Consider the following 72,089-nt stretch of genomic DNA (forward strand, 5'->3'; position numbering starts at 1 on the left):
CCACATACCCAAATTTATGGGATACTATGAAAGCAGTGCTAAGAGGGAAATTTATAGCACTAAATAAGAAGCTGGAGAAATCTCACAATAGTGACTTGACAGCACACCTGAAAGCCCTTGAACAGGAAGAAGCAAAGTCTCCCAGGAGGAACAGATGCCAGGAAATTATCAAACTGAGAGCTGAAATCAATAAAATAGAAATAAAGAGAACACTACAAAGGATTAATGAAACAAAGAGTTGGTTCTTTGAGAAGATCAACAAGATAGACAAGCCCTTATCCAAACTAACCAAAAGACAGAGAACATCCTAATTAACAAAATCAGAAATGAAAATGGGGACATAACAACAGACAATGAGGAAATCCAGAGAATCATCAGGTCATACTTCAAAAATCTCTACTCAGCAAAACTGGAAAATCTAAAAGAAATGAATAATTTTCTGGATAGGTACCACATACCTAAGTTAAATCAAGACCAGATAAACCATTTAAATAGTTCAATACCCCTAAGGAAATAGAATCAGACATTAAAAGTCTCCCAACCAAAAAAAAAAAAAAAAAAAGCCCAGACCAGATGGTTTCACTGCAGAATTCTACCAGATCTTCAAAGAAGACTTAATACCAGTACTCTTTAAATTGTTCTACACAATAGAAGCAGAAGGAATATAACCAAACTCCTTCTATGAAGCTACAATTACCCTGATTCCTAAACCAAACAAAGATACAACAAAGAAAGAGAACTACAGGCCTGATCTCCCGCATGAACATTGATGCAAAAAAAAAATAATCAATGAAATACTGGCAAACAGACACCAAGAACACATCAAAACAATTATCCACCATGATCAAGTAGGCTTCATCCCAGGGATGCAAGGGTGGTTCAACATACAAGAGTCTGTCAATGTAATACACTATATAAAAAACTCAAAGAAAAAAAACATATGATCATCTCACTAGATGCAAAAAAGGCATTTGACAAAATCTAACAGCCCTTCATGATAAAGGTCTTGGAGTGAATACAGGGAAAATACCTAAACATAATAAAGGCAATCTACAGCAAGCCAAAAGCCAACATCAAATTAAATGGAGAGAACCACAAAGCAATATCACTAAAATAAGGAACAAGGCAAGGCTGTCCTCTCCCCCCATACTTATTCAATATAGTACTTGAAGTTCTAGCAAGAGCTATAAGACAACATAAGGAGATTAAGGGGATACAAATTGGGAAGGAAGAAGTCAAGCTTTCTCTATTTGCAGATGACATGATAGTATACATGAGTGACCCCAAAAATTCAACCAAGGAACTGATACAGCTAATAAAAACCTTCAGCAACATAGCAGGATACAAGATCAACTCAAAAAATCAGTAGCCCTCCTATATACAATAGACAAACAGGCTGAGAAAGAAATCAAGACATATATCACTCTTTACAATAGCCACAAATTATATAAAATACCTTGGGGTTACTCTAAGCATGTGAAGGACCTATATAACAAGAACTTCAAGCCCCTGAAGAAAGAAATGGAAGATGTCAGAAGATGGAAAGATCTCCCATGCTCATGGATAGGCAGGATTAACATAGTAAAAATGGCGATTTTACCAAAAGCAATCTACAGATTCAACACAATCCCCATCAAATTACCAACACAATTCTTCACAGACCTAGAAAGAACAAGAATCAACTTCATATGGAAAAACAAAAAACCCAGGATCGCCAAAAGAATCGTGTACAATAAAACAACCTCTGCAGGCATCACAATCCCCGACCTCAAGCTCTACTATAGAACTACAGTAATAAAACCAGCTTGGTACTGGCATAAAAACCGACATGTGGACCAATGGAATCAAACTGAAGACCCTGACTTTAACCCACACACCTATGAGCATAGAATTTTTGACAAAGAAACCAAAAATGTACAATGGAAAAAAGAAAGCATCTTCAACAAATGGTGCTGGCATAACTGGATGTCAATGTGTAGAAGGCTGCAAATAGATCCATATCTGTCACCGTGCACAAAATTTATGTCCAAGTGGATCAAAGACCTCAACATAAATCCAGTTACTCTGAACCTGATAGAAGAGAAAGTAGGAAGTACTCTTGAACGCATTGGCACCAGAGATCACTTTCTAAACATAACACCAGTAGCACAGACACTAGAGAAACAATCAATCAATGGGACCTGTTGAAACTGAGAAGCTTTTGTAGAGCAAAGGACATGGTCAACAAGACAAAGAGACAGCCTACAGAATGGGAAAAGGTCTTCACCAACCCCACATCTGACAGAGGACTGATATCCAGAATATATAAAGAACTCCAGAAATTAGACATCAAAATGCCCAACAGTCCAATTAAGAAATGGGCTATAGAACTAAACAGAGAATTCTCAACAGAGGAAGTTCAAATGGCTGAAAGACATTTCAGGAATTGCTCAACACCCCTATTCATCAAGGAAATGCAAATCAAAACGACTCTGAAATGTCACCTTACACCTGTCAGAATGGCTAAGATCAAACCACGGAAGACAGCTTATGCTGGAGAGGATGTGGAGCAAGGAGAACTCTCCTCCACTGCTGGTGGGAATGCAAGCTTGTACAGTCACTTTGGAAATCAGTATGGCACTTCCTTAGAAAATTGGAAATCCATCTCCCCCAAGACCCAGTTTTACCACTCTTGGGCATATACCCAAGGAATGCTCAATCATACCATAAGGGCATTTGCTCAGCTATGTTCATATCAGCATTGTTTGTAATAGCCAGAAGGTGGAAACAACCTAGATGCCCTTCAACTGAAGAATGGATGAAGAAAATATGGTACATATACACTATGGAGTACTACTCAGCAGAGAAAAACAATGACATCATGAGGTTTGCAGGCAAATGGATGGATCTAGAAAAAATCATCCTGAGTGAGGTAACCCAGACTCAGAAGGGCAAACATGGTATGCACTCACTCATAGGAGGATACTAGATGTAAAACAAGGATGACTAGACTGTTACACAACTCCCGGGAGGCTACCTAGAAAACGGGACCCTAGGAAAGACACAGGGATCACCCAATGACAGAGAAATCGATAAAATCTGCATGAACAACCTGGATGACAGTGGGAGTAATGAAGGGCAAGATCTGAGGGAAAGAAAGCTTAGGAAAACAGGAGATCCCAGCTGGATCAAGAACAGAAAGGGAGAACGAAGAATAACAGACCATGATAAATGAAGACCACATGAGAACAGGAATAAGCAGAGTGCTGGAGTGGCCCCCAGAAATCCACAATGATATATCCACTGTAGACTACTGGCAATGGTCGAGAGAAAGCCATATTAATTTCCAAAGTGGCTGTACAAGCTTGCATTCCCACCAGCTGTGGAGGAGAGTTGCCCTTGCTCCACATCCTCTCCAGCATAAGCTGTCTTCTGTGTTTTTGATCTTAGTCATTCTGACAGGTGTAAGGTGGCATCTCAGAGTCATTTTGATTTGCATTTCCCAGATAATTAGGGATGTTGAGCAATTCCTGAAATGTCTTTCAGCCATTTGAACTTCCTCTGTTGAGAATTCTCTGTTTAGTTCTATAGCCCATTTCTTAATTGGACTGTTGGGCATTTTGATGTCTAATTTTTGGAGTTCTTTATATATTCTGGATATCAGTCCTCTGTCAGATGTGGGGTTGGTGAAGACCTTTTCCCATTTTGCAGGCTGTCTCTGTGTCTTGTTGACCATGTTCTTTGCTCTACAAAAGCTTCTCAGTTTCAACAGGTCCCATTGATTGATTGTTTCTCTCAGTGTCTGTGCTACTGGTGTTATGTTTAGAAAGTGATCTCCTATGCCAATGCGTTGAAGAGTACTTCCTACTTTCTCTTCTATCAGGTTCAGAGTAACTGGATTTATGTTGAGGTCTTTGATCCACTTGGACATAAATTTTGTGCATAGTGACAGGTATGGATCTATTTGCAGCCTTCTACACATTGACATCCAGTTATGCCAGCACCATTTGTTGAAGATGCTTTCTTTTTTCCATTGTACATTTTTTGTCTTCTTTGTCAAAAATTATATGTTCATAGGTGTGCGGGTTAATGTCAGGGTCTTCAGTTTGATTCCATTGGTCCACATGTCAGTTTTTATGCCAGTACCAAGCTGTTTTTATTATTGTAGCTCTATAGTAGAGCTTGAGGTCAGGGATCATGATGCCTCCAGAGGACGTTTTGAGTATTTTATTGATTAGAGTTTTGTTTTAATTTTTGTTGTTAATATTCTAAGAAAAATCAGTAAGATCAATCTATAACAAAATACCTCACCTAAGACTCAGGGTTCACTATAGACAAGGGGACAAAATTGTAAAATCGAAAGGAATAGAAATTTTGTCTTCTAGAAATTTAGAAAGCCTACTCCTGTGAAAATTTACCAATATGGCCACCTAATCAACATCTGAACAGTGATGATTCATTGGACACATTAAAATGGAAAGAGAAGCTCAAAGGGCTACAATCATAGTCAAAGAACTACAAGAATCTGGGTAATGCTGAGAACAGGGGAGCTCGTTTTTTTTTTTTACCAAAAGAATACGCCAGTTGGTTATTTAGTATATAATAGTCAGCCCTGATAGCATATACATTCAGGTAGGATTATATTAACTGAGCAGATTATCTTTATATATTTAGGAATATGTCTGTGTGTGTGTGTGTGTGTGTGTGTGTGTGTGTGTGTGTGTGTGTGTGTCTGTTTAATGATTGTTTGAATGTATGTGTCAACAATTAAAGAAAAAGGAGTCCAAGAACATGGAAGAAAGCAGAAGAGTAAATGGGGTGCTTGGATGGAGGAAATAGAAAAGGATAAATGATACAATTATATAAAAATTTCATAAACTCCAAAATATTACTCATTTAAAATACTGCCTTTATATAGATTAGTTCGTATATAAAGTGAGTAGATATAAATTAAGATTGAAACATGAAAACTCAGAAATCATTAAATAGAAAAATTTTATCTTTTTTTTATCATTTCTCCCTTTTATTAAAAATAGATATTTCTTTCTTACATAGTATATCCTGATTACAGCTTCTGCCCTCTTTACTTCCAATGTTTCCAAACTTGCCCTCCATCTGGATCCACTTCTTTTCTGTCTCTCATTTGAAAATAAAGAGGCTTCTAAGGAATAATAATACACTATAGTTAATATAATATAGCATAGTATAATATAATAATATACTATATTATAATATAAAAAGATAAAACAATACCCAACACTTTAGAATCCTAAGCTAAGGCACAATAAACTAAGACCCACTCATTCACAAACTCAGGAATCCCTTAAAATATTAAACTGGAAGCTATAATATATACACAGAGGAACCATGCAGACCCTGTGCATGCTGTTTCAGTCTCTGTGAGTTCTTATGTGCTTTGTTTTTATTTTATTTCTAATATTTCATTAGAGAGCTTTTTTTTCCTGGTGCCCTCTATCTCCACTGGCTCTTAAAGTTTTTCCACCACCTCTTCCACATGGATATCAGAGCATTAGGGGCGGGATTTTATGTTGGCATTCTGTTTAGGGCTGATTGTTCCATGGTCTCTCTGTACAATGTCTGGCTGAGGGCCTCTGTATTTGTTCTAATCTTCTGAAGCTTGAAGTTCTGTGACAACGGCTGAGCAAGGAATTGGACTACAAGTACAGCAGAATGTCAATAATAGTAATTTTATTGCTATGTAATTTTTACATATCATTTGACTTATCCTAGGTCTGTGGACTATCTATTCACAAGTTCTTGATCATCTAAGCAGTGTTAAGCAGGAGTTTCATCCTGAGGAGTATGCCTTAAGACAATTCAGATATTGATTGGTTGCTCCAACAAGTTTTGTGCCATATTGCACTAGCATATCTTGTTATCAGAACACCATTGTTGATCTAAGGGTTTTTTGGGTGGGTTGATGTTTATGTTTCTCTTTGGTAGCATGCAGTGCTTTATCTTCTACAAAAGACACTAGAACTTAGTTTTCATATTTCTTTTTAAGCAACAGCTTGGCTTCTTTATTTTCAGTGAGTTCTGTCAATCTTGTCTTCAGCAATGGGGCCTTGCAACAAGTTTCTGGAGAACAACAGCCTGGATTATTTGGTAATTCCAAGGATACCCTTTAGCCTACATTAGACTAGATGTGACCCAATCCTGAACTGGAAGTTTCATTTGGTGACAAGAGATGGCCAGTTGGGGGCTCTGTCTCTCCTATTATTTAGCAAATTCATTTAGACCAGTCTTAGATCCAAAGGAAAACCCACTTCCCCAAACTCCAAAAGACAGTTTGAACACTCAGAAATGAGCTCTGTCTGGACAATAGGAGGATTTCTGGTCCTTAGATAAAATCCAGCATTCCTCGGGAACTTGTTAAACTTGTTCCCATCTGCCAAAAGGAGCCACAGCCTTTACCTCTAGCAGAAGGGACAGATGGCTATCTGCAGCATTTATCACCTTCAGTATCAGTACCCAGAGAAGGCAGCTCACAACTATGTATAACTCCAGTGTCAAGGCATATGACACAACTATTTATGCAGGCAAAATACCAATGCACATAAAATAAATATAAATATAAATATAAAAAAAAAGCATGCTATGTGACTTCACTACCATCTTGAATAAAATGTCCATGTGGTATAAACAAACTCATCACCTGGAAAACTTCTTAGCCTTCCTATGCCCTCTGCTTATAACTGTATCTCCTTTTCAGACTAAGGAGGCAACGTAAGTCTGAAAGATATTTTGGATCAAGATGGAATTTTGTATGATGATTCTTTTTTTTTTTTTTTTGCTAAGAATAATACTAACAGATGAAGACAAAGCCATTAAAAAGGTTTATGAAAAATAGGACTTAAAAACAACATATGTTTGATGAATAAGGTATATTTGATTAAGGTTTATCAATTTCTAAGGCTATAAAAGTCTACTCAGGTTAACAGAAGCTGACTACCAGTATGTCTACCACGTAAATGTTTATTTATTGTGTTTAACACCAGGCCTCTACAAAATTTTAGGTAATCAACACATACATTTGATGAATAAAATATGTTTGATAAATATAGTTTATAAATTCCTAAAGTCCATACAGCCTAGTAGAAACTGACCTGGGGATATATATGTCTGACCTCTTTATCTTTGCTAAATTTTAAGTTTTAGCAATTTGGAAAAATTGGGTCATGCCTAAACTGTGACACTTTGAAGAGATCAGAAAAATAAGTTTCCCAGTCTCTCTGTGGACTATATTTAAGATTTAGAGTTTTATTTTAATGTTAAAAATTTTTTTAATTCAAATTTTTAGAGTTTAAAAGTAACAGGAATAAAACTCTAAAATCCTAATCTTATAAAAGCTACTAACACTGGGCGTTGGTGGCACACGCCTGTAATCACAGCACTCAGGAGGCAGTGGCAGGCGGATCTCTGTGAGTTTGAGGCCAGCCTGGTCTACAAAGTGAGTTCCAGGAAAGGCTCAAAACTACACAGAGAAACCCTGTCTCAAAAAACAAAACAAAGCAAAACAAAACAACAAAAAACTACTAACTTGTAAACTGATACAAGTAATAAAGACATGCACGGTTAAGGCCAGATTGTGGTGGCACAGTCCTTTAAACCTAGCATTCTGGATGCAGAGGCAGGTAGATCTTTTGAGTTTGAAGTCTACAGTATGAATTCCAGAACAGCCAAGGCTACATAGTGAAATCCTGTCTCAAACCAAATAAGATAGAGAAAGAAAGACATGCAATTTAAATAATCAGTCACCTTATAAATGATCAAATTATTTAATGTGTTCAAGCTCAAATATAATCCATTTACTGAAACAAATTTTAGATTATCAAGTTTAAGCATGAAGCAAGTAACTAAAAATAAGCAAAGTTAGTTTAAAATCAGGTATACTCAGTAGAATAGGTGATGGCCCTCAAATCCCCCAGAAGGATTTGCTGAATATGGCACTTAAGGTGGTAAGTGTAAAATGCTTCCCTTGATAGACCAACAACAGCTTCTGGGAGCAGCAGCTGAGAGTATCTCTAAGGATGGGCAGCAATGTACTCCACCTGGAGCTTACTTTAATTTTAGTAACATTAACCACCCCATGCTTTGCTCATCCCCAGGGCCCTGCCCAAACTTTGGATACTGTTGGGTTTACTGCCCTAATCTGCCTCAACAAGGTAAACCAGTTTTCTCAAGTTTATGTTCCAAAGAAAATTCTCTCAGACCTTCTGGATATGGCAGCAGAAGGCTGTGGTACCCAAAGATTAGTGCTGTTCTCGGTCACAGCTGAAGACTTACAACATCTGCCACCAACCAAACCATCAGGATCACCATGGAGGATCCCAGGCTAGCTGTCCAAAGTAGTGAATAAGTCTCTGTCAGCTTTATTTATACAGAGGCCGTTTAGATTATACTTGCAGCTCAAATTTATCCTTCTCAGGTCTATGTAATCACTTTTATAGGATCTGTAGCTTTATCAGTTTAGGACAGAAAGCAAACCTTAAATTAATCAGCTCTTCTTGTCAAGGCTGCATCTGTCTGATCAGTCCATTTCATATGTAAAAGTAAGGAGAACTACTCAGTCTCCTGCTGAGAAAGGCAGACTTACAAACCATAGTGGGTTACTGGACGATAGTTATGCCATCTCCTGAAAGCATTCTTAAAAATATATTAACTGCTAAAACTGTCCTGTGTATACTGGTCCCTGGTGATGTGGACAACCTGTAAATTTCTATACAAAATGTCTCTGACTCAGGTTATAAGAACTGTCTGGCCACTTAATTGCTAAGCAGTCAATTCTATAAACAACACTAGCTTGCTGAAGATGTCCACAGTTGCCTTTACAGTCATAAGTGTCATTTTTGCCATTAAAAACTAAAAAAAAAAAAATGGAGATTACAACTGCTTTTGGCTATTCTGCCTAGGTGTTGAATAAAAACTCCATATACTATGACTTATCCAGGGTCTCTCAGGTGTTTTTTTTTTCTTTATGTACCCCATAATATTTAGATGTTCCACTGAGATCCTTTGAGAAGACCCCTGACCTCTGAGGTGAGTCTTCTCTTAGGCAAGGGTAAGGACTGTTGTTCCCAGGGGAGAGAACCAGAATGGTCATTCCTCAGCCCCAAATTGACTACCTCTGAAACTTTCTCTATAAATTTTTTTAAGGAGTCCACCTGCATATCATTACTTGGGATCTCTGGAGTAAAATGTACCCTGTTACAGAGACACATTGAGGCAATCATGCAAATCCTTCAGCCAAAGACCATGAAAAGTCTGAAAATTCCTTGGGATAGTGGGTTATTGTAAATTATGGGTATCTATTTTGGTGAAATCACAAAACCATTATACTCAATTTCAGGGTGTAGGAAGTTGTGTTACTAGTTCCTTCCCCACTGGGTGAAAAGGAACAAAAGGCCTTTGAAACCTTGATCCCAGAACTGCCTCTTTCTAAGCCATTTCACCTGTTTATAAGCAAAGCTTGGGGAGCAGCAAATGCTGTTGCAGCTGTAGTAAACATGGGAGGTCAGCTCCCATCTTTTAAAGGGTTTCTATGAGGAGGAGAGAGGGGTAAGAAACTTTTAGGTAGAAAGATAGCAAAGAGGAGAAAGACAGAAACACAGGATAGCTTCTGGAGGACCTGTATCAAAACCCAGTGGCCCATTCTGTCTCTTCAAAAGGGCTTTTTTATAACAACGCCAAGGGGTAGGGCCAAATCCCTCCCTCTTTCTAGATCAAAGCACACAGTACAGACAAGTGTAGACCCTTTCAAACACCTAGTAACCATGCCTGTGGTCAAATGATCCCCTTATGCAGCTTTGCTGGGTAAAGCAAGCTCAGATTCTCAGACCCTGAGTAAGTTCTCCCTAGAAAACCTCTGTGGGTCTCTACAGGTAAACAAACATAAGGTTATTTTTTTGGTATAGGCACCAAGTCATGGGAAATCTTCCCAGAGGGTTGAATTAATAGCTTTGGCACAAGCCCTCTGCCATGGACAAGGGAAATCTCTAAACACATATACAGACAGCCCCTGTGTTTTTGCAATAGCCCATGTTCACAGAAATATCTATAAGGAGAGAGGACTCCTCATATCAGAGGGAAAAATTTAAAAAAAATTCCTCAAATCCTAAGACTACTAGAGGCTATCTGGCTACCAAAGAAGTTGGCCATAATACACTGTAAAGAATAGCAAAAGAACAATGCTCTTGAGGCCTTCAGAAACAGGTTTGCTGATAAGGAGGCCAAGAAAGCTGTGCCTCCTTTGGGACCTCTGCAAATTCTTGTGACCGTAAATGAGCTTTTTTTACTGCCTCTGTTTATGTACATGGAGAAGAAACTACAGTTAGCTACCCAACTCAGGTCATCAAAGACAAGACCAGAAGGAAGCATTTACCTGAGAGATGCCTTTTCTCACAAATGCTCTGGGAATTAACCTGAGTCACCAACTACATCAATGAGCCCACTTGAGCACTAAAAAAGTAACTGAACTATTAAAAGAACCAAGTTTTTTAAATACAACATCTAGAAAAAAATATTATGGGACATTGTCAGGCAATGTACAAGTTATGTCCATGCAATCACTGGGTCACCACCATCCAAGATACCTATGGAAGTCAGGACCTTATGTGAGGTTCCTGGAGAACACTGACAGTTTGACTTTACTAAAGGAAAACTGGGCCACAGTGAGTATAAGTACCTCCTTGTAGGTGTAGATACTTTCTTGGTTTGGATAGAGGCTTATCTCACCATATCAGAAACAGTGTATGTTGCAGAGGTTACTGTAAATAAGCTGTTACATGAATTAGTTCCCTGATTTGGCATCATATTGGTAATAGCATCTGAAAATGGCATATTTTTCATAACCCAAATCTCTCTATTACTTGTTTTAGGAATAATATGAAAAATATACTCTACTTATAGACCTAAGGGAGTAGGAAAGATAGAAAGATTATCAAAATCCTGAAGGAAACTCTAACCAAATTAACAATAGAGATGTATGGAGTTTGGATGAGCCTCCTTTCCTTTGACTTCCTATAGGCATGATGTATTTCTTATTCTTAAAGATTTTTACCTTTGACTTTCTTTTTCCACAGAATTCCTCCCCTCCTACCTAGACTACAAGATGTATGTTCAGCTGAAACTTACCATTTCCTTTCTCCAGTCCCTCCAGACCATGCAGCACATTCTACAACATGTCCACAAAACTGTGGGAGAAACCAAGCCAAGAGACTCAGATCTGACTCCTTACCGCTACAAGGGCAGGGATGCTGCCTGGGTTAAGAAACATCATCCAGAGATACTTGGGCCTTGCTGGAAGGGGCCATATCATGTGGTCCTCACCACACCCACCACAGTTAAGTCTGATAGGATCACTCCCTGGATTCATCACACCCACTTCAAGCAGGCAACAAATATTCCTGACAGGTAAATCATCACTTGTTCAGAGGTTCTTTTAAAGGTTAATTTACCTGGTACCCAGAGGTGAATCCTGACCCACAATTTCTTTACAAAACATAAAAATGCCTGAATACCAGCAAGCATGTTCTCTGCCTTAAGTATCCAGTTCTAGGACAAAAAATTAGAAATAAAACCTACTAAACTAGGGCAGCATTTACATTATAATATCTGGATAAAATTAACTCATATTGTAAATACTACTGATTTCTATCTAAAAGAACTTTAAATGCTAAAAAAATAAGCCCTTTTCTTGTTCCTCATTTATGTCTGTCCAGGACATTGCTAACATAACCCTTTTTAACCCCTCAACAGACATCCCTAGCCCTATCAATTGTAAAGATTCTTACAATTGAGGAAAGACTTCTGACAAAGCAGTAGATGCTATAGTACTCCATATTCCTTATGTTATAGTACATACAAATCATACATGTGCTAAAGTATATTTGCACCCAGAAATGCTTACACATCTCCATGGTACAAATAAATTGAATCCATTTGCTACAGAACAGCCCATATTCTTTTATGTGAAGGATGATAGTGAATAATGCACTTAAAATCACTTGTCTCATAATACTCTTTCTTGTTTAAGTAGACTTCTTATTTTCTCAAAAATCCAGGAAATCAAAGGCCCTATAAGACACATTTATTGAGGGCAAACCTAGCTCAAATCCTGACTAAAGTCTCTGATAACATAGCCCTTCTCTTTAAAGGCCAGGATGAGGCCATCACACTGTGTGTACTAGGTCTTCCCCAGTCTGTCTAGATACCCTGAAGAGCAACATAGCCCAATGGCCTGTAAAATACCTAATGGCTTCAATTATACTCCCATGTCTATTTCCATATTAAAGATTATAAAAATATTGACAAGTTACTACAAAACAAAGACACTATTAATTACCCTCTGCTACTTGATGATTACCAAATTTTACCTGGGTAAAGCAGGTTTTTTCATTTTTCTTTATTCTGTCTTGCTGTTTTATTCGTCATAATGTTCCTTTGTGTATGTCAACGTCTACTTATTTTTTTTCTCCTCCCCTTTCCAATCAGAAGAAAAACACATTACCGATATCAAGGGTCCAAAAATTAAATTCGCAAGACTATTCTATGACAATTAGACATTTTCTTCTAGAGCTAGTAGGGAATGAGTGGGCTATTGAAGTATAATATGCTGTCTTGTGAAAGAATAATTAGGAATACTTTAAAATGCCAAAACTGATACCCAGAGAGGCCAGCCTCCAGGTCCCATCCCTGAACACCAGCCATTCCAGGAAGACCTGCCCAACTTGGCTCCATGTTCGGGCCATCGGGCAGGACCCCCGCCCTGAAGGTTCCCCTTCCCTGAGACCCCCCTAGCAGACCCTGCAATCTCCATGCCCTGCCACCACACCCATCTGCTCTAGACCCTAGCCACTGCCTGAGACTCAGAGACCAGCCCCCAACCCCCATCTGGACCAGAGCTTCCATCTGGACCAGAGAGAGGCTTCCTGAATCTGTGAGATCTGTCTGGACTAAGAGCACTGATAAGAACAAGAATGAATCCATGAGGAGATTAGCAGACATCAAGGCAGAAGTATATACAACAAAATAAAGAGCAATACAGCATCACCAGAACCTAGACCTCCTCCAACAGCTAGACCTGAACATCACAAAATGGAAGAAGCAGAAGAAAACATAACATATAAGTAACATCATGAAGAGGCTAGAGCCTTATATAGAAGAAATCAAAAATAAAGTAGAGGAACAGACAAACAAAAAATGGGAAGAATGTTATAAAAAAAAAAAACTAAAGGAAAGGACAAATAAAGCAAGTGAAGGACCTATATGATAAGAACTTTAAGTCCCTGAAAAAAGAAATTGAAGAAGATGTCAGAAAATAGAAAGATCTCCCATGCTCATGGATAGGCAGGATTAACATAGTAAAAATGGCGATTTTACCAAAAGCAATCTACAGATTCAACACAATCCCCATCAAATTACCAACACAATTTTTCACAGACCTGGAAAGAATAATACTCAACTTCATATGGAAAAACAAAAAATCCAGGATAGCCAAAAGAATCCTGTACAATAAAACAAATTCTGGAGGGATCACGATCCCTGACCTAAAGCTCTACTATAGAGCTACAGTAATAAAACCAGCTTGGTACTGGCATTAAAACTGACATGTGGACCAATGGAATCGAATTGAAGACTCTGACATTAATCTATACACCTATGAACATATAATTTTTGACAAAGAAGCCAAAAAATGTACAATGGAAAAAAGAAAGCATCTTCAACAAATGGTGCTGGCATAACAGGATGTCAATGTGTAGAAGGCTCCAAATAGATCCATATCTGTCACCAGTGCACAAAACTTAAGTCCAAGTGGATCAAAGACCTCAACATAAATCCAGTTACTCTGAACCTGATAGAAGAGAAAGTAGGAAGTAGTCTTGAACACATTGGCATAGGAGATCACTTTCTAAGTATAACACCAGTAGCACAGATACTGAGAGAAACAATCAATCAATGGGACCTGTTGAAACTGAGAAGCTTTTGTAGAGCAAAGAACATGGTCAACAAGACAAAGAGACAGCCTACAGAATGGGAAAAAGTCTTCCCCAAACCCACATCTGAAAGAGAGCTGATATCCAGAATATATAAAGAACTCAAGAAATTAGACATCAAAATGCCCAAAAGTCCAATTAAGAAATGGGCTATAGAACTAAACTGAGAAACTCAGCTTTCTCAACTGAGGAAGCTCAAATGGCTGAAAGACATTTCAGGAATTGCTCAACATCCCTATTCATCAAGAAAATGCAGATCAAAATGACTCTGAGATACCACCTTACACCTATCAGAATGGCTAAGATCAAAAACTACTGAAGACAGCTTATGTTGGAGAGGATTTGGAGCAAGGAGAACTCTCCTCCACTGCTGGTGGGAATGCAAGCTTGTATAGCCATTTTGGAACTCAATATGGTGCTTTCTTAGAAAATTGGGAATCCATCTCCCCCAAGACCCAGCTTTACCACTCTTGGGCATATACCGAAGGAATGCTCAATCATACCACAAGGGCATTTGCTCAGCTATGTTTATATGAGCATTATTTGTAATAGCCAGAACATGGAAACCACCTAGATGCCCTTCAACTGAAGAATGGATAAAGAAAATATGGTACATATACACAATGGAGTACTACTCATCAGAGAAAAACAATGACATCATGTGGTTTGCAGGCAAATGGGTGGATCTAGAAGAAATCATCCTGAGTGAGGTGTAGTGGATAGCAATCCCAGCATTGGCCTGGAAGTTCCAACCCCCATTGAGGCTTTGGTAGTGGTCACAGCCACAAGGCAGGGCGGAGGAGGAAGCAGAAGACCAAGGATTGGGAGGAGGTCTCGCTCTTGGTTCTGGGACCCTGGACACTGGAGGTAGACCAAGCAGAGTTCTCCAGAGAACACTGCCGGACTGAGCTATACCTTTGCCAGACCCTGCAACCTACCCCTTCATTTGTAAGTTACCCCACAAAATAAACCTCCCTTTTAACTACGTGGAGTGGCCTTAATAATTTCACCAATATCTGGCACTCACGTGGGGCAAATTTCAAAGGCCCAGGCGGCTCCCTCCCTCAGCCTCCTAACAGGCTGGTGGGTACCTAAACCCGCCTGCAAAGTTCCATTTAACCAGGGGACGCCTACAGGGTTCCATTCCCAAAAAAGGGAGCAGCTAGTCTGGTCTCAGTTCCCTAGCTTAGCCCCTAGACTCCTCCCTGAGTGCCGGCTCCCCGCCATCTTGGCTCCTGCTTCAGCTGCTGCCAGCCAAGGTCACCAGCAGGCCTTGCTTTGGAGCTATACCAACGCCTCCTGCTGGCTGAAAAGTGCTACTGCACCCCCCAAAACCACAGAAAGGTAAGCTTCTTTCAAGTAAAAGTACTTGATAATTTTACACCTTAAAACTGACTAACAAATTTTGAGTAATTCTTGTAATATGGCTGACAACATTACCTCACAAAAATTTAAAAACCTTTTTGCCTGTATGATGAATGACATTTTCCTGGAAATATACGACCTCCCTAAGACATATCTGGCCTGTACCATTTTGACATTCATTGTAATAATTCACACAGTGTTCAAACACTGGTTTAATAGTAAGAACAAAGATGAGTCATTACTGGGACTGATACAGGCTTTAAAAGGTAGCAATGAAGGCTTACAGAAAAAGATTCTGACTATGGAATCTGCTGACCAGAATTTACACAAAAAGATTCTCTTAATCTACAAACAGGGTAAGATTACACTGTCCTAACATGCTATACTCTATCAATCTAGAATAGTTGTGGTTGTCCACAATTTAATATAACCAAGCTGGATTTGGAGAGGAACTGGCTCACTCCTTCTCTAACCCAAGCATATTGAATAAAAGAAAAGGTTGAGAGATTCCTTCAGTCCCATATCAGAAGAAGCCAGCTCTGGTGTGAGCAGAAGGAAACCAATTATAAGGCCCTTACCTTCAAAGATTTACTAATTCTCTCCAGTGCTTACTCTTGATTTCTTGGAATCCTTCTTTCTTACCATGTGCATTGACAATGCTTTAAACTCCATAAACCTTCATTCTGAGTAAAAAATAAGTTTTTTCCAATAGCAATCTCCTGAAGTCTCAGAAGGAAGATGGGGCCCAACAACAAACAACTCTACCCAATCCAGAATGATGCCATGGTAATCATCATCATACTTACACTTCTTGGCCAGAATTTCAGACAATCTTACCCATTACCTGAGAGTTGCTGCAGAATCTACAGTTAGTCTAACTGAGATTTAACTATCTGAGCTTTTAACTACGTTGAGTGGCCTTAATAATTTAACCAATACTGTGCTACAACTAATGGGACCTCTGCAAATTCTTGTGACCGTAATGAGCTTTTTTTACTGCCTCTTTTATGTACATGGAGAAAAAGAAACTACAGTTAGCTACCGCAACTCAGGTCATCAAGACAAGACCAGAAGGAAGCATTTACCTGAGAGATGCCTTTTCTCACAAATGCTCTGGGAATTACCTGAGTCACCAACTACATAATGAGCCACTTGAGCACTAAACAAAAGTAACTGAATTATTAAAAGAACCAAGTTTTAAATACAACATCTAGAAAAAAAATGTAATGGGACATTGTCAGGCAATGTACAAGTTTGTCCATGCAATCACTGGGTCACCCACCATCAAGATACCTATGGAAGTCAGGACCTTATGTGAGGTTCCTGGAGACACTGACAGTTTGACTTTACCTAAAGGAAAACTGGGCCACAGTGAGTTAAGTACCTCCTTGTAGGTGTAGATACTTTCTTGGTTTGGATAGAGGCTTATCTCACCATATCAGAAACAGTGTATGTTTGCAGAGTTACTGTAAATAAGCTGTTAATGAATTAGTTCCCTGATTTTGGCATCATATTGGTAATAGCATCTGAAATGGCATATTTTTCATAACCCAAATCTCTCTATTACTGTTTTGGAATAATATGAAAAATATACTCTCTTATAGACCTAAGGAGAGTAGGAAAGATAGAAAGATTATCAAAATCCTGAAGGAAACTCTAACCAAATTAACAATAGAGATGTTATGGAGTTTGGATGAGCCTCCTTCCTTTGACTTCCTATAGGCATGATTATTTCTATTCTTAAAGATTTTTACCTTTGACTTTCTTTTTTCGCACAGAATTTCCTCCCCTCCTACCTAGACTACAAGATGTATGTTCAGCTGAAACTTACCATTTCTTCTCCAGTCCCTCAGACCATGCAGCACATTCTACATGTCCACAAAACTGGGAGAAACCAAGCAAGAGACTCAGATCTGACTCCTTACCCTACAAGGGAAGGGATGCTGCCTGGGTTAAGAAACATCATCCAGAGATACTTGGGCCTTGCTGGAAGGGGCCATATCATGTGGTCCTCACCACACCCCACCACAGTTAAGTCTGATAGGATCACTCCCTGGATTCATCAACACCACTTCAAGCAGGGCAACAAATATTCCTGACAGGTAAGATCATCATTTGTTCAGAGGATTTTTTAAAGGTTAATTTACCTGTACCTGCTGACCACAATTTCTTTACAAAACATAAAAATGCCTGAATACCAGCAATCTGCCTTAAGTATCCAGTTCTAGGACAAAAAATTAGAAATAAAACCTACTAAATAGGGCAGCATTTACATTATAATATCTGGATAAAATTAACTCATATTGTAAATACTACTGATTTTCTATCTAAAAGAATTTAAATGCTAAAAACATAAGCCCTTTTCTTGTTCCTCATTTATGTCTGTCCAGGACATTGCTAACATAACCCTTTTTAACCCCTCAACAGACATCCCTAGCCCTATCAATTTAAAGATTCTACAATTGAGGAAAGACTTCTGACAAAGCAGTAGATGCTATAGTACTCCATATTCCTTATGTTATAGTACATACAAAATCATACATGTGCTAAATGTATATTTGCACCCAGAAATGCTTACCCATCTCCATGGTACAAATAAATTGAATCCATTTGCTACAGAACAGCCCATATTCTTTAATGTGAAGGATGATAGTGAATAATGCACTTAAAATCACTTGTCTCATAATACTCTTTCTTGTTTAAAGTAACTTCTTATTTTCTCAAAAATCCAGGAAATCAAAGGCCTTATAAGACACACTTATTGAGGGCAGACCTACTCAAATCCTGAACAAATCTCTGATAACATAGCCCTTCTCTTAAAGGCCAGGATGAGGCCATCACACTGTGTGTACTAAGGTCTTCCCCAGTCTGTCTAGATACCCTGAAGAGCAACATAGCCCAATGGCCTGTAAAATACTAATGGCTTCAATTATACTCCCATGTCTATTTCCTAATTAAAGATTAAAAACAATATTAACAAGTTACTACAAAACAAAGACACTATTAATTACCCTCTGTACTTGATGATTACAAATTTTACCTGGGTAAAGCAGGTTTTTTTCATTTTTCTTTATTCTGTCTTGCTGTTTTATTCCGTCATAATGTTCCTTTGTGTATGTCAACGTCTACTTATTTTTTTTTCTCCTCCCCTTTCCAATCAGAAGAAAAAACATATCGATATCAAGGGTCCAAAAATTAAATTCGCAAGACTATTCTATGACAATTAGACATTTTCTTCTAGAGCTAGTAGGGAATGAGTGGGCTATTGAAGTATAATATGCTGTCTTGTGAAAGAATAATTAGGAATACTTTAAAATGCCAAAACTGATACCCAGAGAGGCCAGCCTCCAGGTCCCATCCCTGACCACCAGCCATTCCTGGAAGACCTGCCCAACTTGCCCCATGTTCGGGCCATCGGGCAGGACCCCGCCCTGAAGTTCCCCTTCCCTGAGACCCCCCAGCAGACCCTGCAATCTCCATGCCCTGCCACCAACACCCATCTGCCTAGACCCTAGCCACTGCCTGAGACTCAGAGAGCAGCCCACACCCCCATCTGGACCAGAGCTTCCATCTGGACCAGAGAGAGGCTTCCTGAATCTGTGAGATCTGTCTGGACTAAGAGCACTGATAAGAACAAGAATGAATCCATGAGGAGATTGGCAGACATCAAGGCAGAAGTATATACAACAAAATAAAGAGCAATACAGCATCACCAGAACCAGACCTCCTCCAACAGCTAGACCTGAACATCACAAAATGGAAGAAGCAGAAGAAAACATACCTATAAGTAACATCATGAAGAGGCTAGAGCCTTATATAGAGGAAATCAAAAATAAAGTGGAGGAACAGACAAACAAAAAATGGGAAAATGTTATAAAAAAAACACACAGATCTGAGAGCTATAATAAAGTAAATTCTGCCAATGGACTCCCTACAGACTGGGATGCCCTTGCCCTCTCTGCTACCCAAAGAATGACCTATAATAGTTATTGACTTAAAAGACTGTTTCTTTACCATACCCTTACAAGAAAATGATAGAGAAAAATTTGCCTTCACAGTTCCTAATTATAACAATTCTCAGCCAGTCAAGAGATATCAATGGAAGGTCCTCCCACAGGGAATGTTAAACGGCCCTATCTTATGCCAATAGTTTGTGCAAAAACCATTGGAGATAATTCGTGTAAAGTTTCCACAATCCATAATTAATCACTATATGCATGATATCCTATTAGCTGATCCAAAGTTAGACACATTAGAAAGCATGTTTGAAGAAGTAAAAAAAGTTTTGCCTCACTGGGGACTGCAAATTGCTCCTGAAAAAATACAAAGAGGAGATTCTATTAATTACTTAGGATATAAGATAGAGTTACAAAAAATTAGACCCCAAAAGGTACAACTGAGGAGAGATCGATTAAAGACTCTTAATGATTTTCAAAAGTTGTTAGGAAGCATTTCCAACTTATTGGGTATCATGGCAATATCCAAAGATGGACTACAAAATTTGGCTACTACTCTAGAAGGGGACAAAGAATTAAATAGTCCAAGAGAATTATCAGCCAAACCTGAGAAAGAATTGGCTCTAGTAGAAAAGACAATTCGAGAAGCACATGTGGATCGTGTGGATCGAGAACTTAAATGCATTCTTGTCTTATTCCCCTCCAGACATTTCCCCACAGGTATTTTGATGCAGAGGGAAGATATTATGTTGGAATGGATATTCCTACCATGTAAACTAAATAAGAAATTAAAGACTTATATAGAAAAGATCTCTGATTTGATTCAAAAAGGTGAATTAAGACTTCGCCAGTTGACAGGAATGAACCCAGCAGAAATTGTAGTACCTTTAACTAATGAGGAAATTTCATCACTATGGAAAGATAATGAATACTGGCAGAGAGCCTGCAGTAAATTTTTGGGAGAGATTAACAACCATTATCCCAAAAGCAAGAGAATAGAATTCATAAAGAAGACTGAATGGGTCCTTCCTCACATTGTACGACACAAGCCAATTTCTGGAGTCCTCACATTCTATACTGATGCAAATAAATCAGGGAAAGCAGGATACAAATCAGGAGACTTAAGTAAAGTGGTACAAAGTCCATACAGCTCTGTACAAAAGGCAGAACTGTATGGTATTCTTATGGTACTGATGGACTTCACAGAACCCCTCAATATAGTCACTGACTCTCAATATGCAGAGAGAGTTGTTTTACACATTGAAATTGCTGAATCTATTCCTGATAATACAGAATTAACTTCATTATTTATACAATTGCAGGAAATCATCAGAAAAGGGGAACATCCTATATATATATATAACACATATCAGATCCCATACAGGTCTGCCAGGACCTCTAGCACAAGGTAATGATGAGATTGATCAGTTACTAATAGGTAATGTGCTAGAAGCCTCAGAATTTCACAAGAAACACCATGAAAATAGCAAAGGTTTGAAGAAGGATTTCTCCATTACTTGGCAACAAGCTAAGGATATTGTGAAAAATGTCCTACTTGTTCCTTCTATAACCAAACTCCATTACCTGCAGGAAGCAATCCAAAAGGTATATAAAGAAATGAAATTTGGCAGATGGATGTGTTTCATTTTGCAGAATTTGGAAGATTAAAGTATGTACACCATACCATTGACACCTATTCAGGATTTCAGTGGGCAACTCCTATGAGTTCTGAAAAGGCTGATCCTGTGATTATACACCTATTAGAAGTAATGGCCATCATGGGAATACCTGTACAAATTAAGACAGATAATGCCCCAGCATATGTCTCCAATAAAATGAGACAGTTATTTGCTTATTACAATATAAAGCATGTTACAGGTATACACACAATCCCACAGGACAAGCAGTCATAGAAAGATCCAATCAAACTTTAAAGGATATGCTAAATAAACAGCAACAGGTAACAATGACTCCTAGAAATATATTGCATAGTGCTTTATTAACCTTAAATTTTCTCAATGCTGATGAGAAATGAACAACAGCTGCAGAGAGACACTGGACGACAGACAAAACTCCTGAGCTAAACCAACCGGTTCATTTCAAAGATGTGTTGACCTCAGAATGGAAACCTGGGTATGTCCTACGTTGGGGAAGGGGTTTTGCTTTTGTTTCCTCAAGAGAAGAAAAGCTATGGATACCAACAAAATTAATAAAAATTCGATTCAAACAGGAGAAACCCCTTGATGAGGAGAAGTAAAAGATCATCCACCAATGTGACATCTCTTCAGGTTTAAGAAAAATTTAACAATCAAAGGTTGGGGTCGGGTTCTGTTTTTGTCTTTCCAGGATAATGGAAATACCCATCTTCCAGAAATCATAAGGTCTTGGATATCTGGATGTTTACAGCAGAACGAAAGAATCTATTGGTACCAATCTACACAGGTTTTTTCCAATAGCAAACTCTGAAGTCTCCAGAAGGAAGATGGGTCCCCAACAACAACAACTCTATCCAATCCAGAATGATGCCATGGTAATCATCATCATACTACACTTCTTGCCAGAATTTCAGACAATCTTACTCATTACTCTGAGAGTTGCTGCAGAATCTACAGTTAGTCTAACTGAGATTTAACTACCTGAGCTTTCTCACAATACCCAAAAGAGATACCATCGCCCCCTACACAGCAGGAACCAATTCTAATAAAACGACACCTCTTATCCCTAAGGTTTCATATTTCTCAGGGTTATGGATAATGGTTCTAGGGTTGGGGGTGGAAGAAACTGTTAAACTCAGTACTCTCCTTAAGTAAAGAAACTATGTCTCAAAAAAAAAAGGGAAAAGAAGAAATGCAATGGATAGGTATAAGATATTATGGTAGACTATCATGTACATTAGTAAACAAATTTAGTAATATAGCAGCCTTTGCACTGTTATGAATTCTTATATGTTGATAGAAATATAAACTTTTTATATTCCTATTTAATATAATTTGTATATGGATACAAATACAGAACTATGTTATATTGTACACATATTTTTACTATTATTTGAAATATTTGTATATTGATACAAATGTGAATTTATATCTGTCATACTGTATGTATGTTCTACTTCTGTTTAAGATATTCTGTATACTGATATATATTTAGGATTATTATATTGCATATTGCACTATACATTCCTACCTCTGTTAAAGATATTGTATTGTCACAATTTAAAGTCATTGTCCTTTTACTGTACATTTGCTTACAGACTATTTGCCTTATTTATAGGAAGCCTTAGTCCTTAGGTTGTTTAGGTAGATAAGACTTATAGAGCTATTGTCACCTATGCTTGTCATCTCTATAATTATGTTAGTTAGGTTATCCAGATTTATAAATACATAGGTCAGATGGACAGGTAATCTCCAAACACTTCATGGACCTAGAGAATATGGCATTTAAATAACTTAGAATTATGTTGACATGAGACACAATTCACCTGGCAGCACCAATTTGATCCCTAGAGAATGTTGGGCTTCTAAGACATTTCCATTTGGAAGTTTGTCTTCTTGGCACAAAATGGCCTACTGGGCAAAGAACTGCCCTTGCCTCAACTGCTGACAGTACAAATGCTGACCTTTCTGGACAAGCGGGACACAAGGAAAGCGACCACTATACTTTGCCAAGACAGGGTAAGATGGTCTTTCAGAATTCCTGCTTCTGAAAATGGTCTATCGGATACTCTAGGCCTGTAGCCAATTTGAATGCACCAACGATGCTGAGAAACATTAGGTGACTGACCAGGCTGCTAGCTGTCTCTGTCTACTCTTGCAAGACTCCCGAAAGTTGCTTGCGTCCTTCTCCCATTTCTCAGGTATTGTTATATTCCTTCTCAGGTCTTTGATGAGGTTGGGGATTAGCGGTTATAGTTACAACTTAGTATATATACATATATAATATCTTAGATAGAATATATTAAGTATTAGACTCAGGTTCTTTAGGATAGGATACCTTTTGGAATGATCTTTGTAACATGCCACCTACCCATGCCCTAGACTTCCCTGGATTTTACTATGTGTTTTTTGCTTGATATTGTTTGCATTTATTGTAATTCCAACTTATCTAGGTCATTATCCCTCATTACTCCTGGACAATATTTGATAACCATCTCTTTGTATATAGTCTTGTATTAGGTTAGAACTTTCTTATTTAGACAAAAGGGGGAGATGTAGTGGATAGCCCTCCCAGCATTGGCCTGGAAGTTCCAACCCCCATTGAGGCTTTGAAATGGTCACGGCCACAAGGCAGGGTGGAGGAGGAAGCAGAAGACCAAGGATCAGGAGGAGGTCTCTCTCTTGGTTCTGGGACCCTGGACGCTGGAGGTAGACCAAGCAGAGTTCTCCAGAGAACACTGCCGGACTGCGCTATACCTTTGCCAGACCCTGCAACCTACCCCTTCATTTGTAAGTTACCCCACAAAATAAACCTCCCTTTTAACTATGTGGAGTGGCCTTAATAATTTCACCAATAGTGAGGTAACCCAGACTCAGAAGGACAAACATGGTATGTGCTCACTCATAGGAGGATACTAGATGTAAAACAAAGATGACTAGACTGCTACTCACTACTCCAGGGAGGCAACCTAAAAAACAGGACCCTAAGAAAGACACAGGGATTGCCCAATGACAGAGAAATGGATGAGATCTACATGAACAACCTGGTTGTGATTGAGGGTAATGAAATGCAATTTGAGGGAAAGAGAACTTACGGGAGCAGCAGATCCCAGCTGGATCAAGAATAAAGTGGGAGATCAAGGAATAAGAGACCATGATAAATGAAGACCACATGAGAATAGGAAGAAGCAAAGTGTTAGAGAAGTCCCCAGAAATCCACAAAGATTCCTCCACTGTAGACTACTGGCAATGGTTGAGAGAAAGCCTGAACTGACCTTGTCTGGTGATTGGATGGCCAAACACCCGGTCATGCTAGAAATCTCATCCAATGACTGAAGGAAGCAGATGCAAACCTCCACAACCAGGCCCCAGGTGGAGCTCCAGAAGTCCAATTGTTAAGAAAGAGGTGGGATTGTATGAGCCAGAATTGTTGAGACCAAGATTGGAAAAAGTAATGGGACAAATAGCTAAACTAATGGAAACACGTAAACTATGAACCAATAGCTGAGGAGCCCCCAACTGAATCAGGCCCTCTGAATAAGTGAGACAGTTGATTAGCTTGAACTTTATGGGAGGCATCCAGGCAGCAGGACTGGGACCTGTGCTTAGTGCATGAGCTGGCTGTTTGGAACCTGGGCTTATTTAGGAACACTTGGCTAAGCCTGGAAGGAGAGGACTGGACCTGCCTGGACTGAATCTACCAGGTTGAGCTGAATCCCCAGGGGAGTCTTTGCCCTGGAGGTGATGGAAATGGAAAATGGGCTTGGGCGAAATGGTAGTGGGGATGGAGGAAGACAGGGGAATCCATTGCTGATATGTAAAATTAAGTTAAATTATAAAATAAAATAAAATAAAATAAAATAAAATAAAATGCCAAAACTATCTTGGGTAAACGGGCCTCTGGTCATGTAGACCAGCCATAAATTCTTGTACTATCTGTCTATGACTTCACGATTATGAGAACTGCCTGACCACTAAATGCTACATCTGAACTTCTCTAAACAGTGCTTTCTTGCTGAAGATTTTAACAGCTGCCTTTATTATATCATAATTGTGTTTCTTGTCTTTAAAACTCAAACAATTTGGAAGCCACAGCTGTTTCCCACTAGTCTGCTTGAGACAGACCTGTGAGTGATAAATATAGGCTCCATGTGATTTGACTTAGTCAGATTTAGGTGTTTTTTTTGTTTTGTTTTGTTTTTTTGATTGTTTGAGACAGTGTTTTGCTGTGTAGTTTTGGTGCCTGTCCTGGATCTCACTCTGTAGACTGGGCTGTCCTCAAACTCACAGAGATCTGCCTGGCTCTGCCTCCCAAGTGCTGGGATTAAAGGTGTGTGCTGCTGACAACCAGCAGGTGTTTTGTTCTTTAGGTACCCCACAACCATGCATGTTTACCTTGCAGAAAGGATTCTCCTTGAAACATTTAAAATCACAGAGCAGGGTGCAATATAAAAATAAACCAAAGCTATCATGCTGCTATTAGTCACTAAAATTTTGCTTATAACTCTTCTTATATTTAAAAGAACTTGGCGTTCAGTTGTCAACCACCTACTTCAAAAGAAGTGTTTACTTGGACAGTCACTCCCACCTATTAATTAATTTATTTTTTTATATTTTAACCAAAACTACTATTTTACTTTTTGATCACTTCGTAATTGGGTTAAAATCTGACTTCAAGATAGAGAATTACAACTTCATTTTATAGTTTCCTAATGTGAGTGAAAACTTAATCTGGAATTATTTTTAATTGGTTTGCAAGTAACAACATTTGTAAAACTCTTAGAGTACGCTTTTGAACAAAGATCAGTATATTTCTCAACCCTCAACAGAGAAGCTTTTTATTTTGTGAACAGCAATTAGTATCAGACCTAAAAGCTGGTAATGAGCAGAAAATAAAAGTTCATGGTGTGCTTGGTTCTAAATGAGACATTTATATCATACCCCTTTCTCCCAAGTCTCAAAGATTAATCCATAAAAGGGGATTAGAGTGAGTATAAGAGTCAGAAGTAGTGGATGTCTTCAGGAACACAGTATTTTATGGATGCAACAGTGCTGTTGAATGCATGAACTCACAGCTGCTGGAATGACATGCATAAAACCTGTAAACCAGCCAAATTCCTAGCACACGCTGAGAAGTGGTTCATTTAATCTTATTCATAGATGAGAATCTATTGACAAATGATGCTTGCTGCAAGGGTGATGATGTTTTCTTCAGGGATGTGGTCCCTAAGAACAATCTCTACTCAAGTAGATGGTCTTATGCACATACACATGCAGGAAACAGTGAGTGGACTCATTTGATTTTTTTTTTTTTAATAAAAGGACAGCATATGCATTTGGGAGTAAAGAGTGGTAGTGGCAATTAGTGGGGTAGTTTCGGGAGAAGTATTTTATCAAAACATATTAAATGTATTTGTGAACTTCTCAAACAATAAAATGTGAGGCAACAGCAAATTAAGTTTTATGCATCCAGTATTAAACTAAAAGAATGCATTATAATTTTGAGTAGAACATACATTTTTAAAGTGAAATGTGGACCATAAAACTGGTACATAGTCAATTATACTTTCTGCCAACCCTGACAACTGTAGTTTCTTCCTCATCATGCACATGGTGGAAGGGTAACAGACATCTGTAGGTTTCCTGTGACTTCCACACTTGTGCCATATATGTGGATACCCCTTTCAAACACCCATACTAGGTTAGTAACCTGTAATAAAAGTGCAATTAGCATCATCTAGTAAGAATTTGTCACAGATGTTTTATAACTTCTCCAATACTAATATTTATAATTATATATAGGATAGATTTCAATGATAAAATACAAATCAACTTTCCTGCTATCAATAATCAATATATTTTTATACATAATTGTAAAGGACACTGTAATTTTTTAGAGAAACTGTTATATATATATATATAGTCTGTAAAACACAGACAACTCCTAGTAATAACAGAGGCTACAGGGATAAAGTCTCACCAGCATGACTACCTAAGCAAGAGCTGAACAAGGACAACAATATATATGCTAATATGGGCAGGGAAAAGTTCTGAAGACTTCTACACAACACAAAGATGTAGTCAAAAGTTTTCTCCAGTTCCACCTGGCCCCATGGTTCTGCAGCCACTTACAAAATAATCACTCAGAGGCTTAATATTATTTACAAACTGTATGGTCTATGGCAGACCTCTTGCTAGCTAGCTCTTATATCTTAAATTAACCCATTTCTATTCATCTATGTTTTGCCATGTGTTCCGTGATTTACCAGTCCGTTGGCATGTTGTTCCTTGGGAAGTAGGCTAGCATCTCCCCAGACTCCACCTTTCGCTTTCCTATTTCTCTCCTTTCCCATCTGCCTCTAAGCTCCCTTGCCAAAGGCCAAAGCAGCTTATTTATCAACCAATGGGAACAACATATATTCACAGCATGCAGAAAGACATCCCCCAGCACAAAGAACTACAGGCAATTTAGGAATGCAACGAGTAGTATAAATAGTCTTCCCCAGGTAACAGCACAGCAATTGGCTATCCAATACCAAATGGCCAGTTCTGGGGAAAAAAAAAAAAAAAATATATATATATATATATATATATATATAAAATTCAGACTGAGCAGATTGTATTTAGGGATATGTATATGTTTATACATATATGTATATAATATTAATTAATTAAAAAAAAACAAGGCCATGAAGTTAAAAAAGAATATGGAGAGTATAGGGAAATGAATGGAGGCAGGAGTGGGGTGGAGTAAAATATGTAATAATATGATTTCTAAATGAATGAATTAAATAATAAAAAATACAGATATCTGGAAAAAATGAATGTGTGGGAATCCATTTTCAAGTTCCTAGTGGCTTTACCCAGCAGGTATGCATTGAGAGAATGATTGGACCTCTGGCCTGAGTGTAGGTATCTGAGATGGTCTACAACTGGCTGTGCTGGGGGGAGATCTTTTGTTCCACCCCTTGGTGTTTCTATAAATACTTTAGGGCAGAGGCAGCCAGGGCCCATTAGAATAGGTTCCGTGCCCTCTCAATGCTATTCTGTATTTTCTGTTTATTTCCACACTCTAAACCCTTCTATCTATCTAATATTTCCTGCTGCTCTCACTCAAGAAAACTCTGGGGAACTGTGGGGTTGGTGGGTAGCCACACAACAGAATGGCATCACAAACAGGGGCTAAAGATAAAGGAATAGGGACTAAGGACAAAGGAAAATAATAATAGTAATATTTAGTTTTATACAGATTTTTGGTGAAAGTGGGAGTAAGGCCCTGCTAGTGGAAAAGGGAATGTCTATTGTTGAAATGGAATATAAATACTAAATAAGAGGACAGGGGGTTTTATCCTTGAGAGAAAAAGAAAAATGGACTGGAAGGATGTCCGATGCTGCAGCACAAAAAAAATCTCCTCTATTATCAGGGATTATGGGGGTCCAGCCCCTTGATAGTCTCATCCCAGGGTCCGGGAAGAATCTACAACCAGCTGATAATTAATCTTTGATGAAAAGAAATGAAACTATGTACACAAAACTTCTTAGTTCATACACTTTATTATTCTGTGATTGTTTTCTCTCTACACAGCTTCTATTCTGCTCTTGTATCTAGCTCCTTTCTTGCCTGATTTCTCTCTATATTTATCTACTGTCCCCTCTAGGTTCTATCTTAATTCCGTCATCTAGTTCTGTCCCTTCTAGGTTCTCATCTATCTAGTTCTTTCCCCTATCAGCTTCTCTCCCATCTCCTTCTCTCTCATCTGGCTCTTCCTTATCTTCCATCTTGTCCCTCTAGTACTCTCTTCTAGCCCTTCAATCTAGTTCTTCCCCATCTCAGTATGTCCCTCTCAAATTCTTACACATCTAGTTCTTCCAATCTCTTATCTCTTCTCCCTTCTCTGCCCTGGAAGTATAAAAAGGGAGGGTCCAAGCTAAATTGTGTAAAGCTATTACTTAATGTCCACCTGACCTAGGAGGTGTCCCCTTCTGGAATTTACCTTAAGTCAGGAGACTTGTATGTGGGCTAATATCACTGTTAGTCCTTGAAAGTTGGACGCCCACCTGGGCAGTGCTTCCTGTAGTCCTTGAAAGTGGCTAAGGGAGATATCTGATTCCAAAAAAGCCTTTCTTGAGGCTATTCTCCAAATACCTGGAATGTGCATGTCCAGAGAGTGATCAGTCCATACTGTTAGCCTGTCTAGGGAAAAGTCAATTGGGAAAACTATGAAGGCACACATGATTTTCATAACAGAATACAGCTGATATATAACAAACCAATTAACACCAAAAACTCCTTGGGATTTGGCTTCCTCTGTAGGAACTCCCTGATCCCTCCAGGTAGTGACTTTGCCATAAACAGCTGAGTTCTTGTGATATATTCCTGTGGTTTGCAGCACTCTATCAAGATTTCTATCTTTCTATCCTTATCTCAATTTCTGTCTATGAAAAATTAGTAAGGTAGAGTGTAGCATTATAGTTCAGGAAAAACTTAGGTGTGTAAAGTAGTATGGAAAAAAGTTACTTAAGTTAGGCAACTAGACAGAGTAACTAAGTCTTCAAACTAACTTTGGGGGCTGTGAATGCAAATTGGGGGGGGAAGTCTATCTTCTTTGAGTTTAATGGGTAGAGCAAAGCTCCTTTTTGAACTTAGTGGGCAGGAAAAAGATTCATATGGAAGACTTTTGGCCTGGGGACAGCTAAAATACTAAGTCCAAGTGGCAGGAGAAACTGATTCTCCCTGAGACAAAAACTGCAGGTGTAAGAAGCCAAAGTTCAGAAATTTTAGGAAAAGTTGGTCTTTCTCTCTTGGAAAAAAAAAATCTTTCTGTTAAACTAAAATCATTTCTTGAAAAGTTTTGGTAAAATCTCTCTTTAAAAAACCTTAATCTTTCTCAAACTAAAAGCTCCCTTAAACTTAAACTAAAGACATTCATGTCTCTCTCTCTCGGAAGAGTAGTGTTATGTTTTGTTAGTAAAAAATGCAAATGGTATACTAAGAGATTACTTTAAAGTGTAAAGAATTTTTATTAAAAAACTCCTTTTGAATGTTTTGCTAAAAGTTTTCAAAGTGTTAATGGTTAGATTGAGAATATTGCTTTTCAGAATGGATTTGGAGGAATTACAATTGTATAAGTTTGGGTTTTTTAAATAGGCTTGACATTTTGTTTAAAATAATTTATAAAGAAAATGAGTTATGAGCAAATTAAGGTAGAATGCATGTTTGCAGAAAGTATGTTAACCTATTGATATTCATGCACCCTGGTTTTTTGAAGTTAAGGAAATATTTAAGTTTGATGTGAATTATGTAAGAAGTTTTCCTTATGTTCTGTTAGCAAGAAAATTCAAATGGTTCTATTAAGAGTTAGGGTTGTGGAGGCTACCTAGAAAACAGGACCCTAGGAAAGACACAGGGATCACCCAATGACAGAGAAATAGATGAGATCTACATGAACAACCTGGATGACAGTGGGAGTAATGAAGGGCATGATTTGAGAGAAAGAAATATTAGGGAGATCCCAGCTGGATCAAGAACAGAAAGGGAGAATGAGGAATAACAGACCATGATAAATGAAGACCACATGAGAACAGGAATAGGCAGAATGCTCGAGAGGTCCCCAGAAATCCACAATGATATATCCTCTGTAGACTGCAGGCAATGGTCAAGAGAAAGCCTGATCTGACCTAGTCTGGTGATCAGATAACTAGACACCCTAACAGTCATCTTGGAACTCTCATCCAATAACTGATGGAAGTGGATGCAGAGATCCTTAGCCAGGTGGAGCTCCAGGTGTCCAACTGTTGAGAAAGAGGAGGGACAGCAAGAGCGTGAATTGTTGAATCCAAGATTGCAAAAAGCACAGGGAAAAAATAGCCAATCAAATGGAAGCACATGAATTATGAACCAATGGCGGAGGAGCCCCCAGCTATATCAGGCCCTCTGGATAAGTGAGATAATTGAATAGCTTGATCTGTTTGGCTGTGGGACCAGGACCTGTCCTTGGTGCATGAGCTGGATGTTTGGAACCTTGGGCTTACACAGGGGCACTTTGCTCAGTCTGGAAGGGGGTGGGGGACAGGACCTGCCTGTACTGAATCCACCAGGTTTAAATGAATCCCCAGGGGTGTCTTGGTCCTGGAGGACATGGGAATGGAGGGGAGGGGCTGGGGGGAAGGTGGGGTTGGGGCGAGAGGGGCAAGGACAGGGGAACCCATGGCTGATGTATAAAATTAAAACACATAATAATAAAATCAAAGAAAGAGTCCTCAAAAAAAAAAAGAGTTAGAGTTGTAAGACTGAGAGAATTGTTAACTATGTATAGCAATATTTATGTTAACCTGTTACTGATAATGATGAAATAAGGGATTCTTTAAGTTTGCAATTGTATTCAGAAAATTTGGTTTAGAAAGGGCTGGTTGTAGCTAAAGACTGCTGTAGTCACCTTGGAGCTAAACCATAAAAGAAATGCCATCTTTATCTTCCTCTACTCCCATACTGGGAGGTGTGACAGCTATGAAGATTGCTATGAACTCTTAATAATGAGTTATTTTTTATATTTTAAGAAAGAGGGACCTGTGGGAGCCCGTTTTCAGGTTCTTAGTGGCTTTTCCCACAGGTCCACTTAGAGAGAATGATTGGACCATGGGTCTGAGTGCAGGTATCTGAGATGGTCTGCCACTGGCTGCGCTGGGGGGAGGTCTTTTGCGCCATCACTTGGCATTTCTATAAATACCTTAGGGCAGAGACAGTCAGGGCCCATTGGAATAGGTTCCAGGTCCTCTCAAGGCTATCCTGTATTTTCTATCTGTTAATCTTCACTCTAAATAGTTCTATCTAATATTTCCTGCTGCTCTCACCCAAGAAAACACTGGGAAACTGTGGGGTTGGTGGGTAGCTGCCCTGCATAAATGATGAAAATTCTCCCAAGGAGTCATTACATTAGTGATGATGAAATCATTTCTGTGCTTTCTCTCTGTCCTCAATGGCAGGTCCTCCAGGGATCTTAATAATATTTTCATAGTTACTCTAATGAGGACCTTTGGATATTGAACCCTTAGGGAGACAGAACAAGTAAGAAGAAGTCTGTGAATATCTTATTCAACAGATCTGCCTGCTTCAGGAAGAAAAATCTCTCCTTCCTCCTATAGAAGATATGGCCTGACCAGTCAATATTCACTCACTCTATCCATTTTTCACACATAGGAATATTTTTTTAATCTTCCAGAACAAGGTAAGTCCTTAATTGTCATTTCTCATCACATTAAGTGTAGTTAATATTTTGATTAACTACATACTAAGTCTCTGAGTTCATATATCTAACTCATTAATGGATCAATACTTGGTATTTCTGATATGTTTCTTTATAGATATAGTTGCAAATAATATAGAGTTCCATGTCTTTTAAAGTTCAGATGTATGAGCAATGTTCCATAAGGCATTCAGCATTATGTCACTTCATTGATTTTCATAATTCTTATGCTGTATGTGTTCTCTGTTTAATTTTTCCAACTTCTACTGCATATAATTATTTCTGGTAAAATTTTAAAGACCTTGTAAGAGTTTATGGCTTAAAAATCCATAATAAAATGGCAAAAATGGTACTATGTTTTGATTTCTGTGATGAGTGCTTTTATTCTGTTTACTTCTAGTGACAAAACAGTCTCTTCATGTTCATTGAGATATGTAAAATATTGATGTTAAATTGAAAAATATTGAAATATATTGAAATACAATTGAATATTTGCTTATATCCAGTGTGAATGGTATGATAGAAATGAATGATAGAAAGAGTACTGTGAATAGGATATTTACACACATACAGTCAACTATTTTCTATTGTGCAAACACAGCACCCAAATCTCACTGCTTGAAAAATCATGTGTTCTCATTTGTATCATACTAAATCTCTGAGTTCCATATTACATCAATTAATAAATAATGACTTAGATACTTACAAAACCCACAGTAGCTCCACAAGGACATAGGAGAATCCTGATTGTTCTATATATATCACATAGGAAAGTTATCTGCTGGAATTTTATATCCTGAGCACCAACACAATTCATACATGCCTAAATGTTCTCCTGTATAAACAGTGTGATAGTGAAAAATTAAAAGTCTCAATTAGACACTATCTTTCCACATCTAAGTGGAAATCCAGTATTTGGTGACCATTTCTTAGATATATCATAATTTTGTTCCCAAATTTTTTCTTTGTGTACTCTGTGGGAGACTTCTGATTGAAAAGGTCAATTTTCATTTCATTCATTTTAGCCCTTAGGAAAAAATGTATGAATGAGGTTATGTCTAAAAAAGTTCACTGACAAGAAAAATTGGAAAGATTTTAAAAAAGAAGAGATATTACTTCTGCTGGTGGGAAGTTAAGCTAGGACACTCACTATGAAATCAATTATGCAGGTTTTTCACAAATCTAAAAATAGAACTGCCATATGAAACCCACCAATTTATACAGGCCAGGGCGTATAGCTAAGTATCTATATAGCCTGTCCACAGAGTAATTTGTACTCATGTTCATTGCTGATATATTTATAGTAGAAGTAAATAGATAAATGGACAATGAAAATATGGTGCATGTTAACAATGAACTTTATTCACTGTGATGAAAAAGGCAATTATAAAATGTGTGAATGAATGAATAGATCATGTGAAATGAGATAACAAAGCTGAAAAGATACATATAATATAATCTGCTTTGTATGCTGTTATTAGTTTTAATCTTTATCTCTCTCTACCTTTCTCCCTCTGTTGCTGTGTGTGTGTGTGTGTGTGTGTGTGTGTGTGTGTGTGTGTGTGTGTGTGTGTGTGTGTGTGTGTGTGTATGTGTGTACAGGTGTAACATGGGGACAGGCTATAAAAGCAGAAGGAAGCAAGAGAATGCAGATGTTATGAGGAGGTGGGGAGGCAAGATATGGACACAGAAAAAGGACTATAGGGGGTGAAAGGAAATACAATGTCTGAGTGATGGCATAGAATTATTTATAAAAATGTGTTCAAATCTCATTTTGGAAAGTATTTGTAGATATAAAAAAGTTTCCTCATCCCCATTACACTTCCCCATCCCCATCACACTTTTTAAAAGTTCTCTTCAATGGATTTGTGTCTAGTCTGTTACCTTTTTAGGGGGAATAGGAGTTGTCACAGAAGCCTTACATGTCACTCCCTTTCAACTGTGCCTCTGCAGTCATCAATATCACAGATAAAGTGGCATCCTAGCTCAGCCACAGCATGGATCATGGACAGCCACATGTTTTCTGGGTACAGCACAGACCACAAACTTGGCCCCTTGCTGGACTAAGACCACAGACCTCAGAAACAAGTGGATCATGAACATCAACATGGCCTCAGGTGGCAGCACAGGCCACTCACATCAACATGGCTTCTGGCTGCCTGGCAGGGTTATGGAAAGGGCAGGACTATGTTCTGCTTAAGGGGCAGGCCACTGAGTTTGACCATGCTTGAGATAAGACATAGATAACACAAACTAGACTTGTATATTTTCTTAATTTTTATTTTTACTTTTTTAGGAGGGTCATAAAGGTGGAGGCAGAGAAATAGAAGGACTGGAAAATAAGTGTGATTGGGGTGCATGATGTGGAATTCCAGGAGAATAAATAAAAATGTTATGTTGAAAAAATTTTCAAGACCATGATATTATTTTGTTCTTTTTTGCTTCTTTAATTAATGAAAGATTGTTTTGTAAGTGGAAAAATAACTTACACTCAAATGGCAAATAAAAAAGGAAGTGGGATCTATTGTTTTTTATATATTATTCAAGTGTTCTCAAAATGTATTTTATATAGATTATGTTTTGTAGATTCCTAGGGATCAGAAATGACATTTCAATTATTTCATTGTGATAATAATTTTGTGGCTACTGGAATAAAAGGAATTCACACTTAAAATTATAAACTCTCTATTACAAAATAATCCATTTACAAAAAAAAGACCTCTTCTTAATGAAAATATGTGTAGATTTTATTTAAAATTGTATTTAAACAAAAAGTCACTAAAGAGAAGGAGATGATGATGGGGGTATGTTTTTGCAGAGGAAAATAATTATGCCTTTCTGTTTTTAACATGGGAATGGTAGATTTTCATTTATTATCTATTTCCTCAAAAATCAACTTATATTAAGCCTCCAGTATGACTTACAAAGTAAAGTCTCCTGTTGTTCAGGTTGATATCCTGACTCCTAGTTCAAAGCTCACAAAGCAAAAGGAGAGGCCCGATGCCTATAAGTTCCATTCTGACCTCTACATGTATGTCAATGTGCAAGTACTTCCCCTTCCAAATATAAAAAAGTGAAAAAAACAGCATGTATTAAAACCAAGTGCATTGAATTTTAAGTATTATCTACTAGTCTATGTCTTAATTGAGTCTGAAGAATATGCCTGGGTTTAGAGTAAAATTTTTATTTCTAACATGTCCCCAAGTGATGCTGAAGCATGGTGTCCCTACATTTTATTTCACTTTGTGTTTCTATTAGGTTGATCAGTAACATGGAACCTAGAAATCAAACAAGCATCTTCTACTTTTTTCTCCTGGAACTAACTCATGATACTACAATGGAGCCCTTCATCTTTGGCCTCTTCCTGTTTACATACCTGGTCACCATTCTGGGAAATCTACTCATCATTCTTGCTGTCAGCTCTGACTCTCATCTACAAACACCCATGTACCTCTTTCTCTCCAAACTTTCATTTACTGACATCTGCCTAAGTACAACCACAGTTCCAAATATGCTGAAGAACATCCACACACAGGATCAGAGCATCAGCTACACAGGCTGCCTCACTCAGGCATGCTTTGTTTTGAATTTTGCTGTTTTAGAAAGTTGTGTCCTTGCTGCAATGGCTTATGACCGCTATGCAGCTATTTGCCACCCCTTGAATTACACAGTAATTATGAACCCAAGCTTCTGTGCTATGCTAATTCTATTGTCCCTCATAATTAGCATTGTGAACAGCTTATTACAGTGTCTGATGGTATTGCGTGTCTCATTTTGCACAAACTTTGAGCTTCCTCTATTCTTCTGTGAACTTGCTCAAGTCATCAAGCTTGCCTGTTCTGATACCCTCATCAATTACATCCTTATATATCTTGCAACATTTATATTTGGTGGCATTCCAATCTCTGGAATCATTTTCTCTTATACTCGAATTGTCTCTTCAATTTTGAGGATATCTTCAATGAAAGGAAGGTATAAAGCCTTTTCCACTTGTGCGTCTCACTTTTTAGTTGTGTCTTTATTCTACGGTGCAGCAGTCGGGGTTTACATCAGCTCTGCAATTACTATTTCACCTCAGATAACTACAGTGTCATATATGATGTACACAGTCCTCCCGCAAATGTTGAACCCCTTTATTTATAGTCTAAGAAATAGGGACATGAAGAAAGCCTTGGGGAAACTTATGACAAAGGTATGTTGCCTTCAGTGATATGTTAATTGATTTTGGCTTCAGTTATTCATAGGTCACACCAAAAAAGAATTTTTTTTGTGAATCAGAGTATCTGAATGTCGCTGTGATCTTTTATATGCCATACTGACAAAAAAAAATCAATGCATATATTTTCTTTGATTTGTTTTGTTTTCTATTTTTTTTATCTTGATACAGTTTTGACAAGTTCTATTCAAAATATAGATGGGATATCTTTTCTCATGCCAAATATCAGAAACAGGTAAACAGCTTCTCATTTTCATCATTTTATCATATATAAAACCAGATCTAGATAAGTAAATATATTGATAGATATAAATAACATACACACATATATATGTATAACAACTGAAGAAGAGTCAATGAATTTGAGAGGGAGGATAGGAAGCATTAGTAGGATTGGAGGGAGAAAATGACAGTGTCAATGATGTAATTATATTTTAAAACAATATTATCAGAAATTTTAACTAGAAAAGTGAATTGACTTTTTCTTTTCTTAGTTTTTCAAGACAGGGTTTCTCTGTAGCTTTGGAACCTGTCCTGGAACTTACTCTGTAGACCAGGATGTCCTTGAACTCACAGAAACCCTCCTGTCTCTGCCTCCCAAGTGATGGGATTAAAGGTGTGCACCATCACCACCTGGCTATGAACTGACTTTTTAGTATCTGCAAACATATACTTTATTATTATACAGAACTTTCAAACCCACATGTTAATTTTAAAAATCATAGACTTAGCTATCATTATCCTACTATGTAAATGTCATTTACCATTTGGTACTATACCCAGACACTGTCTCCTGCAATTTCTGAAATTTTAACCCTTAAAAGTATTTGCCTTGAAGAAATTTGAGTAGTGATTTCAATACTTTACATGCTTTATTTCTCTGGATATTCTAAATATTGCTTTTTACAACTATCATGTATATATATACACATGAGTATAGATGCCTGGCTAGACCAGAAGTTTTGAATTATCATGGTACTGATTATAGCCTGTTGTAAGATGCCTGACACTGTTGTTGTGATTCAAAATCTGGTCCTCTGAAAGAGCAATATGCACACCTTTATCAGTGACTCATCACTGTAGTCTTGATGATTATTTTGATTATTATATTACAATTCCTCCCAGCCTCTAGGTGTCTTTATAAGAGAGTTTATCCTTTGCTTTCCATAGCTTTTGTACTTGCTGCAACTTTCAAATTATATTTTACTTGTTATTTAATATGTCAATGATAAAAAAGAAAATATGAGTTGCCTGGTATTCTGGGGATGAATCATAAATAATGATATAGGACAGAATATGGAAGGAAGAAGAACATGCATATATTTCATAATAAAATAAAAAATATAATCAAGTAACTTGTACATTTGTTCAAAATTACATATACAAAGAAATTAAAGTAAAATATTATCTTGTCTTTTAAAGTTGAAGGATATTACATAGGAACCTAACAGTTGTATTGATTTATGCTGTTTACTAAATTTAAGAATTTTGAAGGCAAGAGATCATCATTTATCAATTCAGGAAGCAAATATATGTTCTTATTTATTTTGGTATTATTTTGTTTTGGATTTTATTTAAAACTTCATAATTAAAACAAAGAAACATATAGATATGGGCATCATCTTGCTATCAACCTTTTTCTCTCCCTGTGATATCTTAGAATATTTATAAATAGAAAGTAGTTTCAGGTAAAGACCCACTAAGCAATAGGAAATAAGAGTCTGGAAGTAAAAACCAAGAATAACCTTGTCACATACACTCAAATATTTGATATTCTAAGTTAATTACATGAATGGGAATTCCAAAAATATTTCAAGTTTGACCAAAACTAAATTGATATTGACTGTACAAGCCAAAACTAGACTCCCTGAGACACTAGCAGAATGAAATCTCATATACTACTGCAAAGTAGAAGAAAACTAATGAAGATTGAGGGTAGTAAGGCAGATGCTCCACAAGCGGACCATTTCTGTCCTCCACTCTATATCTTCATTATATCACTACCTGAAGTAGACTAATGGATATAGATCTTTCTTAGTAATAAAGCCAATGCTAGGAAAGTTTAGATGTCCTCGGCATGAACAGAAACAAATACTCCTCATTTCATCCTTGGAAATAAGATAACCCATAGAAGCTACATGAGTAAAAAAAAAAAAAAAGGCAATTCTTGAGACCAGAATAGAGCCTACTGACCTGAGTAAGGCTGCTAAGTATTATTACAGAATATATGCAGTCCATGGGACATTTGGAGCATCAATATTCACAGTTATTCATAAGTCTAGCTTTGTAATTTCTGTGGGAGTATGGAGCAGCTGAAATCCTCGAGGATCTGTACTCTTTAATGAAGAACTACTACTTGGATTTTTCAGTCATTAGAAGAGAACATGGGGAAGCATTTAGTATTGGCTCATATCCATTTGAGTACCCTGAACATCCAGTTTCATTGTCTTTTTGTTTTATCCCTCCATTCAATTTTGTGTGCTCAAAGACCACCTGAATATATTAGGAAGCTACTCTATTTCTGTAAATGTGCTTCATTTTTACAGCATAATAAGTATATTACATATATAATACTTGTGATAATATGTTAAAATGAAAATGTTGTAGGCTAATAATATGTTAACAGTTGGGAACATTGATTTTGCCCAGATAAGTTACAAACAGTATTCATTAAATATGTTTTTCATTACCATATACAAAATACATTTGTAATATCTTGAGAAAACATAAATATATTCATTTGAATAAAACTATGTTCATACTTAGTTGGTTTGAAAAAATGCAAATAAATAAATTATCTCATTGTGAAAAGAAGTAGTCTATTAAGAAAATGCATGTTTTATATCTTAACATTAATGAGCTTATTTCAAAAGGTAGATTCATGAGTCATTTTATTTTCTTCATGCTTATACACATTTTTAATTTTCTCCTGAGTACTTGGCTACTGTGCTATAAAATAATAAATTACATATTATTCAAGACTGAGTATACAGAATAATTTTTGAAGTGACATTTTGCTGGGAATACTGCTTATAAGTGACTAGTAACTGTAACATCTACTATCTCATAATTTACTAAGGGGATATAAGGCTTTTGGAAACTAGTAGCTTGCCCATGCTCCACTGGGTTACCTCACACCCATGAGTATTGACAATACTAATTGGATGCACTGGGATGTGGAGTCCTAAAAAGGGAACAAACCTGTCTGAGTGGTGTGGGGAAGTTAGGGTGACTATGATGACAATACATTGTATATATGTTAATAAAAATAAATAAAACTAAATTTACAAATTATTCAAATGTTCACAATTAATTTCAAGAGATCCAAATTAGTCTGACTAATTGTTGTTCTGTTATTAAAGTTTTATTTTATGCAGTTTTCATATAATAAGTTAAACAAGTACAACATTATCCAATTTGACATTCATGTATGAATATAACCATCTAGCTAATGGCTTCTCTCTATATAATGAATAATAAAAATTTTAGTGGGTCATCTACAATTTATTAAATTTTTCTTTTGTTGAATTATCAAATTACTTATTTAATTTTACTCTGCATACAATTTTTCAGACTCATCCACTTGATTGCATCATTAATTTATTATTATTATTGAGTTGAATAGTACTCCATTATTTAGATTTTTTCTAACCGTTATATAGCATACTTTTACTTATTAAAAATTACACTTCTTTGTGCATTTGTATTTAGAAATATTTTATTCATGTTTTCTATTATCTTACAAAACACTCTTGAGTAACACATATGTATAATGAGGTACCTTATGATTAACTGATAAACATATGCTTCATGTTTTCAAGAAAATAGTCATATTTTATTTTCTTTTAGTTTTAATTTGCATAAAGTTATGGACATGGTACAAATCATAAAATACTTTGTAATTTAATTACAAAAGTTCTCCCTTTCCTTCTCACCCTTCCATCCTTCCTTTCTTTCCCTCCTCACTCTCCTTCAAATTCATGGCCTTGTTTTACATTAATTGATATTGTATGTATATATGTATTTGCATACACTTTTATTTTACAATAATTTCTTTTCTGGGGTTGGAGAGATGGCTCAGAGGTTACTTGCACTTGCCACTTTTTCAGAAGACCTAGGGTTGGTTTCCAACACTCATAGAGTGGCCCACAACTATCTGTAATTGCATTCCATGAGTTCTTTGGTGCTTCTATGCTCTCATGCTGATACACATGTAACATTTTTAATGCTTTTCTAAAATATATTTTATATTAATGGCTGTTAATGCTTCATATAGAATTTTAATATTGTTGAGGAAGTATAGGTTACTTCAAGAAAATCTATCAAAACTAAAAGTATTACATTGTTTTTGTGTTCAAGCGAATAATTTAAATCAAAACAAATACAGAAGTTGACACTCACACACCCTGTGCTATATTCTCAGGGGAATATAACATGGACATGTGAAGTATGGCTGTCCTATGTAGTGAAAACAGGAAAAAGGACTACTTTCAATAGAAAAAGGATAAAGAAAACTTCAGAAAGTATAACAGAAGAGAGTCTAATGTTCATTCTAGAATCCCATCTGTAATTAGGGCTTCCCTGCTTCCTATGAAGACACAAAAATAAATCTGAAAAATAAATGCAGTAAAAGGATATAGCACATTGCTAACATCTCAGAGACTTGTGGCTTTTCAAAATGGGTGATTTCTCTAGCATGAAAAATGTCTTTGCTATGTTTCTTTCTAGTACTGGGATAAGACTCAGAGAAATAAGGAGAAAAAAAGAAAATGACGAGTTCTGTTATTCACTTTTGTTGTTGGGAACAAATGTACTACCCCAAAGCTACTTACAAGGAGACAAGGTTGAATTGGCTTAAAATTCCAGGTTATAGGTCCATAATTTAAAATAAGTAACTAAATAAGCTTTTCATACCATAGCCACAGACAAGACCAGAGTGAAATGAGTGCTTCTTTTTGTACTGCCTGCTTTCTAGGTTGCTGATGTTCAGTTGGATTTTTTTTAACATAGAGCATAGAAATTCCTGCAAAAGGAATATTGTCAGCCAAAATGAGTTGGGTCTTGCAAAATCAATTAATAATCAAGGCAATGATGTACAGGCATATACATAAAACCAACTTGTTATAGGCAACTATTCAACATAGTCTTTCTTCTTAAAAGGATCTAGTTTATGACAAGTTGACATTTAAAACTGACCAGTACAGAGTTTTAACACCTTGATGATAAACCTAAGAAACAGTGAGTTTTAAATGTTAACCTTCTACATGTCAATGTTAATTATGTAAGATGAAATTATTTTAATCTCCATGTTATCAATATTGACTTATCAGAGACATATAACAATTAAAGCGAATTAAACACTATAAATTAGATAATGAGTCAATAGAATCATTAAATCTTTCAAAGAATAAAAATGTTTCTAGATAAAACATACTTTGCATGAAATACTGAAATATTAAGTGTGTTAATATATGTATATATATATATTAAATAACTATATATAATATAACAATAGTATTTATATGATTGTTAGTATTGGTCTAATATGATTGTTATACATTACTGCACTGCAGCAAATTCAGATGAATTGAAAATGACTGGAAGATTGGGTGCCCACCTGACAAAATTATTAAATTTAGTGAGTTCAGCATACTCACATAAGTTATTATCATGGCCATGATAGTTTTTCCATTGTTGTGAGAAAAATCCTGGCAAGTTAAACTTTAAGAAAGGTTCATTTTGGGTCACTATTTGCACATTCTCAAGCAAATTTTCTTGCTAGCTTCAGTGCTTTGATCCCTGGGACAAAGTAGAAAAAATGTGGCAGAGAAAAGCTATACACAATGTGGTAGATAAGAAGATACAAGAAAAACTGAAAAAAAAACTGTGAATGCAGGGTATTCTTTTCTACAAAAACAAACAATGGCCTACTTTCCCTCTCTAAACTCTAATTCAGAATATTCCATATCACTATACATGCATCAGTGGATTAAAATATCAATGGAACAAGCTCACTCTACCCATCATCGCTTAATAGAATTGCCATCTGAGGACAATACCTTCAATACTCAGGCCATTGTTGGAGACTCTACACAACTAAATCATAACACTAGAAATATTATAATACATCAAAAATTGAAGATATATGTTTGAATATCCTTGAAACTGTTACTTTTAATCTTCAGAGTAGTCAGTACACCCGCAATACTCTCTGTCTACCTATGTATGCACACACAATTATGCATTTTTCCAGATAATAATGATTGCTAACCAAAATGTAATTATCTTCCTACTTTGAATTGCAGTCAAGAAAAGGTGTCACATATGCTTACAAATCCAATATGATAGAGATGTCTTTAGAATATATTTCACAACACACACACATATACACACACAAACATAATTCAGAATGCCAAGACTTGATAATTCTTTAAAAAATGAATGACAAGATATCATATTGTTATTAAAATGTACCTGCTGTAATCAAAATGTAAAATATTTTATCATGTGAAAAAATTCAAGGAGTTAAACAAGATAGTTAGCTCAATCAGGGTGACTAAGTCCAAAATCCTCTTCCAGAGTCTTTCACAGTATACTGTGAAAAATAGCAAAAATCTACTTGAAGTTGTATGAGAAGGAAAATGGGAAGATAAGTTAAAACTGAAAGACACAATTCTGTTCTCAACTATAGTGTGTTCATGAATACAAGAATATTTAATCAAATACAACATGTTAGAGAATAGGAACATTTTTATTCAATGGAAAAGAATTGTAGCAAATACTGTATAGTTGAAAACTAGCAAAATGACCTCTTTGCTAAGAATTTTATAAAGCAAAAAATGTTGTACAGTTATGACCAGCATGGGAAACCTTGTATTCAGCATCATCTTTGTGGGTTTTTTTCATGATAACATCTATGGTTATAAATATAACAAACAGGTCCAGAAATATGACCCAATGAGTAAAGGTGTCTGACACCAAGTCTAAGAGTTAGACAACCTCATAGTAGTAGAAGAAATTCAGCTGTCAGTACTTATCTCCTTATCTCTACATGCACAAATACATATGAGCATGTTGCAAGGGCACACACACACACACACACACACACACACACACACACACACACACAAATATGGATATAAAAAATAGTAACAAGAACCTGCCTCATGTACAAACAATAGTATATATGTTTTTTCTCCATTTCTTTTAAGAGATTTTCTATTCATTTTACATACCAACCAGATTACCCTGTCTTCCATCCTCCGATCCTCCAGCCTTCCCCCCTAACCCACCCACCATTCATTCCCACCTCCTCCAAGACAAGGTCTCCCTTGGGGAGTCAGCAGAACCTGGTACATTCAGTTGAGGCATGTCCCTCAAGCCCCTCCTTCCTGCACCAAGGCTATGCAAGATGTCTCACCATAGGCACTAGGCTCCAAAATGATGGCTCATGCACTAGGGATGAGTCCTGGTCCCACTGCCTGTAGGCCCCCTAAACAATTCAAGCTAAACATCTGTCTCGCTTATCCAGAGGGCCTAGTCCAGTACCATGGGGGCTCCTCAGCTATTGGGCCACAGTTGATGTGTTTCCGCTAGTGTGGCGATTTGTCTCTGTACTTTTTCCAAACATAGTCTCAATATCTCTTGCTCATATAATCCCTCCTGTCTCTCATCAGTTGGACTCCTATAGCTCTGGGACCTGGGACCTGGCTGTGGATCTCTGCATCTGCTTCCATCAGTCACTGGATGATGGTTCTATGATGACAGTTAGGGTATTCAGCCATCTGATCACCAGAGGAAATCAGCTCAGGTATCCTTTTGATCATTGCCAGTAGTCTATGCCAGTAGTCATCTTTGTAGATTCCTAGGCACTTCCCTAGCACTCTGCTTATCCCTATTCCCATGGTGTCTTAATTTATCATGGTATCTCTTTCCTTGTTCTTCAACTCTGTTCCTGATACAGCTCATTCTCCCACTCTGTTCCTGATCCAGCTCAAACCTCCTGCTCCCTTAAGCTCTTATTCCCCTGTACCTTGCCCTCCATTACCCCCCTTACCCCCAGTTTGCTCATGCATATCTCATCCATTTATCCATCACTGGGTGATCCCTATGTCTTTCCTAGGGTCCTCCTTACTACCTAGCCTCTCTGGAACTGTCAATTGCCATTTGGTTATCCTTAGCTTTACATCTAGTATCCACTTATGAGTGAGTAAATACCATTTTTGTCCTTCTGGGTTTGGGTTACCTCACTCAGGATGATATTTTCTACTTCCATCCATTTGCCTGTAAACCTCATGATGTCATTGTTTTACTCTGCTGAGTAGTACCCCATTGTGTCTATGTACCACATTTCCCTTATCCATTCTTCAGGTGAGGGGCATTTGGTTGTTTCCAGGCTCTGGCTACTACAAATAATCCTGCTGTGAACATAGTTGAGCATGTGTCCTTGTGTTATGATTGAGCATTCCTTGGGTATATGCCCAAGAGTGGTACAGCTGGAAGATTGATTCCCAGTTTTCTGATAAACCACCATACTGATTTCCAAAGTAGCTATACAGTTTGCACTCCTACCAACAGTGGAGGAGTGTACCCCTTGCTCCACATCCTCTCCAACATAAGGTATCTTCAGTGTTTTTGATTTTAGCCATACTGACAGGTGTCAGATGGTATCTCAGAGTTGTTTTGATTTGAAATTTCCTGATGACAAGGGTGTTGAGCAATTCCTTAAATGTCTTTCAGCCATTTGAGATTCTTCTGTTGAGAATTCTCTGCTTAGATCTATAGCCCATTTTAAAAATTAGATTGTTAAGTATTTTGATGTCTATTTTCTTGTCTTCAATTTGATTCCATTTGTCCACATGTTGATTTTTATGCCAGTACCAAACAGTTCTTATTACTGTAGCTCTAAAGTAGAGCTTGAAGTCAGGGATGGAGATGACTCCAGAGGTTGCTTTATTGTACAGGATTCTTTTGGCTATCCTGGGTGTTTTGTTTTTCCATATGAAGTTTAATATTGCACTTTTGAGGTCTGTGAAGAATTATGTTTGTATTTTGATGGGAATTGCACTGAATCTGTAGATTGCTTTTGGTAAGATTGCCATTTTTTTGCTATGTAAATCCTACTTATCTATGAAAATTGGAGATCCTTCCATTTTCTGACATCTTCAATTTCTTTTTCAGGAACTTATTAAAGTTCTTGTCATACAGGTATTTCACTTGCTTAGTTAAAGTTACCGTAAGGTATTTTATATTATTTATGGCTATTGTAAAGGGTGATGTTCCTTTTATTTCTTTCTCATCCCATTTGTCATTTGTATATAGGAGGGATACAGTTTTTTTTTGAGTTAATCTTTTATCCTGACATATTCCTGAAGGTGTTTATCAGCTGTATGAGTTCCTTGGTCATATTTTGGGGGTCACTTATTTATAGTATCATATCATCTGCAAATAGTGAAAGTTTGACTTCTTTCTTTCCAATTTGTATCCCCTTAATCTCCTTATGTTGTCTTATTGCTCTAGTTAGAACTTCAAGTACTATGTTGAATAAATATGGGGAGAGCAGACAGCCTTGTCTTGTTCTTGATTTTAGTGGAATCGCTTTGAGTTTCTCTCCATTTGCTTTGATGATGGCTGTTGACTTGCTGTAAATTGCTTTTATTATGTTTAGGTATGTTCCCTGTATTCCTGATCTTTCCAAGACCTTTGTCATGAAGGGGTGTTGGATTTTGTCAAAGGCCCTTTCAGCATCTAATGAAATGATCATGTGTTTTTTTTTTCTTTCAATTTGTTTATATGGTATATTACATTGACAGACTTTATTATGTTGAACCAACCTTGCATCTCTGGGATGAAGCCTACTTGATCATGGTGGATAATTTTTTGATGTATTCTTGGAGTCTGTTTGCCAGTATTTTATTGAGTATTTTTGCATCAATGTTTATGAGGGAGATTGGTCTGTAATTCTTTTTCTTAGTGGCTTGGGATTCAGAATAACTGTAGCCTCATAAAAGCAGTTTGGTAATGTGCCTTCAGTTTCTATTGTGTAGAACAATTTAAAGAGTATTGGTTATAACTCTTCTTGGATCTGGTAGAATACCATATTGAAACCATCTGGTCCTGAGGTTTTTTGAGTTGGGAGACCTTTCTTATTTTATAATTTAATTTAATTTTACATATCAGCCACAGATTCCCCTGTACTCCCTCCTACTGCTCCCTCCCCCATCTGCCCAGTTTACCCCCCATTCCCATCTCCTCCAGGGCAAGGACTCCCCTGGAGATTCATCTACACCTGGTAGATTCAGTACAGGGAGGTCCAGTCCCCTCCTCCCAGGCTGAGCAAAGTGTCCCTGCATAGATCCCATGTCCCAAACAGCCAGCATATGCACTAAGGACAGGTCCATGTCCCACTGCCTGGGCGCCTCCCAAACAGTTCAAACTAATCAACTGTCTCACTTATCCAAAGGGCCTGATCCAGCTGGGGGCTCTTCAGATATTGGTTCATAATTCATGTGTTTCCACTTGTTTGGCTATTTGTCCTTGTGCTTTTTCCAGTAGTGGACTCAACAATTCTCACTCATACGATCCCTCCTCAAACTAGATGCCCTTCAACTAAAGAATGGACAAATAAAATGTGGTACATATATACAAGGGAGTTCTACTCAGCAGAGAAAAACAATGAGGTTTGCAGGCAGATGGATGGATCTCAAAAAAATAATCCTAAATGAAGTAACCAAGACTCAGAAAGACAAACATGGTATGTAGTCACTCATAGGAGGATACTAGATGGAAAACAAAGGATGACTAGACTGGTACTTACAACTCCAAGGTGGCTACCTAGAAAACAGGACCCTAAGAAAGACACAGGAATCCCCCAATGACAGAGAAATGGATGAGATCTACATGAGCAAAATGGATGTGGGGGAGCATAATGAAGAGCAAGGGTCAAGGGAAATAGAGCTTAGGGTAGCAGCAGATCCCAGCTGGATCAAGAACAGAGAGGGAGAACAAGGAATAAGAGAACAAGGAATAAATGAAGACCACATGAGAATAGGAAGAAGCAAAGTGCTAAAGTGGTCCCCAGAAATCCACAAAGATACCTCCACAATTGAGTACTGTCAATGGTCAAGAGAAAGCCCAAACTGACCTAGTCTGGTGATCAGATGGCCAAACACCCTAATTGTTGGGCTAGAACTCTTATCCAATGACTGATGGAAGCAGATGCAGAGATCCATGGATAGGCCATAGGTGGAGATCCAGGAGTCCAATTGGCAACAAAGGGGAGACTTTTAATTACATTTTCTATATACTTGAGAGTTATTGGTCTATTTAAATAGTTTATCTGGTCTTGATTTAACTTAGGAATGTGGGAACTACCCAGAAAATTGTCCATTTCTTTTAGATTTTCCAGTTTTGTGCAGCACAGATTTTTGAAGTATGACCTGATGAGTCTCTGGATTTGATCATTGTCAGTTGTTATATTTCCCTCTTCATTTCTGATCTTTGCTAATTTGCATGCTCTCTCTCTCTCTCTGCCATTTGGGTAGTCTGGATAAGGGATTGTCTATCATGTTGATTTTCTCAAAGACCCAACTCTTTGTTTCATTGATTCTTTCTGTTTTTCTCTTTGTTTCTATTTTATTGATTTCAGCCCTCAATTTGATAATTTCCCAACATCTATTCCTCCTAGGTGACTTTGCTTCTTGTTATTCTAGAGCTTTCAGGTGTGCTGTTAAGTCACTAGTGTGATATTTCTATAACTTCTTTATGTAGGCACTTAGAGCTATGAATTTTCCTCTTAGCACTGCTCTTATAATGTCCCATAAATTTGGGTATGTAGTACATTCATTTTCCATGTTCTCTATGAAGTCTTTCATTCCTTTCTTTATTTCTTCCTTGACCCGTTGATGGTTCCATTGAGCATTATTCAGTTTCTATTTGATTGTTGGCTTTCTGTAATTTTTGTTGTTGTTGAAATCTAAATTTAAACCATGGTGGTCTCACAGAATACAGGAGGTTACTCCAATCTTTTTGTGTCTGTTGAGATTAGCTTCATGACCGAGTATGTGGTTGATTTTAGAGAAGGTTCCATGGGGTCCTGAGAAAAAGGTACATTCTTTTTTGTTTGTATGGAATGTTCTGTAGATATTAATTAAGTCCACTTGAGTTATTACATCATTTAAGCTCTTTATTTCTCTGTCTAGTTTTGATATGGCAGATCTGTGTATTGGTGACAGTGGGGTATCGAAATCTCCCACTCTTGATATGTGGGTTTGATGTGTGATTTAATCTTTAGTAATGTTTTTTTTACATGTGTGGGTTCCCTTGTATTTGAGGAATTAATGTTCACAATTGAAACTTCATCTTGGTGGATCTTTCCTGTGATGAGCCTGTAATGTCCTTCTTGATCTCTTTTGATTGATTTTAGTTTGAAGTCTGTTTTGTTAGATATTAGGATAGCTATACCAGCTTGCTTCTTTTTTATTTTATAATTTAATTTAATTTTACATATCAACCATAGGTTGCCCTGTCCTCCATCCTCTGGACCCCTGCCCCCACCTTCTTCCCAGCCCACTCCCCATTCCCATCTCCTCCAGGGCAAAGATGCCCCTGAGGATTCACATCAACCTGGTAGATTCAGTACAGGAAGATCCAGTCCTCTCCTCCCAGGCTGAGCAAAGTGTCCCTGCATAAGCTGCAGGTTGCAAACAGCCAGCTCATATACTAAGGACAGGTCCAGGTACCACTTCCTAGGTGCCTTACAAATGGTTCAAGCTAATCAACTGTCTCACTTATCCAGAGGGCCTGATCCAGTTGGGGGCTCCATAGCCTTTGGTTCATAGTTCATGTGTTTCCATTAGTTTGGCTATTTGTCCCTTTGCATTTTCCAATCATGGTCTCAACAATTCTCACTCATACAATCCCTCCTCTTTCTCACCAATTGGACTCCTGGAGCCCCACCTGGGGCCTGGCAAAGGATCTCTGCATCCACTTTCATCAGTTATTGGATGAGAATTCTAGCATGACAGTTCCCGTGTTTGGCCATCCGATCACCAGACTAGGTCAGTTTGGGCTTTCTCTCGACCATTGCCAGAAGTCTACAGTGATGGTATCTTTGTGGATTTCTGGGGACCTCTCTAGCACTTTGCTTCTTCCCATTCTCATGTGGTCTTCATTTATCATGGTCTGTTATTCCTCATTCTCCCTTTCTGTTCTTGATCCAGCTGGGATCTGCCACTCCCCTAAGGTATATTTTGCTCAAACGAACCTTGCCCTTCATTATCCCCACTCAAATCCAGGTTGTTCATGTAGGTCTCATCCATTTCTCTGTCACTGGGTGATCCCTGCATCTTTCTTAGGGTCCTGTTTTATAGGTAGCCTCCATGGAGTTGTGAGTAGCAGTCTAGTCATCTTTGTTTTACATCTATTATCCTCCTATGCGTGAGTACATACCATGTTTGTCTTTCTGAGTCTGGGTTACCTCACTCAGAATGATTTTTTCTTGATCCATCCATTTGCCTGAAAACCTCATAATGTCATTGTTTTTCTCTACTGAGTAGTACTCCATTGTGTATATGTACCATATTTTCTTTATCCAGTCTTCAGTTGAAGGGCATCTAGGTTGTTTCCAGGTTCTGGCTATTACAAGCAATGCTGATATGAACATAGATGAGCAAATGCCATTGTGGTATGATTGAGCATTCCTTCGGTATATGCCCAAGAGTGCTACAGCTGGGTCTTAGGGGAGATAGATTCCTAATTTTCTAAGAGTGCCATATTGATTTCCAAAGTGGCTGTACAAGCTTTCATTCCCTCCAGCAGTGGAGGAGAGTTCCCCTTGATGCACATCCTCTCCAGCATAAGCTGTCTTCAGTGTTTTTCATCTTAGCCATTCTGACAGGTGTTAAGGTTGTATCTCAGAGTTGTTTTGATTTGCATTTCCCTAATGAATAGGGATGTTGAGTGATTCATTAAATGTCTTTCAGCCATTTGAGCTTCCTCTGTTGAGAATTCTCTGTTTAGTTCTAAGCCCATTTCTTAATTGTACTGTTTGGCATTTTGATGTCTAATTTCTTGAGTTCTTTATATATTCTGGATATCAGCCCTCTGTCAGATGTGGGGTTGGTGAAGACCTTTTCCCATTCTGTAGGCTGTCTCTTTGTCTTGTTGGCAGTGTCCTTTACTCTACAAAAGCTTATCAGTTTCAACAGGTTCCATTGATTGATTATTTCTCTCAGTGTCTGTGCTACTGGTGTTATATTTAGGAAGTGATCTCCTATGCCAATGCATTCAAGAGTACTTCCTACTTTCTCTTCTATCAGGTCCAGAGTAACTGGATTTATGTTGAGGTCTTTGATGCACTTAGATTTAAGTTTTGAGTACTGTGACAGATCTGGATCTATTTGCAGCCTTCTACACACACATTGACATCCAGTTATGCCAGCACCATTTGTTGAAGATGCGTTCTTTTTTCCATTGTACAGTTTTGGCTTCTTTGTCAAAACTTGTATGTTCATGGGTGTGCAGATTAATGTCAGGATCTTCTATTCGATTCCATGGGTCCACATGTCAGTTTTAATGCCAGTACCAAGCTGTTTTTATTACTGTAGTGTAGTGGGTAGCCATCCCAGCATTGGCCTGGAAGTTCCAACCCCCATTGAGGCTTCGGTAATGATCACGCCCACAAGGTGGGGCAGAGGAGGGAGCCGAAGACTGAGGATGAAGAGGTCACTCTCTTGGTTCTGGGACGCTGGACGCGGGAGGTAGACCGAACAGAGTTCTCCAGAGAACACTGCCGGACTGCGTTATACCTTTGCATATTACAAGAATTATTCAAAATTTGTTAGTCAGTTTTAAGGTGTAAAATTATCAAGTACTTTTACTTGAAAGAAGCTTACCTTTCCGTGGTTTGGGGTAGTGGAGTAGCACTTTTCAGCCAGCAGGAGACGTTGGTATAGCTCCAAAGCAAGGCCTGCTAGCGACCTTGGCTGGTGGCAGCTGAAGGTAGGAGCCAAGATGGCGGGGAGCTGGCACTCAGGGAGAAGTGGGAACGCCTCACTCACAGTGGTTTTCGCTGGTCTAGGGGCTAAGCTAGGGAACTGAGACCGGACTAGTTGTTCTCTTTTTCAGGAATGGAACTGTGTAGGCATCCCCTGGTGAAATGGAACTTTGCAGGCTGGTTTAGGTACCCACCAGCCGGGGAGGAGGCTGAGGGAGAGAGCCGTCTAGGCTTTTGAATTTCACCCCACGTGAGTGCCAGATATTGGTGAAATTAGTAAGGCCACTCCACATAGTTAAAAGGAAGGTTTATTTTGTTGGGTAACTTACAAATGAAGGGATAGGTTGTAGGATCTGGCAAAGGTATAACGCAGTCCGGTAGTGTTCTTTGGAGAACTCTGTTCGGTCTACCTCCTGCATCCAGAGTCCCGGAACCAAGAGAGCAACCTCCTCTTCATCCTCAGTCTTCTGCTGCCTCCTCTGCCCCGCCTTGTGGGCGTGATCATTACCGAAGCCTCAATGGGGGTTGGAACTTCCAGGCCAATGCTGGGATGGCTATCCACTATACTGTAGCTCTATAGTAAAGCTTGAGGTTGGGGATTGTGATCCCTCCAGAGGTTGTTTTATTGTACAGGATTCTTTTGGCTATTCTGGGCTTTTTGTTTTTCCATATGAAGTTGAGTATTATTCTTTCCAGGTCTGTGAAAAATTGTGTTGGTATTTTGATGGGGATTGCACTGAATCTGTAGATTGCTTTTGTAAGATTGCCATTTTTTAATATGATAATCCTGTCTGTCCATGAGCATGGGAGATCTTTCCATTTTCTGACATCTTCTTCAATTTCTTTTATCAGGGACTTAAAGTTCTTGTCATAAAAGTCCTTCATTTGCTTAGTTCGAGTATTTTATATCATTTGCGGCTATTGTAAAGGGTGATATATCTCTGATTTCCTTCTCAGCCTGTTTGTCTATTGTTTATAGGAGGGCTACTGATTTTTTTGTGTGTTGATCTTGTATCTTGCTATGTTGCTGAAGGTGTTTATAAGCTGTATCAGTTCCTTGGTTGAATTTTTGGGGTCACTCATGTATACTATCATGTCATCTGTTAATAGGGAAAGCTTGACTTCTTACTTTCCAATTTATATCCCCTTAATCTCCTTTATGTTGTCTTATTGCTCTGGATGGAACTTCAAGTCCTATATTGAATAAGTATGGTAAGAGGGGACAGCCTTGCCTTGTTCCTGATTTTTGTGGTATTGCTTTGAGTTTCTCTCCATTTAATTTAATGTTGGCTGTTGGCTTGCTGTAAATTGCCTTTATTATGCTTAGGTATGTTCACTGTATTCCTGATCTTTCCATGACTTTTATCATGAAGGCGTGTTGGATTTTGTCAATTGCCTTTTCAGCATCTAATGAAATGATATGTTGTATTTTTCTTTCAGTTTGTTTATATGGTGTATTACATTGGTGGACTTTTGTATGTTGAACCAGCCTTGTATCTCTGGCATGAAGCCTTCTTGATCATGGTGGATAATTGTTTTGATGTGTTCTTGGAGTCTGTTTGCCAATATTTTATTGAGTATTTTTGTATCAATGTTCATGAGGGAGATCAGTCTGTAGTTCTCCATCTTTGTTGTATCTTTGTTTGGTTTAGGAGTCAGGGTAATTGTAGCTTCATAGAAGGAGTTTGGTTATATTCCTTCTGCTTCTATTGTGTGGAACAATTTAAAGAGTATTGGTATTAAGTCTTCTTTGAAGATCTGGTAGAATTCTGCAGTGAAACCATCTGGTCCTGGGCTTTTTTTTGGTTGGGAGACTTTTAATGACTGATTCTATTTCTTTAGGGGTTATTGGCTACTTAAATGGTTTATCTGGTCTTGATTTAACTTAGGTATGTGGTACCTATCTAGTCTGTTTGTTGCTCTGTAGGCTTCTTGTATCTTCATAGGTATTTCCTTCTTTATTTTGAGAATGTTTTCTTCTATGATTTTGTTGAATGTATTTTTTGTGCCTTTGAGTTGGTATTCTTCTCCTTCCTCTATCCCTATCATTTTTAGGTTTGGTCTTTTCATGGTGTCCCAGATTTCCTGGACATTTTGTGTTATGACTTTTTTGGCTTTGGTATATTTTCTTTTTTTTTGACTGATGAAACTGTTTCCTCTATTGTATCCTCTATACTATAGATTCTCTCTTCCATCTCTTGTATGCTGTTGGTTATGCTTACACCTGTGTTTCCTGTTTGTTTACTCGGATTTTCTATTCCCAGCATTCCCTCTGTTTGTGTCTTCTTCATTGTTTCTAGCTCCCTTTTCTGGTATTGAACTGTTTCCCTCACGTGTTTAATTGCTTTTTCATTGTTTTCTTGGCTTTCTTTAAGGGATTTATTGATTTCTTATGATATTTTTATTTGTCTTTTCCTTTATTTCTTTTTTGATTTCTTCCAATATTTTGTTTGTCTTTTTCTCAATGTCTTTATTTATTTCTTCCAATTTTTGTTTTGCCATTTCCTCAATTTCTTTAAGGGAATTTTTCATTTTTTTCTTGAAAGGCCTCTAGCACCTTCATGAAGTTATTTTTAAGGTTGTTTTCTTCTGCTTCTTCTATATTGTAATGTTCAGGTCTTTTAGTTGGAGGAGGGCTAGGTTCTGGTGATGCCATATTACTCTTTATGTTGTTGTATGAATTTTTACATTGACATCTTCCCATTTTCTCCTCTAATTAGTATAAGAGTTGCCTGTGTCTGAGTGAGTTGCTATAGTTCCAATCTGTGCTTGTTGTGTCTGTTGTGTCTCAGGGGCCCCCTCTGGTTCCCATCTCAGTTCTTGGTCTAATTGGAGCTCGCAAATTCTATATCTTAGGGAGCTGCTCTTGACCCAGTCTAAGCTAGTTGATTCTGTGACTCACAGAGCTGCTCTTTGTCTTATCAGGGCTCTTGGTCCAGTGAGATCTGACAGTTTCTGTGTCTCAGGAATCCTCTCATGGTCCAATGAGAGCTGGCAGATTCTATGTCTCAGAAAGCTACTCTTGGTCCAATCAGGGCTGGTGGATTCCCTTTCTCTAGAAGTTACTCTTGGTCCGATGAGAGCTGGATGTTTGGTTACTATGCCTCAGGAAGTTACTGGGGTCACAAGCAGATGGGTAGTGGGGCAGGGTGTGGGACTTGTAGATTGTAGGGTCTGATTGGGGACTTGGGGGAGCTCTTGCAGGAATTTTTCCTGCTGGCCAGCAGGTGGGGGTTCCTGGGGACTGGCCTATATATGGTTTTGCATAAACTTGATAACTTCATTGTTCAGTGATGATTTACATTTTCCTTGGATTTTGGATAAACCCAAAAACATAGACTCTGAGGAAGTATAAAGAATCCCAGGGAAACACTGAACTCTATGACAAGAATGCAAAATGTGAGATGATTCCTGTTTCCTCTTTTTTTATTAAGAAAATAATTCATTCATTTTATACACCAAAGATTCTCCTTCCCTCTTCCCACCCCATCTCCAGCCTCCCCCACACAACCCACCCTCCATTACCTGCCACAAGAAGGCAACACCTCCCATGGGGAGGCACATCCAATAGAGGGAAGTCTAAGCCCTTTTCCTTGCCTCAAGGCTGCACAAGGTGTCCCATCATAGATAGTGGGCTCCAAAAAGCCTACTCATTCACCAGGGATAGATTCTGATTCTAATGCCAGGCTCCCGCCCAAAGCAGATCAATTTGATTCCTCTTGACAAAGGGAGAATTGGATATAATATGGCTACAGATGGAACATCTGCATTTCTTCCCCTCCTATGAATGTAGTATAAAATAGTCCACTACATAACTATTTATTGATATTTAGGAGCAAAAAGATACATGAAGATTTTATATTTAATGCTTTCTCACTACATGGAACTCATGCCAGGCAACTGTAAATATAGTCAAGCACCTGTGGCTGTAGAGATCATAGATACAAGGGGTAAAGTTACTACAACTATTTTGCTATATTGGCATAGTATCAAATTGCTTTATCAGTATTTATATCCATACCCATATATTTTGCACCTCTTATTCCTTAGTATAGAAACTTCTTTGTGCAGTTGTTTATAATTAATACAGAGACACAGAACTGATCATAGTGGGAAGAAATGTCTATAGAGTGTTCAATAATTGGTAGAAGATTTGTAATACATCCCCTCTAACTGAGGCTCAAAGAAGATCATAAAAGATCAGTGGAAGATTGCAAGAGCCAGTGGTCTGAGAAGAGTGGTGTGAAACAATGCCTTCAGCACGTGATAGAACTGTCACAACCCATGAACTTACATCAGCTGTGGTTGCCTGCACATGACCACCACAATATGAAGTCAACCAAATTTCCAACATTGTTAGGCCCAGAAGCCCCTTCTAGCTTACAAGATATTTAAAGTTGACAGCCACTGTGAAGACACAGTTTTTTTCAGGAGTGTTGTCCCTGGTATGTTGACTTTGCTTCTGGATGCACCCCCAAAACAAAGAAAATATGAGAAACACAAATTGAATTTTATAGGTTATAAAAAAAGAAGACATAGAGCACCGAAATGGAAGTGAAAATTGATTCATTAATAGTGGCAGAATAGAGTGTAAGGGTGAGTTCAATGTGATAAGAATGAAATTTATTCATATAAGAAATATCAAAGAATAAATTAGACATACATTAAAAATATCATTTGTGTAGGTACCACCTCAACTTTTGTACATTCAATGAGCTGTGTTGATGTCCTTGGCAATGGGGCATGCTGTGAGTTTCTGGAGAGCAACACTCTGTTCTAGCATCATGTTGTGTAGGGATCTTCAAGGAACCCCCTCATCCAACAACTCAAACAAATACGACTTCAGCTCACCACTGAAAGCCTTGCCTGGCTACAATAGATGGCTAGTTACAACTCTGTATCCTCCATTACTATGAGTCCTCACTAGGGTCTACCCACAACATTTCTTCTTTTACCCCTTCACAGGGAGATTGTTGCATCCCCTTGGAGACATCCTCTTTTGTATCCTCTCCAGCTCTGTGGATTATAGCTTGATTATCATTTACTTCACAGCTAATATCCCCTTATAAGCAAATATATACCACATGTATATTTGGGAGTTTGGATTACTTCACTTAAGATGACTTCTTTCAGTTGCATCCATTTTCCTGAAAATTTTACCCCTATTTTCTAGTCTCTTTCATTCAGGAAGATTCCAAAGGCATACTGTATAGGCTTCCAAAAGAGAAACCAGGACACCGACCTGACCTCAAAAAACCTTCCACCTATAATCTGTCCTACCTGCATATGTGCTGGTACAATGGTGGCTCAGAACTTAGGTGGCAGAGTCATCTCCTAGGGGAATGGAGAAAGTCATGATGCTAGTATGTCTGCTTGACAAAGTTTCAGCAAAGCTGAATCACATGCTATGCTCATTGACCTGATGCCCTTTAGTTTCAGTTTGAATTGCTGCATGTAACACTCTTGGAAGGCCATTAGCATAAACGTTTACTCATATCTTTCCTGAGAAATTTGTTTCTGTATCTCCCTGATAAGGTCCTTATTACCCCCTTCCCCTGCTTTCAGTTGACCCTACTTGCGAGTCTTCTCTATGCCTTAGAGATTGTTTCTGCCCCTATGCAAACTCAAGAACAAAACAGATAGAACCGTAAGTTTCAGAAGAGGTTTATCAGGATAGGAGGATTGGTTTCAGATCAGAGCACAGAACTCCTGTTACAGTATATTTAGAATCTTAAAAACATAACCTATAAGATAAAGGATCATGAATATATTAGGCCTTTAAAAAGAATTCAGCAATGAGAGCTAGACTGACTTGGATAACATAACAACATGTATAGATGGTGTAAGAATGATATAGAAGAAAGTAAGAAGAGTAAGGTATTAAGATTTATTATTCCAAAAAGAATGATTTATATCAGGTTGCTGTGAAGTCACCTAATTTAGAAACAAAGGAATTCTTTTACTTAGCAAATTCTTATAAGATTATAAATACAAATATTATAAAGAAATGAATAATAGCTAAAATGTTTCCTAAGCCAATAATATATTCTTCAAAGCATGGTGATTCACCTGGACTGACTCATCTGTTATCTAAACCATCTTGAAACCACAAACTGCCTCCAGCCTGAGAACAGGCTGCTATATTATGCTTGCTTAAGCTGAAATGATATGTAGAATTCTAGGAATAGAAATATGGAGTTGATAATAAAATCTATTCTATCTGTACTTACCCTATAACTATGAGCATGCTAGAAAAGTTAGCCGAGACAAAATGATGTGATCCATATCTCTTGTGATAATCATGAATGTCTTTGAAATCCATATAAATCTGTAATTTTTTTTTGTTTGTTTGCTAGTCAGTCAGACTTGCAAAGACTTACCGTCTAGGTGTCTGACTGAATGCTTGCCTCTCCTGATCGTTGCATCCTTTAATTCTTTCTGGAACCTGTTCATTGCTGGGCCTACCACTGCCCCCGAATTTGTGAGAGTAGCCAACCAGTGTCTAGTATAATGTGAGACACACAAAAAGTAGCCAGTGCCTGTCAGCATTTTGATGACCTGAAACTGGACACTGGATAGCCCAGAGACATATGGTAGAAACAAGTACAACTGGCCAAAACCTTTTTTCAACAAAATGATTACTGATTTTTCTGCTATACTCATAGACTGATGCATAGTACAGTTGTCATCAGAGAAGCTTCCTCCAGCAGAAGATAGGATTGGGCACAGAGACCAACAACCAGATATTATGGGGAGAGAGACCTTCATGTATTTCCTCTCCTTGGAGCTTAGGGACCCATACAGAAGATGATGATGAAAGATTGCATGAGTCAGAGGAGATAGAGAATACTAGGAGAACATGGCCCACTAACTTAATGAATCATGGTTCATATGGGCTTACAGAGACTGAAGCGGCAAGAATGGGGACTGGATGGTGTGCATCAGGTCCTCTGTTTACATGTTATGAGTGCTAGCTTGGTGTGTTTGTGGGACTCCTAACAGTGACAGCCGATATGTCTCTGACTCTTCCGCCTGCTCTTGGGACTCTTTTCTTCCTATTGATTTGCCTTGACCAGCCTCAATATGAGGTATTTTGCCTTGAATTAATGTGTCTTGTTTGTTCTGTTTGGTTTTTGTCTTTTGGAGGCCTGCCCCTTTCTGAAGTAAAAGAGAAGGGAAACTGATATGGAGAAGGGGGAGACGGGGAATCTGAGAGGAGTGGAGGGAGGGGAAGGCTGTGATCAGGATTTATTGAATGAGAGAAGAATCTGTTTTCAATAAAAATATTATGATGTTCTAGTCTATTACTCTGTTAACATGTGTCACATATCCACTTACTGCCATCTGTTTTTGCTTACTGGCATTTCACATGCTCTACGTGCATTCTAGTCCACTTTGCTTTAGTAATAATTGTTTTTCTTAATCACTACTCTCTTTTTAGGTATAGAGCACAGACTTCAGTATTTCTATATGGTAATAAAATATATTTATAATAATGTTATCAGAAAAAGGTAATTACCATGAAAGGTCTCCTCCTAGAGGAATTTACAGGATTCTAACCTGTAACCTATTGTTAAATCTGAGTGTGATTGATACAGTTGCATGCATTAAGGGTATCAAAAATTTCAGTTCTATCTTTTAAAATAGCATTATGGTAGTCCAAGGGTATTTTTTTCCCACTAGCAAGGCCATTGGTTGAATCTTGACTACTTTTTAAAAAAAATTTTTTTAAAATTTTTTATTGACGACTTTTTTAGTGCAATAATTTTCAGGGATTATTTAAGAATGTTACACAGTGTACAATGCATTTTGTCAATATTTAACTCCTTTTCTCAGCACAATTCCACACAGATACACCCTTGACTTTCTACTCTTGAAATTTCATATCCTTTTTTATTATATAACACATTGATTACAGTTGATACTGTTCTTATACTCATGTGTGTGGAACCAACTAGAGGACCATGGTTGATATACTAGGAACCATATTCTTAGAAAGAGCTGACTTTTCTTCCTTTAGGAGTCATCAACTGTCAGTAGACCTCCAGACAGCACTGAGGGCTCATGAAGCACTTCTCCATCCATAGTGAAGCATTGGCTGGCTTACTCAGGCATTGTGAATGTGAACAAAGCTACTATAAATGCACTGGTACTCTTATATCTACAGAAAACTGTCTTGTTCTGCTTCTTCCTGACCTTTGGCTCTTAAAGTTTTTCTGCTTCTTTTTGTGGCAATTCACCTGGAGCCTGATGAAATAGCAGTGCATTTATATATGTTGTTTGTGCTAACTACTTCAGAGATACTTATCCTCTATACTTTGGACACTTCTGAATTTCTGCATTAACTACCATTCACTTCACAAGAATCTCTGATGAGGCTTAATAGCTGTAAAACTTTAGGGTACAGTAATATGAAATTAGATGGTAGTGCAGTCATGTGGCAACCAAGAACTATGGCTGTGGATTATTGACTTGAGTACTCTGGGAAACTCCTGACAAAAAAAATCAAGGAAATATATTTTACAGCTGGCAATGTAATTATTCTTGGAAATCCTATAGCTTTTCAGAAGAGTATTACATCCTGTGCAGTATAATTCAAATTAAATTTTAATGCCATTTAAAATCATACATACATAATTATAAAATGTTTTTAAGAGTTATGAAAATTATGACATCAATTGAATAACATTTATATTTTGTTTTCCTCATTCACTCAGTAGACAGAGTAAGATTTCAATAATTGACAGGTGGAAAAATTACTTCACACTAAAAGTCAGTTCAATATTTTTTTTCTATTTAATTTGTCTTTCTTTCACTTTTTGCAAAAGTTCTAAGATAACTTCCTTAAAATCAAAGCTATTGTACAGATCAAAAGTAGGGTACCAAAAGTGACAACAAAGGGACTAGATGACCCAATAGATAAAACATTTTCTGCCAGAGACCATGAGTTCAAAGGCTGAGCATCTGCATTTAAAAGCTACTCACAGCTATGTGTGTACACATGTAGCCCTAACATTCTAAGGCAAATATGTGGATCCCAGGAGCTCTCTGGTCAGCTGAAGCTGCAGAGTGGTTTTCTAGTCAGACCCTGCCTTGAAGTAAGTAAGTCTAGAGCAATAGAGGAAAACACTAGAGTGGGATTCTTGCTGCTCTGGACTTTCAATTGTTTACTTTTTTTTTTATCACTTTATGTTTCAAGCATTTCTATTATACAGTGATCATGAATCCATTCCTTTTGTATAATTACTCTTTGCTGAATTCTGTCTGTTCCAATGTGTGTATTTGAATAATAACTAGTCAATGAACTATTTGAATATTTTATTAAATGTAATTTAGTACAAATATGGCACAGAATTGCTGTATCTCCTATAGCAACTTCTATTAAGAAAAATCACATGAAATTATAGGTGTATACATGAAAACCTGGTGTCCAAAACTGGATATTGTTCATCATATTGCAAAATTAACTAAGTGATAATAATTAAGATCAATTTATAATATTATGTGAACTTATGCCTATGATATTAAGTTTTGTCTTTAAGAAATAAATGTTGGACCAGCAAGGTGCCTTGCTCCATTCTTGTTCCTCCCAGACAAACCCAGCAAATGGGGTTATATCACCAGAACCTAGATAAAGGCAAAGGGAGGGAATTAAAGACTCTACAAAGTTACTGTTTGACCTTTACATAGTTGCTAAGGCATGTGGATATCCTGCCTCTAATACCACACTCACTCATACATCATGATAATGAAAAAGAGATGCATTAAATGTCAGGAAGGGGTTAGTTGTTTAGAGACTATGACATAATTACAGTTATGCTTTTGAAGAAATTTATGAATATAATGTATTAAAAGCTTTGGTTCCTAGGAGGACAAATACTTTAAAAAAAATTCCAAAGGAGAACCTGGGGTAGGCTACTGTTATGGTAAGCCTTTAGATTTAAAGGGGAGCCTGGACATGCAGTAACATAGGTTAAGACCTCATTATAAAAGGGAGAAATGTAACTAATTTTTAGCCTCCTAATGTAAGGGGAAATTTACTCTTAAATTATTGTGATGGATTTGCAAATGACATTTATAAATTTATCAGTGTCCATTGTTGAATTAGGACTAGTGTATCTTTCAACCACCATCTGAGAATATTTTTTTGGTAACCTACAATTAATAAAGAGACCCACAGTTGGACAATGAACAGAGAATAGAAGTTTATGGCATATGTGTCTCTAAGTGAAGGATCTATATTACACCTCCTCTTCTTAAAGATCAGAAATCAACCTAGACAAGGGAATCAAAAGATTATAGAAGTTAGACGTAGCATACATCTTCAGGGGCACAGTACTTTCTGGATATTACAGTACCCTCGAATACATTTATTTACAACTGCTGGGACTGCATGGACAGGACTCCTGCAAATCAAATTCCTAGTGTTTAGTTAGGAGATATTCATTTGGTTCTCTTTCTAAATAAAAATCTATTAATAATGATTGCTTGTGGGGATGGAGATGAAATTTCCTTCAGGATGTGGTGCCTGAGAACTTACTGTGCTCCAGCAGTTGGTATTTCACCCAGGTATATATAGGGAACACTAAAGGGATTTTATTTTTTTTTGGAAAAAAAAAAGACAGCACTTGAAAATGAGAGGAGAAATTTGTAGGAACCGTTATGGGAGGAAGTGGGAGGAGAGGATTTGATCAAAACAAATTATGTGTATGTATGACATTCTCAAAATAATAAACAATGTGGAGCAAAAGGAATTTGTACTTTTGATTTTTTTTTTAGGAAGATTCTCAAAAGCTTTTGTTTTTCTGGGAATGGCTATGTAGATGAGACTAGCCTCAAAGTCAAAGATCTACCTGCTTCTACCTCCCAAGTGGTGGGATTAAGGGTGTGTGCCACAGTATCCAGCAATATTTTGTATTTCATGGGCCCAGATTTAAACAACAAAATTAGATAATATTTTTAAGTAGAAAAATACATAAAATTGTATATTCTGTTCATCCTTATGACATCAATCTCATCACCAGGACCCACAGGTTAGAAGGAGAGAATGTCCAGGTTCCTCTTCAAATTCAAAGAATAAATAAATAATATGTATAAAAACACAATTAGCAAAGTGTCCCTGTGTAAGCCCAAGGTTCCAAACAGCCAGCTCATGCACCAAGGACAGGTCCCAGTCCCACAGCCTGGATGCCTCCCAAACAGTTCAAGCTATTCAATTGTCTCATTTATCCAAAGGGCCTAATCCAGCTGGGGGCTCCACAGCCTTTGGTTCATAATTCATGTGCTTCCATTCATTTGGCTATTTGTCACTGTGCCTCTCCAATCTGCTGCCTGTACTGAATCCACCAGGTTTAAATGAATCCCCAGGGGAGTCTTGGCCCTGGAGGAGATGGGAATGGAGGGGATGGGGAAAAGGTGGGGTCAGGGGCAGAAGGAGGGAGGACAGGGGAACCCATGGCTGATGTGTAAAATTAAAACACAAATATAATAGTAAAAAATGTAGATAAAAAACACAATTAGAGTAACTTAATGACAATTTGTCAGAGAGAGCAAGTTTGTATTTTTAGAATATATTTGACAACATCTCTAATATTAACATTTATAACCATATATAAAGAACATATTTTTAAGGTTTCTTAGTATCATTAAATAGATACCTATCTTTGTTCATAACTGTAAAGGACAATGTTACTTTTCAGAGAAACAATATGTGATATATGCATAAGAAGAGCAAAATACAGCTTCCCTTTAGTAATGTCTGAAACCAAAATGATAAAGCCATACTTAAACATGACCGGAATAAGTGTAACAAGAGTTGGGATAAAGTGGATTTTTGAAATCACATGAAGCCTCAGTTCTACACAAAAAACTACTGGAAAGTAAGAAATTCTGAAAAGAGTAAGAAATAGTATGCCCCTGGTAAGTGCATACCAGTTGGTTATCAAATACCAAATCGTCAATATAGGAAATACATATACAATATAGCATTACACAGATTACATTGTATTTAGAAATATGTATTTATATTTACATATGCATATATGTCTTTAATCAGTTAATGAAAAGCAAAGTTATGAATTTGAAAGAGAGAATTAGATGTATATAAGAGAGATTGGAGGGAGGAAGAGTGTGGGACATATGATATAATTATACCCTCAAAATATTAAAAAATACAGGTCAATAGAAAGAACTCAATGATTCTACAGTGTACTAATCACATTACTAATGATGAAATCACTTCTATATTTCCTATATTTAAGGACAAGGACTCCAGGAATCAGAATGGTAATGTAATAGTTACTCTAATAAGGACCTTTGCATATGAAACTCTTGGGGAGACAGAGACAGTAGAATCAATACATGGATGCCTGATTCAATAGGTCTGGTCAACTCAGGAAAGAACACCTGTGACTGCTCTATGTTTCCTGCACAGACATATTTTTGATCTCCAATATAAAGGTAAGATTTTTAGAAACATTTCTGATTACATTAAGTCCCTACTGAATGCTTTGTTTAGTTATGATATAAATACATAACTCACTCATGATTAAATTTATTTTATTTCCTATATGGTTCTATATAAACAGACCTATGTAATATTTATTTATATATTTTTAATTCTTTGTATTTATATGAAGATTATTCCATAAGGTATTTCAGTATTTAGTCATTACTCTCATTTTAATAATTCTCAATCTACATATTTTATCTGTTTTTCTAAATTTTTAAACTTCTTTCACATAAATGTCTTACTAATTAATTTATGAAACTCTGTGTGGGAGTTAATGATTCTTATTGGATGCAAACAGGAAAGGCAAAATGGAAGTCCTCTGTGTGGTGCTGCCATGAGTACCTTCATTCCATTTACCTCTAGTAATGAAATATTCTCTTGGTGTTCAAGATAAATTGTATCTAACTGATCACCATTTGCTTGTATTCAATATGAATTGTTTTATACAAATGAATGGTAAAATTATTATTGTAAACAGGCTGCTTAGCAATGCAATAAAATATTTTCTAGTGTACAAACAAAATATCCACATCTGATTGAAAACCTGTGTATTGTGGTCTGACTCATAACGTCGTTCTGAGTTCCCAATTGTACCAATTAGTAACTAATGATTTAGCTACTTTTATATTCCACTGATAAATATAATTTTGCTCTACAGGGACATAAGTAGTAGGATCCTGAGTATTTTACATATGCGACATAAAATAACTGTCTGGCCCACCCCTGGGCACCAGCAATCCTGGGAAAACCTGCCTAACTTGGCCCAAGATTTTGGCCAGTCAGCAGCGGGCCCAGCAGGAAGGTTCTCCTTTTCCAAGACTGCAGGCCGACCATGCAATCTCCACATCCTGTCCCAACACCCATCTGCCTGAGACCCCAGCCATTTCCTGAGACTCTGAGACCAGCCCCCAGGTCCCAAATGCTCTGGAACTCCCATCTGGAACAGAGGTAAGTGCCTGGGGTCATACCCAGAGAGGCCTGAACCTAGGTCCCAGCCCTGGGCAACAGCCATCCTTGTAAGATCTACCCAACTTGGCTCCAGTTTCTGGCCATTGGGAGGGCCCTGCAGGAAAGGTTCCCCTTTTCCAAGACTGCAGGCAGACCCTGCAATCTCCACACCCTGTCCCAGCACCCATCTGCCTGATACCCCAGCCACTTCCTAAGACTCAGAGACCAGCCCCCAGGTCCCAAATGCCTTGGAACTCCCTTCAGGACCACCAGAGGTGAGTGCCTGGGGTCACACTCAGAGAGGCCTGCACCTAGGTCCCAGCCCTGGAGTGAACAAGACCTTCCAAGACAAAGCCAGATTTAAACAATACTTATCCACAAACCTGGCCCTACAGAAAGCATTAGAAGGAAAATTCCAACCTAAGGAAGTCAGAATACACCCTTGAAAACACAGGAAATAACACCACAGCAATAAACCCCAAAGAAGAGAAGTACAGACAAACTACCACAAAAAAAACAAAAAAACAAAACAGGAATGAACAATCACTGGTCATTAACATACCTTAATATCAATACTTAATACACCTTTAAAAGGACGCAGACTAACAGAATGGATACGAAAACAGGAACCATCTTTCTGCTGCATACAAGAAACACACCTCAAATTCAAAGATAGACACTACCTAAGAATAAAAGGCTGGGGAAAGGACTTTCCAATCAAATGGTCTTAAGAAGCAAGCTGGTATAGCCATCCTAATATCCAGCAAAATAGACTTCAAACTAAAATCAATCAAAAGAAATCATGAAGGACATTACATACTCATCACAGGAAAGATCCACCAAGATGAGGTTTCAATTCTGAACATTTATGCCCCCAAAACAAGGGCACCCACATATGTAAAAGAAACATTACTAAAGCTTAAATCACATATAAAACCCCACATATTAATTCAATACTCCATTCAACACCCCACTTTCACCACTGGACAGATCTAAAAAATTAAAACTTAACAGAGAAATAAAGGAATTAACTGATGTTATGACTCAAATGGAATTAATTGATATCTACAGAACATTCCATCCTAACAAAAAAAATATATACCTTCTTCTCAGCACCCCCATGGAACCTTCTCTAACACTGACCACACACTTGACCACAAAGCAAATCTCAACAGATACAAAACAATTGGAATAACCTCCTGTGTTCTATCAGACCACCAAGGATTAAAGGTAGATTTCAACAACAAGAAAAACTACAGAAAGCCTACAATCTCATGAAAACTGAATAATGCTGAACTGAATCACCAATAGGTTGAGGAAGAAATAAAGAAATAAATTAAAGAATACCTAGAGATCAATGAAAATGAATACACCACATACCCAAACTTATGGGACACTATGAACGCAGTGCTAAGAGGGAAATTTATAGCACTAAGTGCCCACATAATGAAGTTGGAGAAATCTCACACTAGTGACTTAACAGCACACCTGAGAGCTCTAGAACAAGAAGAAGCAAAGTCTCCCAGGAAGAACAGATGCCAGGAAATTATTAAATTGAGAGCCGAAATCAATAAAATAGAAACAAAGAGAACAATACAAAAAATTAATGAAACAAAGAGTTGGTTCTTTGAGAAATTCAACAAAATAGACAGGCCCTTATCCAAACTAACCAAAAGACAGAGAGAGAGAGAGAGAGCATCCAAATTAACAAAATCAGAAAGGAAAAGGGGGACATAACAACAGACAATGAGGAAATCCAGAGAATCATAAGGTCATACTTCAAAAACTTCTCCTCAACAAAACTGGAAAATCTAAAAGAAATGGATAGTTTTCTGGATAGGTACCACATACTTAAGTTAAGTCAAGACCAGATAAACCATTTAAATAGTTCAATAACCCCTAAGGAAATAGAATCAGTCATTAAAATTCTCACACCAAAAAAAGTCTAGGACCAGGTGATTTCAGTAATTCTACCAGACCTTCAAAGAATACTTAATACCAATACTCTTTAAATTGTTCCACACAACAGAAGCAGAAAGAATATTACCAAACTCCTTCTATGAGGCTACAATTACCCTAATTCCTAAACCAAAGAAAGAAAAAAAAACTATAGAACAATCTCCCTCATGAACATCGATACAAAAGTACTCAATAAAATACTGGCAAACAGACTCCAAGAACACATCAAAGCAATTATCCACCATGATCAAGTAGGCTTCATTCCAGGGATGCAAGGGTGGTTCGACATACACGAGCCATAAATGTAATACACCTTATAAACAAACCCAAAGAAAAAAAATCATATGATTATCTCACTAGATGCAGAAAAGGCATTTGACAAAAATCCAACACCCCTTCATGATAAAGGTCTTGGAGCGATCAAGAATACAGAGAATACCTAAACATAATAAAGGTAATTTACAGCAAGCCTACAGCCAACATCAAAGTAAATGGAGAGAAACTCAAAGCAATACCACTAAAATCAGGAACAAGGCAAGGCTGTTACCTCTCCCCATACTTCTTCAATGTAGCATTTGAAGTTCAAGCCAGACCAATAAGACAACATAAGGAGATTAAGAGAATAAAAATTGCAAAGGACAAAGTCAGTCTTTCCCTATTTAGTGAAGACACGATAGTATACATGAGTCACCCCAAAAATTCAACCAAGGAAATGATATAGCTAATAAACACCTTCAGCAACATAGCAGGATACAAGAACAACTCAAAAAAAAAAAAAAATCAGTAGCCCTCCTATATACAATACACAAACAGGCTGAGAAGGAAATCAGAAATACATCACCCCTTATAATAGCCACAAATGGTATAAAATACCTTGGGGTTATCTAACTAAGCAAGTGAAGGACCTATATGATAAGAACTTTAAGTCCCGGAAAAAAACAAATTAAAGAAGATGTGATAAAATGGAAAGATCTCCCATGGTCATGGATAGGCAGGATTAACATAGTAAAAATGGCAATCTTACCAAAAATAATCTAAGGATTCAATGCAATCCCAATAAAAATACCAACACAATTTTTCACAGACCTGGAAAGAATAATACTCAACTTCATATGGAAAAACAAAAAAACTCAGGATAGCCAAAAGAATCCTGTAAACTAAAACAACTTCTGGAGGCATCACAATACCTGACCTCTAGCTCTACTATAGAGCTACTGTAATAAAAAACAGCTTGGTACTGGCATAAAAACTGACATGTGAACCAATGGAATTGAATTGAAGACATTGACATTAATCCACACACCTGTGAACATATAATATTTGACAAAGAAGCCAAAAATGTATAATGGAAAAAGGAAAGCATCTTCAACAAATGGTGCTGGCATAACTGGATGTCAATGTGTAGAAGGCTGCAAATACATCCATATCTGTCACAGTGCACAAAACTTAAGTCCAAGTGGATCAAAGCCCTCAACATAAATCCAGTTACTCTGATCCTAATAGAAGAGAAAGTAGGAAGTAGTCTTGAACACATTGGCACAGGAGATCACTTCCCAAATATAATACCAGTAGCACAGACACTGAGAGAAACAATCAATCAATGGGACCTGTTGAAACTGAGAAGCTTTTGTAGAACAAAGTACATGGTCAACAAGACAAAGCGACAGCCTACAGAATGGGAAAAGGTCTTCACCAACCCCACATCTGACAGAGAGCTGATATCCAGAATATATAAAGAACTCAAGAAATTAGACATCAAAATGCCCAACAGTACAATTAAGAAATGGGCTATAGAGCAAAACAGAGAATTCTCAACAGAGGAAGTTCAAATGGCTGAAAGACCTTTAAGGAATTGCTCAACATCCGTAATTATCCAGGAAATGCAAATCAAAACGACATTGAGATACCAACTTACATCTATCAGAATGGCTTAGATCAAAAACACAGAACACAGCTTATGCTGGAGAGGGTGTGGAGCAAGGGGAACTCTCCTTCACTGCTGGTGGGAATGCAAGCTTGTACAGCCACTTTGGTAATCAATCGCCCCCAAGACCCAGCTATGCCACTCTTGACCATATACCCAAGGAATACTCAATCATACCACAAGGGCACATGCTTAGCTATATTTATATCTGCATTGTTTGTAATAGCCAGAATCTGGAAACAACCTAGATGCCCTTCAACTGAAGAATGGATAAAAAAAAAAATGTGGTACATATACACAATGGAGTAATACTCAGCAGAGAAAAACAATGGGATCATGAGGTTTGCAGGCAAATGGATGGATCTAGAAAAAATCATCCTGAGTGAGGTAACCCAGACTCAGAAGGACAAACATGGTATGTGCTCACTTATAGGAGGATACTAGATGTAAAAAAAGATGACTAGACTGCTACTCACAACTCCAGGGAGGCTACCTAAAAAACAGGACCCTAAGAAAGACACAGGGATCACCCAATGACAGAGAAATGGATGAGATCTACATGAATAACCTGGATGACTGTGGGAGTAATGATGGGCAAGGTTCGAGGGAACAAGAGCCTAGGGTAGCAGGAGATCCCAGCTGGATCAAGAAGAGAAAGGGAGAACAAGGAATAACAGACCATGATAAATGAAGACCACATGAGAACAGGAAGAAGCAAAGTGCTAGAGAGGTCCCCACAAATCCACAATGATACCTCCACTGTAGACTATTGGCAATGGTTGAGAGAAAGCCTGATCAGACATAGTCTGGTTATTGGATGGCCAAACACCCTAACTATTGTGCTTGAACTTTCATCCAATAACTGATGGAAGTGGATGCAGAGATACTTGGCCAGGCCCCAGGTGGAGCTCCAGGACTCCAATGGTTGAAAAAGAGGAGGGACTCAAAGAGTCTGAATTGTTGAGACCAAGGTTGGTAAAAGCACAGGGACAAATAGTCAAACTAAGGGAAACACATGAACTATGAACCAAAGGCTGTGGAGCCCCCAGCTGGATCAGGCCCTCAGGATAACTGAGCCAATTGAATAGCTTGAACTGTTTGGGAGGCACCCAGGCAGTGGTACCAGGATCTGTCTTTAGCACATGAGCTGGCTGTTTGGAACCTCGTGCTTATGCAGGGACACTTTGCTCAGCCTGGAAGGAGGGGACTGGAAATCCATGTACTGAATCTACCAGGTTGAGCTGAATCCCCAGTGGAGTTTTTGCCCTGGAGGAGATGGGAATGGGTAGGAGGGGCTTGGGTTAATTTGGGGGGGCAGGAGCAGGAGGGGGGAGGACAGGGGGACCCATGCCTTATATGTAAAATTAAAACACAAATATCCATATGAAAAAAGTATATTTATTTATTTATTTATTTATTTATTTATTTATTTATTTATTTTCTGCCTCACCATTGGCCAAACAGTTTTATTTATCAATCAATCAGAGCAACACATATTCACAGCATACAGAAAGACATCCCAGAGCACTTCCCCTTTTATGTCTAGCCAAACAGGAAGGTTTTAACTTTAACGTAGTAAAATTACATATAGTAGAACAGTTATCAAGGAAGAATTAGAGTTACAATGTCTAGTCTATCTATATTTGGCAAAATTAAAGAAAATATTGTATTCTCTATCCTATATTTGTGAGTCGAAAGTTTCATATCTAATTTATCTTTTATCATAACTAAGAATAATTATAACTATCTAGTCTTCAACTACATCAAAGACCCCAGAAGGATATAATATTACCTGAGTAAAAAGGAAGTACATTGCAAGCAAATTCCATAATTCTAGAAATGGCAGAAACATCTGACTGCCTGAGCAGTCATCCAAAGTTTCCCTGTAATGTTGGGGCATCCATCTTCAGCCTATAGGCCAAGAGTCTCTCAATCACTTTTCCCCGTGTCTTGTAGAATATCTGGCAGCCTCCTCTGTGAAGCAGGAATCTGAAGGACCATTTTGTCTTGTTTTGGCAAAGCTCAATGGTCTTTTTCCTATGGGTCCTATATATCCAGTTTGTACAACATATTATCAAGCAGTCCAGGCAAGAGCAGTTTCTTGCTCAAATGGCTATTTTTGCCACAAAGAAAGCAAACTCCTTATGGACATTCTTTGATGTCCATCATCCTCTTTGAAATAATTGGTGCTGCCCAGAGCAGACATGTGTCATTGTCCAGAAAATTCTAAGTTCTTAAAACATTTTAAATGACATATTCTGTAGGTCTTTGAAGTGTTTGAAGATTACCTACTTAATTGAAATATACCTTTGTGTACCTAAAAAAATTAACATGACTATAAATTTGACTATTAATTTGTGGGTTTTTTAATTTTTAATTTTTATTTTTTTTAGTTTTTATTTTTTCTTTATTATAATGTGTTTTAATTTTATACATCAGCCATGGGTTCCCCTGTCCTCCCCACTCCCGCACCCACCCCCACCTTCCCCCCAGCACCTCCCCTCCATTCCCATGTCCTCCAGGATCAAGGCACCCCTGGGGATTCATTTAAACCTGGTGGATTCAGTACAGGCAGGTCCTGTCACCTCCTTTCAGACTGAGCAAAGTATCCCTGTAGAAGCCCAAGGTTTCAAACAGCCAGCTCATGCACTACAGGCAGATCTTGGTCCCACAGACTGGGTGTCTCCCAAACAGATCAAGCTATTCAATGGTCTCACTTATACAGAGGGCCTGATCCAGCTGGGGGCTCCACAGCCTTTGGTTCATAATTCATGTGCTTCCATTTGTTTGGCTATTTGTCCCTGTGCTTTTTGCAATCTTGGATTCAGCAATTCACGTTCTTGCAGACCCTCCTCTTTCTCGACAGTTGGACACCTGGAGCTCCACCTATGGCCTGGCTGAGGATCTCTGCATCCACTTCCATCAGTTATTGGATGAGAGTTCCAAGATGACTGTTAGGGTGTTTGGCCATCTGATCACCAGACTAGGTCAGATAAGGCTTTCTCTTGACCATTGCCAGCAGACTACAGAGGATATATCATTGTGGATTTCTGGAGACCTCTGGAGCACTCTGTCTATCACTGACAAGCTTTTGTAGAGCAAAGGACATGGTCAACAAGACAAAGCGACAGCCTACAGAATGGGAAAAGGTCTTCACCAACCCCACATCTGACAGAGGGCTGATATCTAGAATATATAAAGAACTCAAGAAATTAGACCTCAAAATGCCCAACAGTCCAATTAAGAAATGGGCTATAGAACTAAACAGAGAATTCTCCACAGAGGAAGTTCAAATTGCTGAAAGACATTTAAGGAATTCCTCA

General features: G+C 37.8%; 1 protein-coding gene across 1 annotated transcript; it reads left to right on the forward strand.

Annotated features, from left to right (window-relative positions):
* The first annotated feature begins 35,481 nt into the window (after positions 1 to 35,481).
* Positions 35,482 to 36,423, forward strand: LOC118587681 (olfactory receptor 7G2-like). Its single transcript, XM_036193676.1, has one exon. It carries the CDS (start codon positions 35,485 to 35,487, stop codon positions 36,421 to 36,423), a length of 939 nt encoding a protein of 312 aa, XP_036049569.1. The 5' UTR covers positions 35,482 to 35,484.
* The last annotated feature ends 35,666 nt before the right edge of the window (positions 36,424 to 72,089 follow it).

This window comes from Onychomys torridus, chromosome 7, assembly GCF_903995425.1.
Source record: "Onychomys torridus chromosome 7, mOncTor1.1, whole genome shotgun sequence".
Classification (NCBI taxonomy): domain Eukaryota; kingdom Metazoa; phylum Chordata; class Mammalia; order Rodentia; family Cricetidae; genus Onychomys; species Onychomys torridus.

Bases quoted from the DNA above. Each gene is read 5' to 3' on its own strand.
- LOC118587681 (XM_036193676.1), top strand. From the start codon at position 35,485: ATGGAACCTAGAAATCAAACAAGCATCTTCTACTTTTTTCTCCTGGAA.